Raw genomic sequence first — 72,089 nt, forward strand, 5'->3', positions numbered from 1 at the left:
GTGTAATATCGTAACCAGATACTTAACGTCAATACACAACACACTCACCAGTGAATGATGAGTGCAACACAAACATAGTCTTTGAACACGCACGCACGCATGCACGCACACACACACACACACACACACACACACACACACACACACACACACACACACACACACACACACACACACACACATACACACACAGCCTGACCAATGTCAACATGAAACTGTGTTTAATAATAATAATAATTTTATTTATAACGCACTTTATATTTGAAACAAGTGTTACATCAAGTGAAGAAGAAAAAATAAAATAATGCACAAGTATATAAAAGGACTAAAATAAGGACAATTCATGCATTTCTGCTAAAAGGTTAAAAGCACACGGGGCATCTAAAAGTCCAATTAGCCAAATGCCTTGTTAAAAAGAAAAGTCTTAAGTCCCCTTTTAAAAGCGTCCACGGATTGTGGTGCTCTCAGGTGGTCGGGGAGGGCATTCCACAGCCGAGGAGCAGCTGAGCTCCTGCTCAGCAATTTCTGCCCGGTCCCCCATGGGCAGAAATGTAATCATGAACTAACTAACTCGGCTGCTAGAACTGCCTTTTACTAACTTTAATAACAAAATAACTTGGCCCTAGCCCCACTGGTAGCTAAAATCATTATTTTAACTGTTGCTTAACAAAATAATGTGCATCGCTGATCTCGACTTCGAAACTGTTGTATACTCATTGTTTGTTGTATTGTTATGGAAAATAATTAGGAAGACTCTTAGTTGTTGACATCTTCAGTTTATTCAGTGACAGTCAGAAGCAGAGAGCCAAACCCCAGAGTCCAGCTACCATCTCTCACACAGTTCTCGGTGTCATCCTCCTCTCTCTATTCCGCTCTCTCTTTCTCTCTCCTCCGCTCTTTTCCTCACAGGAGTGGTCCCAACTTTATATTCTTGAGTTACATCTTTGCATCTTGCATCTTTCTCGAAAGTTGTGCAACTCCAACTTTCCCTGTCTATTGCCAAACATCTTACACTTATCACTTAACACTTATCCACTTACTGTAAGTAATGTTCTTCCTCTTGATGATTCAAAACACCATGAAAACATCATGTGAGAGTGAATCATGCAAGGGGTCTTGTCCGCACTTCTCAATTATGATCTCTCACATACAGATAGAAGAAGTATGGTTTTGTTTATGATTTTCAATATGTTTCTTGAACACAAGGCTTGCATAATTATGTCCAGTATTTATCCTAATGTTATGATAGACCTGTTACTCGTTCATTATGCATTGTGGTCTGGTGTTTGTGTTGTTGTGTCTTGGTTAGTTTGTCTGTCTTGTCTATAAAAAACCCAATAAAACCTAATAAATAAATAACATAGCCCTCAGTGATCGATAAGCCAACTGATCTGCTCTTCTATGATGACAGCTAACACACAACACTAATTGTTTTAATCTGGGCCTGTCCTGTTGAGTCATTATTACCCCATTATTTGGGGTGGCAGTGGATCAGTGGTAGAGTGACCGGTTTGAACCCGGGCTCCCCCAGAGTTAGTGTCGAAGTGTCCTTGAGCAAGACACTGAACCCCTAATTCATGGGCAACTGGCGGCCTGGGGCCCCCCACCTTCACTTAATGTGGCCCTTAGGTTAATATCAACTAATATCACAATACTGATATATTATTGATTTCAACTGTTACAATTCTTTTCAGGATTCCAATTAGAAATTAGCAAAGATATATTCAAGATTTAAATTCAAATATAGCAAAAATAGAAGATCTACAAGCTCAAAACATGTCGTGCTACGACGCGTTTTGAGCTTGTAGATCTGCTATCTTTGCTACAACAGTAATATGCAATGTGGCCCTCTGCAGAGTGTGGAACTATAGTGGCCCTCTGGAGTGAGTGTGGAACTATAGTGGCCCTCTGGAGTGAGTGTGGAACTATAGTGGCCCTCTGGAGTGAGTGTGGAACTATAGCGGCCTTCTGGTGTGTGTGTGTGTGTGTGTGGAACTATAGTGGCCCTCTGGAGTGAGTGTTGAACTATAGTGGCCCTCTCCATCGTCAAAGTTTCCCACGGCCCACCCCTGCCCTAATTGCTCCTGATGTGCACATTGGTGCCTTGCAAGGTTTCCTCTGGCATCTGTGTATGTGTGTGTGAATGGGTGAATGCACAATCTCTGCACAATCTCTTTACAGAGATGCACAATCTCTGTAAAGTGCCTTGGATAAAGGCACTATATAAATGCACCATTTACCAGTATGAAAACACAAACAACTCCTTTGTGCCAGGGGACTCGCGTAGAAGGTTTGTGTTAACATGTTTCAAAGATATGAACAAACCAATCTTAGCTCTAAACATACCTCTTGTTTTCATTCACCCTCCATATGTGAAGGGTTCTCTGCCATCCACTAGGGGCAGTATCTCTTTAGCTTTCCTGTTCTGTAGAGTGAAGAAGAGAGCCATTTAGTTTGTTGCAGGGGGACAGTCAGACAGATATTTTGTGAAGCCACTAAGGAAATCGGGACTTCCTGAAAGTTCATATAATGGCCTGTTGTGGCGCTGTCATTGGGCCCAAAAAAAAAAAACATAGCCATGTATTTGGGCCCAACTTCACCTAGACTGTATTACCTTAATAAACATGGTCATGAATACTTTCTGCTTCTGCGTGGCTACTGTTACAGTTTATGATCGGGAGCCACCGTTCAGTCAAAATAAAAAACAACGAAGAAGAAGGGGGGAAGTCCCGCCTTGTTGTCTGGGCCAGCCAATGGCCAGCTGGGCCCAAACGGAGCCAGCCAATGACCAGCTGGGCCCAAACGGATCTAGAAAGATGGCGACTTACAGTTCAAGGACTGACATGCTTCATTTTCCGTCCATATCAGACCCGGAGAACGCTTTGTCCATATTTTTTTTTACAGTCTATGGTTTGTTGTCAGTTTCATGTTCACATTCAGAGATGCATGTTATGTGGGTTGGAAGTTCTTCACCTAATAACTGTACGTTTGTTTAAATATGCTTATGGAACTATATAATAATTATTTTGTTTACACTCTTAGTAAATGCTTGCTTTTATACATTTTCTTGTGATAATTAGCCTGCTTATTTTAGTTAATGTATTTCCAATGATTGTTTGTTTGTACTGCAGGGCTTCTTCATGTTTGTCATTAAAGAAACTATTTGACATTGAAGAGTGTATTTCTTCATGAAGAAGCCATGGTTGTTGTTGGATGCTCTGTCCCTGGCTGCGCTTTCCAGACTGACGACGTGTCTGAAGCTCTCGCCATCGCGCTGTTGAATAATCATGGACTTGCCCATCAGAACACACCATCTGCCGCTCCGGCCCAGGCCCCAGGGGTTGGGGATCGGCCTAATTAAGGTTGACGTTGGCGTGTCTATTGAGGAATGGAATGTATTAATCCGTCGTTGGGACGTCTTCTGCACCGGCTCGGGCATAGGAGCTGCCCAGGCCCCATTCCAGCTCTTTCAGTGTGCTGGGCCTGAACTTGGTGACAGCCTGCTGAAAGTCAATCCCAACGTCGCTTCAGGGACTTTGCCAGATCTCATCGCCGCCATGCGTTCTCTAGCAGTCATTATATGAATATGAATATGAATGAAAACAAGACAACATACCAGAGACGGGGGGAGTGACAAATATTATCTGTCACTCCCCCCTGAACGAAACCATACATTGTTAGTAGAACATGCCCCACCCATGTCTTATAAATACAAGGCAACAAGCCTGTTCTCTACAGAGTCTGGCTTTCACAATGAAGGGCGCTTTTCTTGTTTTACTGTTCTGTCTGGCTGAAGCCGATGACGTCTGGTATGTTGTCAAAGGGTTAACAGAGAGGCTGAGCAACATGGAAGGACACCATTCAGGTTAGGATGCTTAAAGGACCACTTCACCACTTTTCAACCTATCTTCATATACTAGGTCCTCACTAATAATCATGATAAAATGGCATGATTTTCTTGCTACTCAGGCGGTGTTTAGACGAGGATGGTGTTCATAGAAAACGGCAAAATAAAGTATCGTTTGCTGCTGTCATTTAGACGAGAACTGTGTTTTCAGGTGGTGAAAACGCAACGAAGTGAAACCACCTCCCAGAGTGGAAATCTTTGAGAACGCCGTTTCCTATGGTCTCCATATAAACAGGCAAAACGGTGGATCCGCAAAACTTGTGACATCATGGCTTACGTCAGCTCTGGTCGGCTCGCCCCGTGTCCTACGTTTTTACATGGTGTCATAGGCATGCGTCAGTTGCTAGGGGAAACGAACAACAACAACCATGTCGTATAGTCCGGTTTGCTGGAGGTGTGATGAGGACCACGGCACATTATTCATGTATTGTTTGATTGTTTATTGTATTAGTATACATACATGTGTTTGTATTTTTTCTTTTTTTTTCTTTTTTATCCCACGATTTTGTAACCCATTTTTCACCCCTGTGTCAATGTGATCCTGGGCTCCACACACCCTCCACCAACCTAGTCCCCATATATCGGGGACAAGGGGAGAGCAACGGACTTGAACTCATGCTTCCTTCATGCCTGAGTGTCCAAGTTGCTCCTTTACACCTGACAGGGGGGAGTTTCCCTGGTTGGACGTAGCGTGTGGAAGGAACACGTTATTCCAACCAGTTCCTTTCCCCTCCATCAGGCGCCCCAGCTGGCCAGGGGGAGGCAGTTTAGTGACCAGGATTACTGCATGTTTTTTGTGAGGGTACCTACCATAGGGGACACGGGGAGAACATGCAAACTCCACACAGAAAGGCCCTTTCGCCAACCCCGCCTTCGGATATGGGCACTGATGACGCGGAGGAGGAAACACGCCGCCAGCACCCACAGTGTCCCGAGCGGGAATCGAACCCAGGACCTTCTAGCTGTGAGGCGACAGCACTACCAACTGTGCCACCGTGCCCCACGTGTTTGTATTTTATGTTTTCTGTGTTTGTGAAAAAATCTATAAATAAAGTAGGATCACAAAAAAAAACAAAAAACAACCATGTCGGACCTTCGAGTCATGCTGCCATTGTTATTGAACTGCCAGGAGCTAAATGTTGATTTGTATCGAATCCGCACGGATGATATTGCTCACCGCAGAAGGCGAATTAATTACATTAATGAATTAATTAATGCACCGATACGTCGGCGTAGGGGAACCAGGGGACGTCTCTGGACGAGACCAGGGAGGACAAGCCAGTTTTGGGACAATTTAGAAAATGGTGGTGTTGACGACCGTGCATGGAAAGACAATTTCCGTATGTCCAAAGAATCTCTTCTCGCCCTGAGTGAAGAACTTCGTCCTTTCATCGAGGGTGAAATGACCAACATGAGAGCACCCGTTGGAGTGCTGAAAAAGGTAGCTCTCAAACTGTATTATTTAAGTGACGAGGGACGGCTACTAAAAACTGCTAATGCCTTCGGCATATCACGCCCGACTGCGTCTGTTATAATCAGAAAAACCTGCAAAGCCATCACTGTCCTGCTCGGCCCAACGTATATAAAGCTACCTTTCACTGTACCCGAGGCAGAGGAGCTGGTCTCTGGGTTCATGCGGGATCATGGAATGCCTCAATGTTTGGGAGCGGTTGATGGGACGCACATTGATATCAAACAGCCATCTGTCAATTCCATGGACTACATTAACAGGAAGTGCAGACATTCCCTGAATGTCCAAGCTGTATGCGACTACAAATACAGGTAATGAAGGCTGAAGAGCTATTTGTTTGTTTGATAAAGACTTTTTATTGTGTTATGTGTCAGGGGGGGGGCGCTACACACACACACACACACACACACACACACACACACACACAAACACACACACACACACACACACACACACACACACACACAGTACCACGCCAATAACACTGGATGGCACTGTTGAGCAGCGTCACACACACAAGTGTATTTACTTTGTAATAAAGGTGCTATGTTGCTTTGCCCGTTACAGATTCATGGGTGTCGTCATAAAGTGGCCTGGAAGTGTCCATGACGCACGTGTCTTTGCAAATTCCAAGGTGAATACCTATATCTGAAGACCGGCAAGATACCTCAACTAGAGAAGCAGCTTGTGGATGACGAGGAGGCCATACCCATCTTTCTCTTGGGGGACCCTGCCTACCCCCTTCTGCCATATCTCATGAAAGAGTACTCTAACGGTGGCTCTACCCCATCAGAACAGTACTTCGGACTTATGCTGCGTAAGGCCCGCATGGTCATAGAATGTGCATTTGGTCGGCTGAAGGCCAGGTTTGCAGCTCTGCGGTGGCCTATATGGACATAAATCTGCATGACCTGCCAAATGTCATTTGTGCATGCTTCGTCCTGAACAATTATTGTGAGGCCAATAATGAAAGTGTCGACATTCATGTTGAGCAGGAAGCCATACAGTGTGACAGAGCTCACCAGCCTCCCACACAGAGTAACAGGTGTCTCACTGACTGTAATGAGGGAAGCGGAAAGAGAGTGAGGCGACCTTGACCCTTAACCCATTCAGGACGGGAACCCCTTTTGGTGTTTTTTGCATTATGTTATACTTTAGCTATTGGGAAAATAGCAGATCTACAAGCTCAGTGCGGCATCGAGTGCTGTGCTACAAAATGTGGTGCAAATCTTTGGATATATATTCTTTCAGAGCACATGTTTTGAATTCAAATATTTACTTCTGGGGTGGGGGTCGGTGGCCAAATACATATAATTTTTGGGGTCCTTATAGTCAGAAAACCTGAACTTTTTTTGTTTTTTTAGAATGGTCTTCAGGTCTAAGACCATTAATGAATTTGAAAGACTTTTGTTTAAAACATTGCAGTTATTTTATTTGTAAACAATGTGCATTGGGTAAAACAAAAAAGAAAACATAAATAAAATAACATCTGCAATTCTGCATTTTTGTTTTCAAGTAAACTGAACTTAATTAAATGATCTTCCCTGAGAAGCGCAGTAATAAATAATGAGAGCCAAAAAACAAAAACACACTGTAAACACAAATGGTGGTTTCTAATTCAAATTAACGATCAATCTTCACTCTCCTCCTGCATCAGTGCACATCTGTATAGGAATGGTACAGGTGCTGGGCATGTAGGTGACGGTGTGTAGTGGTCAGGTGCTGGTGTGTGTGTGTGTGTATGGGACAGGACATGGGGCATATGCTGAATGCACAGATGTGTGGCTGTGCATGAACCTGGGTGGGGGGTGAATGTTTGCATGACCACTGCTGCTGCTATTGGGGTTTGCTGAATAGGGTTGTGGCGCATAGGGTTGTGGTGCATATGGTTGTGGTGGATATGGATATGGTTGTGGTGCATATGGATATGGTTGTGGTGCATATGGTTGTGGTGCATATGGATATGGTTGTGGTGCATATGGTTGTGGTGGATATGGTTGTGGTGGATATGGTTGTGGCTGGGAAGTTAAATGCGTAACGAGGATCTCAAAACTGTTGCTCATCCTCTGATGAGCCTCAGCTATCCTATCGAGCCTTTCTGTGTTGCGCCTCTCTGCCTCCTCCATAATGTCATTTTGATATCCAGGTCTGCCTGCTGCATATCGACCCGAAGTTTCCTCTTCAGACTGTCCCCTTTATGGGTGTTGAGGTGTCTTTATGGGTGTTGAGGGAGCAGAGGGGAAATATTCATCAATTCATTGTATGCACCTTTATGATATGAAATGCAGCAAAAAAAAAGCAAGGACATAAAACATTAAAATAACAGCAGTGCCAGTAATGCAATACAGTGAGGACATGGATAACAAGAAGAATTTGAAAAGCTCAACTAAAAGCAAGAGTGTAGAATTACGTCTTGAGCTGTGCTTTAAAAGAAGACATATATGCACAGACCAAGCCTAAATTAAAAAAGTGCTAAATATGAATGGTATGGAATGGAAATGTAACCTTGACTCACAACTGTATAATATAGGTCGGACTTTATAGAGTATGTATACCGACACTGTGTGTGTGTGTGTGTGTGGGGAGAGAGAGAGAGAGAGAGAGATAGAGAGAGTGAGAGAGAGTGAGTGCGGGTGCATGTGACTTTGTAAGTTACAGTTATTACACTATGCTAAATGACATATAAATGAACATATACCTGGAGCACCCGGATCGTCAGATGTTGTACTGGCGGCGGCCGGGGAGTCTGGATGGTCTCCAGTAGTCGGGCTGTCACCGTTCAGTTCAGCTCGATTTTAGCTGTATAGTAGCTGGCGACCCTCCCCATATGTGGTTGCACAGCTCAAAGTAAAGATGGACCACACGTCCATGCCCACTCCTCTTTTGACTGTCTATAAAGCCTGTATGTATTTTCCTCTTGTGGCTTTGAGCTTTGCGGCTTTACTGTTTTTTGGAAATGGTAGCTTTGTCGTGTGGGTATATGCTTTTTTCGTTACTGATCCTGCAGGTTCACTCGTCCGTCGGGTACTGCTGGATAAATTCCTCGGCGATATCAGCCCATTTTGACTGGACAGATTCCCAATCAACATTCTCTTGAGATTTGGAGGCTTTATAGTCCAAAGTAGTGTGAAGTAGCATCTCTACCTCTTCGTCCGTCTGCTTTGGAGCGTTTTTTTCCGCCATAGCCAGTTGGTTTATTATAACCCTATTCTAACCCGTTATTTATTTATTATTTATTTAGTTAGTTATTTGCTACTGCTCCGGTTCAGTCTCTCTATCCTTTTATTACTATTAGTGTTGCCACATTGTGTGCGAGAAACAAGCAATCAGGTGCGTTGTGAGCTTGTAGATCTGCTAGTTTCAAAACAGTCAAAAAGATAAATGTGACACAAATGTGGAATATTGTTTTAAACATTTTAACAACAACACAAATCTTGTTGTTCCTTCTGGCACAAAACATTTTTAAATGTAGGGTCCTTAGTTGGACAAATACATTAATGTGGAGGTCTTTGACATGGAGATGTTTGAGAATCACTGCTTTAACAACATTAGGAAACAATCCCAAATAAACAACTACACTTTAGAAACAAGCCCCAAAAAACGCAACCCGCAACTACCAATATTAATAAGCAACTTTACAGTTGCAGTTGAATTCCTGTTCTGTTCTTTTGCTATAAGTGGCTATTTGTACGTCTCTAAATGTTTTGATGAATTGAACAAGGTGGACCTTCTTGTAAGTGTGCTTTATTGGGTCATCCACTCACAGTTAACAGTCTTTGTATTGAGTTGTGCTTGAAATGTACTGTAATTCTGCAAACGTCTCTAATGCAATCATCACAGAGCTGGAGGAGGGGGACAATGTTTACATGAGTTTACCATTGGGAACGAGTCTCTTTGACTATACCGCAAACGACCACAACACATTCGGTGGCTTTCTGCTTTATTCAAATAGTGGACAACTCACCCCGGTGCTTGCCCGTTTTTCCTCCCGGAATTTTCACCAGTGAGGGGGATAACTTTGTAATATGCTATTGGCTGTTTGTATTCTTTTTGGAAAAATATAAAAAGATACTCATGTGGAAAGGCTATATTATTTTACTTATAATGACCTTATATAAACAATTTAGTATTATTTAGTATATGTAAGGTTTTCCCCACTCAAATGGTACCTCGTCAGATAATCCCCACATATCCTACAACAACTTCTGTGACCAGACTTCACTGTAGTAGCTTTTCATAAATTATATTTGTACTTAGGCTGTCTGCTGTCATGAAAGTTTATAGTTAGAGAAATTCAAAGTCCAGCCGTCTGCTGTCCAGCCTCTCCCACCAGCTCACTGGGGAAAATTCTGGGAGGAAAACAGAAACGGGGTGAGTTGTTACCCTTTATTCTATGTGTCACTGCAAATTTTGTCAGTCAGTGTACTGCATTTCAGGAAAACATTGTGCGCATTACTCTACTACAATTATTTGACAGTTAGTTACTCTGTGGATTATATTCATAATGAATCAATTATCTTATATGTATCCATATTGTGTAATTGTCCAATAGTCTAGTCTCCTAGACGTAGCCTATAGTTGCTTATGTTATAGGCTCATATTCATAGACCTGGTTGCTTACCTTTTTTCCTTGGAGCCCCGGTGACAACGTTATTGATTTAGTGCACCACACCACCATCCCACTGACCTGAATAAAAATGAGAAATTAAATCTGCAGCCTGTCATTTATTTAAAATTAGCAAGCCAGGCCAGCAATGTAAATATTATATAATAGTACCACTAACTAGTGTGTAATAATTAGAATTTGGTTTAATATACAATGTGTAAAGGTGTCAGGTGTATTGATTATCTTGCTAGTAACCTTGGAGGTTTTCCACTGTAGACCAACCTGTAGAAATCCTGCTTTCTATTTACTGTTGTGTTCAGAACTCTACATACTGTGTTGTTTCTCCTGTGTGATAGTTCCCCCTAGTGGACTGCATCCATTACTACACAGATAATCATCCATATCTGGTGTTCCTTCTGTTCTCTGGACTATGTATAGGAGGCAGAGATATCTGACTCCTATAAATATAATATGTATAATATAATATGTGTTAGTTTGTTAAATATTGGTATTATTTTTGAGGGCCCTCCTATATACAGGTTTAATGTTTGTTTTTAGTGCAATGTTTGGTTTTAAAAACGCCATTGACAACATTACACCATTTAATCATAGCAACATGAGTTACTTTAATATAGTAGTGCCCCTCACTTCACACAGGTGTGATTTTTTCCCCCTCTTGACATACTATCTGTTATTCAACAATCACTCATTTATAAATACTGAAAATGTACCACAGCTTACATGGCATTATATAATTGCTGTTGTGTCAAAAACTATTCTTTTAAAATAAAACATTTTAAAATAGTGAGAATAGCCTATGGTAATACTGATATGCTATTTTCACTAGTTCTATGTTAAAGGAAGGAGAGGTGGCACAGCTCGTAGTCACGATGCAGAAAAAACTTTTTTTTTATTGAAAGACCAACGTTTCGGCAACAACATGCCTTCTTCAGGTAGCCTATCTCCTTCCTTTACAAGTTTTGCTCTCCCGTGGTCCAGTGTTGATTTCGTCGACTACCTTTTTTTCCCTGAGGGAAACTAAAAGGAAACTAAATGAAAACTAAGCTACCGGTATGATGACTAAAACTAAGACTAAATATAATAACAATTTCGTCAACAAATAAAAACTATACTAAAATGTTAGGAAGGGAGTAGTTGACAGATCCAGTAGAAATAATTTTACACTTGGTTGCATGCTGAAAATAGCCGATCTACAAGCTCACAACGAGTTGCGAGCTTGTAGATCGGCTATTTTCAGTGTAAAATCAGCCATTACGACGGCATCAAGGCCCACCAAAATACATCTTTGTCGACTAAATCAGCTGTAGATTTAGTCAACTAAAATCGCATGGCATTTAGTCGACCAAAATTACTAAAACATTCCACTAAAATATGACAAAAACTAAATGAAGTTTTATTCCAAAGACTATGACTAAACTAAAATAGAAATTTGCTGCCAAAAACAACACTGCCGTGTGTCATATACGGTAACATTGTGATTGCACAATTGTACCTGCGCAGCACTGCACAGTAGAGCTGGTACTACGGTATAGGACAGGCGCGAAGCAGACAGACAAGATGTCCGTTCTGGCATAGACAGACAGACAGAGACATAACCACAGTTTGTATCACCAACCTTCTCTTCTTAAAAAACACGTTCATATTGCTTAAAGAGGACTCCGTCCATCTTTTACATGGTGTCAGAAGTAACCGAGGAGAGAGGACTTAACACACAATGGCCAAATGTAATCCACCAGTGAACTTTGCCTTTGAAAAGCCGACAGAATGGCCCGACTACAAACAGCGGTTTGAGAGGTACAGAATCGCTATGAAGCTAAACAAAGACGAGGGAGCTGTGCAAATGAGTTGCCTAATTTACGCCATGGGAAGCGAGGCAGAAGATGTATTCAGGTCTTTCGTTTTTGCTGCAGATAAAGATAAGGAGGATTATGCCATCGTAGTGAAGAAGTTTGACGAGTACGCACACAAGGATGTGTTCATTTTGAGTGATATTTCTCTAAAATGTGATGTGTTATTGCTGTTTTCCTCTGCTACGGATATTGTCTGATTTGTATTTTGGCTTCATTCTAGTGCAGCATACAGTATGTGTGATATTGTTTAGTTTTCCCCCAAAAAAAAGAAAAGAAAAGGGGGAGATGTCATATAAGGTAACATTGTGACTGCACAATTGTACCTGCGCAGCACTGCGCAGTAGAGCTGGTACTACTACGGTATAGGACAGGCACGAAGCAGACAGACAAGATGTCCGTTCTGGCATAGACATACAGAGACAGACAGACAGAGACGTAACCACAGTTTGTATAACCAACCTTCTCTTCTTAATAAACACGTTCATATTGCTTAAAGAGGAATCCAACCATCTTTTACACCGTGGTCAGCACCTCCCCACTATTGGTGTGCGCTCCGCTCCTACTCCATATTTGACATCCTATGTATATCTTGATTGTCCATATATGACCCATCACTGTACTTTGTATGAAGATCTCAACCAACCCACCTCAAGAAGACAGCAGCACTGCCGTTGATCTTTTAAAATGCATTCACTTCAATTATCCACAGTATTTGAAACAGCTTATGGTAACATACAGGAAGGATGCTACCTTCAGGAAGGAGATATGGGGCTCCATTTTCGTCACCGCTAAACCCCTTATCCCTAAACTTCTTTGCCTTTTTTGTACTATTTTGCAAAACATTTTTAACAGTTAAAATTGGCCAGTCTACAAGCTCCCATGTCAATGTAGATTGGCTAGTTGAACTATTCAAAAATGTTTTTCAAAATAGTAAAAAGATAATCAGAGCAGTCTGAAGCGAGTGGTGCAACAGCACCCCCTATTGGTACTCTAAACGGACATAGTCACATAGATTTGGACATAGGGACAAAGCTGTTCCTTACCACTCACAAAAAGGCAAAGAAGTTTAGGGACAAGAGGTTTATAGCGGTGACGAAAATGGAGCCCATTGTGTCCCGGCATACAATAAGGTCAGACTAAAGAGGTCCTTTGTCCACCAGTTGACTTAATCAGGAGTTGTAGTAGCCATGGGGTAATCTATAGGCGGTGGACATTGCTCTTGTCTTCATGTAATATTGTTTTGTTCTTTGTGTTATATGTGTTCTGAATACATGGCTGCTGGGTCGCAAGACAAATTTCAGTGTGAACTGACAATAAAGTACTGTATCATGATTCATATCGTATATCAAATAGGTCTATCGTACACTATAGACATTGTTCACAGGTTTACTTTAACATACCTACATCAGTTGGCAACAAAATCATTTATGAATGTCAGGTCTTGGATTCATGTTCACAATTTTTAGACGACCACTTAGTCGCAGAGGCATTGTGAACTTGTAGATCTGCTATTTTCTACTAATGTTACCCTCAGCTTGGGTTAGTTAGTGATTAAGGTCTCGGACCCCCTGTTGAAGACCCTTGTAATAGAGTATTGACTATTGAGAATGTAGCAGTGATGGTTACACATTTTAGTTTTCAGTTTGTTTTGTTACACATACCAAGTCTAGCAGCCAGAATGATTATAGTCAACCTATAATGTATAGGCTACATCTTCTGTGTGAGAGAAAATTTCTCACTCAATTTACAAAAGCAGATATTTGTGAGTTTGCATTATTTTATAATTCTATGCATTGATATTGTAACAAATTGTCTTTTATTGCTGTACAATCTAGGACTGAAACCCTGGCTGCCTGCTTCTCCAAGACCCCATGTACTGCTGAGAGGAAGGAGTTTGTTTGGATTTTTACAAAGGCTCTGGTTGAGGTAGATATTCCTCTTGCAAAAGCCCCCAAGCTGGCCCCTGGCTATCTGGCTGGCTAACTAACTGACTGGCTGGGTGACTGACTCAGAATGCGTGACTGACTGACTGATGGAAAGCCACTGACTGACGGAAAGCCATTGGCTGGCTGGCTAATTATGTGTTCATGTTGGACTGTTTGTCATTTTACTTCACATTTGTTATTTGAATTGTAAGAATGTTCATGCATTTGAAGGTTTGACTAATAAATCTCACTCTGTTATGGTACTTTAACGTTTACTTAGCTTGTTTAGAGTTTATTTTGTTCCAAACACATTGATTATAGTACTGGATAACTGTCTAAAACCTTAATAAACACCCAGCAGAATCACACAGATTTTCCTCCGGAATCACAGCAGAAAAACACCTGCAGATTCCGTTTGGCCTTAGTAATAACATACCAAAAGTCCTCAGAAATCCAAGCAGTGGAACATAAAAAAATGCTGAAAATAGTTTTCCCATTTCCCATTCACGCCCATGTTAAACAATGATATAAACATGTTTACTTGTCTCATTTTCTTTTTAAAAAATTCTTGGATCATCAGGATGGCAATTTCCATCCCGTTTGAATGTCATCAAAATTGGATTGGATAGTGGTCACTATTTTGCCACCTTCTCGTTTTAAATAAAATGACGGCTCTGTCCACCCTTGATGAAAAAATAAATACATGAATAAATAATAATAATCAAATGCTACTGGCTATTACTGTTCTTCTGATTATACACATTATACTTGTTTGGATACTGGTTCACGCACACGAACACACAAAATAACAAATCTACAATCTGACACATACACGTTGTGGGCTAGCTTGTAGATTGGGATAGCAGTAGTAATAAGGAAGAGGGGGACGGGACGCCCCGCACACTGTCTTCACTTATAATTTGTTTTATTTATGTTAAAGGTACAACATTTCAGTCACTCAGCCCTTCATTAGACATAAAGCAGCTGGCCAGTAAATAGAAAGTATGCACATGCATGATTTCCCCATCAGGACACGCCCCCCCCTCATCTAGACTGAGTGGCAAAACATTGAGCAGCATGGAGTTTTGGAGTTTGGAAGCGCTCGTTGGAAATCACTCAACCGTCCTGCGTACCACCTGTTTCTAAATGTCACATAATGCAGGAGGCAGCAAAATGTTGTGTTATTGAAAACAAGCACTTCCAAACTCTGACACTTACAAAAATAATCAAATGCAGGGCATTTCTTGATAGAAAGTAGCTCATAACATTTCTATGGTGGATTTTCATGACACAAAAACTTTTCAGATAGAAAGAGGATAATTCAAGCTTTTCGTTCAGCTGCAATGTTGGTGCGTTTAACATTGTTTAATAATGCAATCAGACAGGACTTTTCTGTTTGGATGAATAGGCTGTCAAGGCCAGAAAGTAGTTTGCCACTCAGTGGGCGTTCCCGCATAACTTCCAGGTACGATGATGTCACGCGCATACCCTCTATATGGCAACTCTCGAGAGCTGAGGGCCAATCATAAAGCAAACGACCATCCGTTACCATGGAGAGGGGCAGGTCCATATTTGTTTTTACACACTGAATGGAATATTCTTAAAGAAATACAATGGGATAAGTCGGTAGGAAAAAGGTATTACAAACCATGGATACTATACATATAGGTCTACTGAGTGAGGCAGACTATAGACATGGATACAGTAACACATACAAACTAAATGTCTCAGGAGGGCATAATATCCAATACATGTATTTGGGCTCAGACCTAGTAAATTACAGGTGTAAGGGTCCGACTCTAAATTATAAATACACCAGTATCACAAAAACACAGCATGCTAAAAAATACTGCTGATCGGGACAAACAAAAACAGGATAGAGAAATGTATAAAAAATAACCAGTGGCATAAATCCTAAAAATAATTTAGTGGTGCTGTGATAGTAATAGTAATCTTCCTTGTCGAGGGTGTGTGTATGGAAAGGAGGAGGTTTGGAATACCTTTGAGCACCTGCTACGTCACCGGCATTGGAGGATTCCCTCTCGATAACTGGGTCTTTGATGTTTTTAGCGAGGGGTAGGCATATTCCCTGTATGTGTTCTCATGCACATTCAGATGTTGAGATCACATAAGCTTTTTTTCTTTTCTTTTTTTTTTTACAAAGTGAACAAGGTCTTTCCCTTGTATGAGTCCTCATGTATGTTTTGAAGTATTCAGATTGTTTAAAGGTTTTTCTACAAACTGAACAAGCAAAGGGCTTGTCCCTATTATGAGTCCTCATGTGTGACTACTCATGTGTCTTTTCAGTTTATGAGAATGGGTAAAGCCTTTTTTACAAACTGAACAAGCAAATGGCTTGTCCTCAGTATGGGTCGTCATGTGTGGTTTCAGAGCTCCAGAATGTTTAAAGCCTTTGCTACAAACTGAACAAGTAAATGGCTTGTCCGCAGTATGAGTTCTCATGTGTTTTTTCAGGTGTTGAGATTGATTAAAGCTTTTGTTACAAACTGAACAAACAAATGGCTTGTCTCCTGTATGAGTTCTCATGTGAGTTTTCAGATCTTTATTAAGGGAATAGCTTTTATTACAAACTGAACAAGCAAATGGCTTTTCCCCTGTATGGGTCTTAATGTGTGTTTTCAGGTGTTGAGATTGGTAAAACCTTTTGTTACAAACTGAACAAGCAAATGGCTTGTCCCCTGTATGAAGTCTCAAGTGTGTTTTCAGGTGATGAGAGTAATTAAAGCTTTTGCTACAAACGGAACACGAAAATGGCTTGTCCCCTGTATGGGTCCTCATGTGTTTTTTCAGATTAGACTTCCTCAAGACTTTGCCACAGTCTGTACATAAAACACTTGACTTTCCTGTTTGACTCCTCATGGATGGTGTTTGTGTTAATAATGTTATGTTCTGTCCGTGTGATTTCCGTGTGTTTAAAACAGATTGATCACCACTGGGCTTCCACTCATCACTGTCTTCAGTATCAGATTCAGAACACTGTGAAGCCCAGTCATCACTGTCCTCAGTACTGTCCAATTTAGAACTGTGTGAAGAGAGGAGCTGGTTATCATTAGTTGGTTGTGATGTTCCACAGTCCTCTACATCAGCTTGTGTTTTCACATGTTCAATTGAGGTGCTGGTTAGAGTCTGTGTCTCTCCGTTTCCATCATCATTTTCACTTTTCACTGCTAGTAATGTCAATGACAATCCTGCCTCCTCTAGTAACTCCTCCTGCTGTTCCTCTTTCATCTGTGGAGGTTCTAATTTCACCTGGTCCACAATGGGACTCATCTCCTGCTGTTCGTCTTTAATCTGTGGAGGTTCTAGTTTCACCAGGACCAGAATGGGACTAATCTCCTGCTGTTCATCTTTAATCTGTGGAGGTTCTATTTTCACCAGGACCAAAATGGGACTAATGTCCTGCTGTTCCTCTTTAATCTGTGGAGGTTCTAATTTCACCTGGTCCACAATGGGACTCATCTCCTGCTGTTCCTCTTTAATCTGTGGAGGTTCTAGTTTCACCTGGACCAGAATAGGACTCATCCCCTGCTGTTGAGTGGAAACCTCTTTACACACAGGAAGGGGTGCAAGATCTATGAGGAGAGAGGAGGTAACATCAGCAGAGAACAAATAAATGCATTTTTGTAGTCATAGTAATTAAACATAAAGGAATATTTCACTAACAATTAAGATGCAAATGTGAAGAAAATAAATGCCTGGGTGCCTGTAACCTTACACAGCAGCTGTATTTGTGAGATCACTGAGCCAGTCTAACTACAGCTTACGCTCCTCCCTTACAATCCAATAGACACACTGACTCCTCACGGCAGAAACAAGGAAATCCTGACTGTTGTGTACTGAATGTACACAGCACATTGAATGACACATCCTCACTTTAATTGATTCAAAATGATAACTTTGGTCAAGCTGAAATGGGTGATCCTTAGGGGGGTATCTTATGGTTCCTGTAATCGACTCAAATAAGGTGTGGCTGGCTTTGAGTCCTTTACTCCCAGTTAAGCTCATGTTCTCAAGCCATACATACATGAATATGGCCAGAAACAGCTATTCAAGCCCTGCATTCTTAGCCGACTTTCGACTCTGAAAATAAGTATGGCAGTCGTTTCCTGCCTCGTTCAAAGGGAGTGACAAGAATCTTCTCTTTGGCTACCTCTGGCTTCAGATGTTTGCTACAGCTGTCTCTTCTCCTTCTACAAGCTTGGCGATAGGCCAAAAACATTCTAATATATCCGACGATATATTAGTGCTAGTTAGTTAGTTAGTTGCTGCGAGAAACCAACACAAAATCAAGATTCCTGCCCTCCACAATTTCCTATCCAACATCAGGTTCTTTAGCTCTTTAGTGTTGTCAGCCAAGCTGTCCCGCCGCAGCACATCTACATATAGTAAGTGGTACGCTTCTTTCCCCTCCTGGCTTTGCCCTGGGTTGGCTCCCATAGGGTCAATTTACTTGCCTCAAGTTCTGAGTGCCTGACGCAAATGCCCTGCCAGCCTCATCCTTCTCTCTCCTTCTACATTTGTGCTATAAAGGCAGAACAGCTCACAGTGGGTCGCGTGTCGAAAAATAAAAAGGCAGATCTAACGCGTTGCGGATGCAACATTCACATTGTCAATAACAAAATCTATATCACAGGCGGAGATGAAGTAAAGTTGAATCAAACACTAGCCTAGTATGTTTGCTGCCATGGTGATGTTGTTGCCTGATTCCTTACTATGTCCATCTCCAACCATGGTAACGCCCCGCCTGCCTCTGATTGGCCTACCTGTCATACCAGATTTTCCTCCAAGGTGGAAATTCTGGTGACACGTCTCAGAGGCCTCAATACATTTTGCACAAAGTTCTTAATTTGTCACTACTCAGAATCAGAATATCTTTATTGTCATTGTACAAGACAACGAAATTGATTTGCAATCCAGCTCAGTGCATTTAAAACAAAATAATAATACTCTATATAAAATATAAAATACAAACATTAAACGCATATTGCACAGTAAGTCCTTTTAGTCCATAAAGTGTCGAGTGTCAGAGTTCAATCGATACGCACAGGAATCGATTTTGAAATAAAACATCGAATAGTCATATAAAAAAAAGCGTCCGCTTTTGGTCCGCGAGACGGCCCATTTGGTCCGCGAGCCATGCTCGCGCCTCGCAGCACCTCGCAACGCCTCCTCTTTCCCCCGTGTTAACAACAAGGAAGTCAACTGAACAAGTGCAGCTGCAGTCCCAGGAAAAATAAATCGAAAGTGTGGTTGCATTTTAAAATACCCTATTTGAATAAAGGTTGTACACGAGAGTGAAAATAACCGCTGGGAAAATCCCTAATTGAGAGAGTGTAGGCAAGCGCACCACAGCTCAGTGGACATTAAATATAGTCTACCATTTTTTGATAAAAGTCATATCAAAAGTAAAAACATTACTTACACCCAAATGAAAATATAAACTTCACAGATTATAGATCACTTGGAATTATAACAATCTGTTGAGTATTGCCTGAATAATGTCACTAGTGAAATCCCAACTTTTATCGATGCGCCATTGCGCTGAGAACCTTGTGGAGCCTGGCTGTGTTTTACCTATACTTGTGAGGACCTGCTTGGATTCACATGGTGAGTGCGCGCACCAAAAGTTCAAAGATCTGCAATCTCATGCGCTGTGGACGCTTGGAGCTTGTAGATACACGGAATGACAATAAACATTTCACAGAATAGCTATACAACTTTGAATTAAAACAATCGTTGTGCATAGGCTGAGTATAATTGCACTAATGAAACTAGGCCTATAGATTTATTTTGGCGATGTGGAGAACTGATTTTGCCGTTGCCAGCGATATCTTTTTTTTTTCTTGTCTGAAGACTGACCTGTTCCATCACTGTGAACTCCCATGCAGCAGATCAGCTCCTAGCCTCCTACAGACCCAGACCAAATCTCTACTGAAAACACACCTTTTCTCTTTGGCATTTAATTGCACCTGATCGTATTATTGTAATTATGTAGCTATACTATATATATATTAGCTTGTGTTTTTTTTTTAATTATGTTCTTTTTGTGCACCGATGGTGATGCTCTACTTGTTTCAGCCTGTAGGCCTACAGCACTTTGGTCAGCTTCGATTGTTTTAAATGTGCTATATAAATAAAGTTTGATTTAGGCCTATATTGGAGCAGGTGCTGGCAAATAACTAATTACTGTAATGCCATGCAGTGAAGTTGCGCAAATGTCAAATCAATTAGCAAGCGGAGCTGCTCTCATGCACTCTGCACCACAATGACTGCAGATCTCTTCTTAAAGTTTACTTATTATGGTTTACTTTCAACCATAAACCATAATATGATTGACAAACCTTGGATTCTAATTCTTCATCAACCAACAGCGCATGCAGCATGACTATGAGGTAACTTAACTATGTGGGATTTCTCCATCGGCATCGCTTTTTCCCATGCCTGTTGATTTTATTTCTGACAAGTGTCAGGCTTGAAGAGTTCATTCATGTTACCGTTCGTTTACAATTGACAGAGGAGTTTGGATTACATATATTTTTATTTGATGGAGAGGTAATGCCTGTTTCAGGTGCTGTTTAATTGTTAAATAAAAGACCAATCCAATATGCGCTCCTCTCTATCTTCTGCAGCTGTGTCGACGATCGAAACAAATGTATTTAGAAGTGTCGATCATCAAAAGCGTGATTGAAGGTCAGCCCTAATTTAGAGCTATGACTGCTCTGGGGTAGAAACTGTCCTTCAGTCTGTTCGTCCTTGCCTTGATGCCCTATAGCGCCTGTTTGATCTGAAGCACTGATACATTTTACAAAATACTGTAATAATAATAAAAATCACACCCCTGTGAAGTGAGCAGTGCAACGTTGCACTGCTCACTTCACAGGGGTGTGATTTTTATTATTATTACAGTATTAGTTTTTTTCTTATGAAAGCAGAGTCTTCTGTTTCATACGGTATATAGTATGTACATGTCGCTATAGGCCTTATTTTGTGAATAATAGTTGTTCAGGTCCATACCTTCTCTAAAGTTCTCTCTGGTGGGCGCAAGCTGCATTCAATAGCCAATTACTGACAAACTGTACATGGGATCAATGTGTTTTGTTTTCCTCCTAAAAGTAGACATTCAGGGCTTTCATTCAGTGTGTAGTATGTATATGATATTATTTGTGTTCATTTTTATATCTGTCTGTCAATGTCTATCAACTTCAACCTTCCATATCTCTGCTGTTTTTTCAAGCGAGCAGAGTGCAGGCAAAAGCAGGTGTTAGAAAAAGGTCAGTGGACAAGTTAGGCTTTCTTTTGATGTATGCGGTGTGATTCTCGCTATAAGAGAACATTTCGCTGTGGGCCCCGAAAAAGTTCCTTCGTCCAATGTTAATCGCTCAGCATCACCAAGCCTGAGCTCACAGAAAACCCCAGCAAACTATGTGTTAACAGGTAGGTTGCTGTATTTCCTTCAGTGAAATTTGTAGGGTTTTTCCGGTGACCAAAATGTAGGTATTGGTGAAACCGTTACATTAAAAAATGGCACCCCATGTGGGGCCCGAAAACTACAGTACAGTACAGTACAGCACATTATGGTACAGTAGAGTAAAATACAGCACAGTACAGTAAAGTACAGCACAATACAGTACAGTACGGTACATTACAGTACAGCATGGTACAGTACAGTAAAGCACAGTACCGTATTGTATGGCACAGTACAGTAAAGCACAGTATTGTATGGTACAGTACAGCATGATACAGCACAGTACAGTACTGCTACTGCAGAGTACAGTCTGGTACAGTACAGTACATTATGGTACAGTACAGCACGGTACAGTATGGTGATGCAACATAAAATTGCTCATTATTGTTTCACTGTTCATGTTCATACTACCTACTGTCATATCCTGAATGTAATAAAATGTTGTTACAATTTAGCCTCTCTTACTCTTTGCTACAAACATGACAATACACAACCAATGCTATCTCATTTCCATCTACTTCCCGTCTGCATTTAGACTCTATTCTCCATGTGCAATTGCTGTCTTATTGGATATAGCCTATATGATGACACTAGCCCATAGACTGTAAAAAATATGGACAAAGCGTTCCGCGGGTCTAACATGAACGTAAAATGAAGCCTGAAATGAAATGCTTGTAAGTCGCCATCTTTCTAGATCCGTTTGGTACCAGCTGGCCATTGGCTGGCTCCGTTTTGTACCAGCTGGTCATTGGCTGCCCAGAAAACGAGGCGGGACTTCCCCCCTTCTTCTCCGTTGGTTTTTATTTTGACTCGAGTGGGAGGAGAAGACTCTTGAGTGGGAGGGGAATCCCGATCATAGACTGTAACGGTAGCCACGCCCCTCAGAACATACGCGACTTTATGGTCATTTTTTTAATTAATGGGACCATAATTTTCCAAAAAGAATATTATGACATTAGAAATGAGACTTTAAACTAGTGACTGGAAGAAGAAAGTATTCATGACGATGTTTATTAAGGTAATACAGTCTAGGTGAAGTTGGGCCAAAATACATGGGCCTCTATGGAGCTATGGGGCTTTTTGGGTCCAGTCCAGCGCCACAACAGGCCATTATATGAACTACCGATTTCAAATGAGGCTTCACGAAATATCTGGCTGACTGCCCCCCCTGCACTAGCCTCAAGCAACATAGATGCTGTGAATGCTATCTTAGCATTTATAGCATCTCAGTTTCTTGGGGCTAACTAAGAGCGTTTTGGATTAATGGTGTGGTAATATAAGGATAAGAAACACTTCTTGTGGAAACTTGCGCCGTTTCTGAAACGCGGTGGGAGGGGCCCAGTGTGTGACCTCATCTCGGAGCTACAGAATGAGCGTAGGGAGAGGGCACACATGGGGCTATGGGCTAACATGACACTTGTAAACAACTCAATATTCGCTCATATAATGTTAATCTAAACACAAAAGGACATCATAACAATGTATTCAACCATTCAAGAGCATAAATACTCATGTTGTACCTGAAAAGTAGAGATTTAAATGAAGATCCTGGAACACCGTCGCTGAATTCCAAAGCCACAAATCTCGGCCACTCGGTCATTCCACCCAGCCTGGCGGTGTTACGGTGCAATTGGTGACCTGTTGAAATGTGTGACAATCGTGTAGACGTCATTCACGTAACGTTATTAACGTCCGAAAGTAAATCATTCCTTGTTTGTTTATTAGCAGAGTTCAACCTAGCGGTATTTCGGCCTCATATTTAAAGACCTCAGTGTAGTTATGTGAAGTCCACAAAGTGGTCACATATTTCGTCAGGTCACTAATTTCACCGTAACACCGCCAGAGCTCCGATTTTTTGTCTCAATTCAATTCAAATTAGCTTTATTGGCATGAGATAATGTTTACATTGCCAAAGCAGAAGTGGAACAAGACAATCAATTAAATAAAACAATGTATTTTCAAATAAATATTGGATATAAATAGGAATTAAAAGGTGTATGCTGAACTGTGTTACATTAACACTTTGGGTAATACTATCTTGTGAAACTATATCTCTCTCTGCAGGCCTTGGCCAAGCAGATCAGATTCACTGATATTTAATTGTATCCGTTTAATCCTTTTATAAGTGTTCTAAACTCTGTCATGGGACTTCTGTCATTCATTCTCACAAATTGGTTTCACAAACCTTTACAGGATTTATGTATTTAATTTATAACAATGCACCTGTGAATTATCTTTGGATGTCTTCTATCAATATTGATTGCTTGCTTGCTTGCTTGATTGATTGATTGATTGATAGATTGATTGAATAGTTTAATAGAAAGAATGTATAAATAACAACAGAGTTCAGTCAAACACTTCGGAAGGGATATGCTATAGGCCTAGAGGGGAAAAAAAGTCCTTGCGGTCTCGTTTCCATTCCCTTTGCAATCAATTCATAGACATGGCATGAACAATAACAAGATTCAATATCATCATCATAATCATATACACCAGAACATACGATATAAAGTATATGGGAAAAGATTATCCTGCTAGTAACCTTGGTGGTTTTATATACAATGTGTAAAGGATATTAGGTTGATGATGATCTTGCTGGTGATTTTCCACAGTAGACCAACCTGTAGAAATCCTGCTTTCGATGTACTGTTGTGTTCAGAGTTCATATCTGCTGCATGGCTGCATTCTACAATGTAGAGTCTATTGCTTAAGGAAAGGAAACACATAAAAAACACTGCAGTGTACAGAATATTGTCTGTCGTGCGTGAACATGGAGGGCTGTCCCTGTGTGCGGGGATCCGAGTGGAGACATTCTTCATCTTGTTTTAATATAAATACTTAAAAATTTAAACGCATGTTTAGCTCAGCATGATTTATAAACTGTATAGCTAACATGGCATATGCATAATAATTGTAGGCTATGGTGATCGGATCATCAATGGGACTCTGGGAGTAGCTATTGTAAACTTAGGATCATTTTGCGCTCCCGTCTCCGCTGTGCCTCGTTCATGTGCCCAAAAGAACAGTGGCTGACCTAAGAGTAATGTTACTGTAGTGGCTAATTAACACCATGAACAATAAAAACTTAAAAGCCACTAAAGTCACCGGGCAGCGAATCTTACGCAGTGGCAGGGAATAAGACCATTGTCCAGTCAGGCAGCAACATTTGATGGTGTTTTATTGTTTGCTTCTCCAGACAGACATACAGCAAAAGATGTCAAGATTGCTATAGGCTCTCCCTGTCCTGCTGGTAAAAAAACCATGAACCTTCCCGGTGCTCACCGACTACCTGTGTGCTCACTTAATTAAATAGACTCAGCTGTGCCCCCAGAATTGCCCATCACCTTCAAAATAAAAGCATTAGCTTCAACAGAAATAATGGCTGTACACAAACTAATTAAGCAAAACAAACTAAATAATACATGCATTAAATTATAATACAAAATACTGAATTAGCACAAATACTGAATAGCTCCCGCAGTTACGTTTTAGACTGACACATGTAGGCAATATGCAGTCAGAATTAGAGTAGGCCTAGGTACCATGGGTGGCTTTAATCTTCATCATATGCGAGGCGTTGTGAGCTTGTAGATCATGTAGCATATTGTTGCTGTTGCGAGGAAACCACCTAACTCATTTTTTTTTTAGGTTTTAGACTTTTTTGCATACATCAGTGCTACTGAACAACCTTTTCGTCTTTGTGTTGTTTAGAAAGTATTGAACCTTTAGTAGTAAAAAGCGCTTGGGACAAAACCTCTTAACTCCATTGGACCCTCAAACTCCACCACCTCTCTCCCTCTCATGGAAGTAATTGACAATATATAAAGTCACAACACCAACTTTGATGAGGCTGTATTGCTTTGTTTTCAAAATATAAGGTTTTCATCGGCGGTGGCTCAGGGGTAGAGTGGCCGGATGGTAACCGCAAGGTTGCCAGCTCAAACCCGGGCTCCCCCAGAGTTAGTGTCGAAGTGTCGAAGACACTGAACCCCTAATTGCTCCTGATGTGCTGGTTGGTGCCCTGCATGGTTTCTGCCGCCATCGGTGTATGCATGTGTGTGTGTGAATGAATGGGTGATTGTAAATCGCCCTGGATAAAGGCGCTATATAAATGCCTCATTTATCATCATTTCCTGAAAAAGGTCTGCCTCCTCAGTCAGTGATGTGCCCCAGGTTTAAGTTTCCTAACTATTTTTTCTCATACTGTCTTGTAAAATGTTTTCATATTATGTAATGTATTTTATGTGTGGACCCTTAGGAAGAGTAGCTCTAAGGTAGTAGCTAATGGGGATCCAAATAAACAATAAACACATTGTGTGGCTGTAACTCTGTATTGACGGTTCCATCTACATCCGTTCGCAGCTCACCATTACACCTACTTCTGATTGAGCAGTAGCCTACTAGTCCATACATCTGTAGGCCTATACTCTTTACTACTAAGTGAGGCATAATAACAATCAGCTTTTTCATTGTTATAAGAGCGGATGGCTGGATGTGGACAGCTTGTGTTGTGTTGTTGTTGCCTATAATTCCTCCTTGATTATTTTAAAATGGAGGACCCCTCATGTTAAGTCTTAATATTGGTTTTTCTGGTTTTATGCACGCACGCACTCACACCCCTCTCATCTGTTATGTATATAGGCCTACACTTTATTATGCACCCCAGGACAAACTCACTTTAACGACTAATTAAAACAAGTGTGTGTGTGTGTGTGTGTGTGTGTGTGTGTGTGTGTGTGTGTGTGTGTGTGTGTGTGTGTGTGTGTGTGTGTGTGTGTGTGTGTGTGTGTGTGTGTGTGTGTGTGTGTGTGTGTGTGTGTGCGCGCACACTCGTGCGTGTGTGAGCAGTAAACAGGTGTGTGTTTTCATGTCTTATTCACTGTATCTGATAAAGATCATACCACTGCTGACCTCAGGCAAAACAACACAACGACCACTGTATACATGTGAAGCAAAAGCATACTGTGTGTGTGAGTGTGTATGCGTGTGTGTGTGTGTGTGTGTGTGTGCGCGCGTGTGTACTACTCATATCAAGACCTGTTTTCCTTCCTGTATCTCTAGTCTTCCCTATCCTGAAAACTACACCTTATGATGTAAGCTTCAGGGGAAAATAGTCTTTATTTTAGTTTAGTGTTAAATAGATGTAAGATAAGGTAAGGTACATTTTATTTATGAAGCGCCTTTCAAAACAAATGTCACAAGGTGCTGTACAATAAATAAAACAAAATAAAACAAGAGCAACACATAGTTCAACATAAAAAGACAACACAATGACAGAGTAGTGAAAATATATAAACATGCAGTACCATATAGACAGTTTTACAAACAAAAGTGCTTACGAAACAAATTAGTTTTTAGCAGCTTTTTTAATGTATCGACAGATTCTGCCCTCCTTAGGGAAAGGGATATTCATTCCATAGGGTAGGGTCTACAACCGCAAAAGCTCTATCGCCTTTAGTTCTTAGTCTTGTATTAGGGACTTTAAGAAGGTCTTTACCTGAAGACCTCAGTGTTCTCACATTTACTGAGGGTAGTGAATAATGAGTTACAATAGTCCAGCCGGGAAGACATAAAAGCATGAATGAGTTGTTCCAGACCTCGAGGGGTTAAAAGCGACTTGATTTTGGCAATGTTTCTTAGCTGAAAGAAACAGGTTTGAACCACTTTTTTAATATGTGGCTCGAAATCCATTTGCTGGTCAAATAACACTCCTAAGTTCTTTGAAACTTTTGTGAAGTGTGCTGATGATTGAATGACTGAATCGTTTTATTTCGGTCTTAAATCAACATACATGATTATTACAGCAGTAAAAGCATTTTACAGGACATGTTTGGACCGAAAAAGGTGTAGGCTGAAGCCGTAGCTAGATTAATGTGCTCGTCCTCATATTTCGATGAGGGCTTCGGTCTCCTTATTTGACCAAGTCACATGGTAACCTAACGGGACATCTTTGTACTGCGTGAAATGAATATCCCTTCTCCGTCTCCAACTGTGTTTAGCTCCTTATCCGCCACATAGTTTGCTTCATTTATTTTATTTGCTGCGGATTGCATTCCCACCTGCACCGAATCGTAATCAAGTGCGATTGGAAGCAAAGCGAAACCCCCGTTTTTGGCCGGAGTAGAATGCGGTTCTTTGATATGCATTAGGATTCGAATGAGCCTTCACACCTGCCAAACGAAGCGCACTTTCTGACAATACGCAGCAGGATTCGTTTTAATCGCAGTAAAGCTTTCTGGTGTGAATGTCACCTTAGTTAGGCCATATGTTTTGTTGTCGATCCTATAATCCTGCATGCAGGTACAGTACAGACATAGTTGTATTGGCTTTAATGTTAATGTACAATAGAAACTCCATCTTACAAATACTGCAGGAATCCTTTTCTATAAGATGTTGAGGGTAAAATGGCCTCAGACTTTAGGGGCTATATCTTGCACCACCCCTTAACCCTTATCCCTAAACATTTGCCATTTTTCTACTATTTAAAAAAACCTTTTAAAATAGTTCAAATCGCTGATCTACAAGCTCACAATGTCTCGATGTAGATTGGCTAGTTTAACTATTTTAAAAGGTTTCTCAAAATAGTACAAAAATGGCAAATACATAGGGATACGGGTGGCGCAAGATGGAGCCCCTAGATGTTCTTGGATACCATGTGATTCTGCATAGGGCGCCACCATTGTTGTGTCATATGTTGCTTTGCAGTCGCTATACTGTGCATGTGCAACTATCAGCAGATTGTAAGGGAAGAGAGATGGCTCAAAGTTATTTAACACTGGAAAAACTTTGGTTACGTGGAAAAACACCCATGATTAAAATATTGCAAAAAAAATATATATATATTAATATTATGATTACTAAATTAGTTGCCAACTAATTGCATAATCAATTTGATTACGATAATTCGTTGTTTTTCAGGATTGATTTTGAAATATTATTCTAAGCTCTCAACGGTCTATACCTTTATGACTGCCTAAGGTGACATTCACATACCAGAAAGCTTTACTGCGATTAAAACCAATCCTGCTGCACATTGTCAGAAAGTGTGCTTCGTTTGGCAGGTGTGAAGCATCATTCAAATCCTAATGCGCATCAAAGAACCGCATTCGCTTCCTACGGGGCCGACGGCTTGGAATAAACTCCCATACACCTAAGCAGTAGTGTTGTAGTACGAGTCTGGTCTCAGTCTCAATGCCGGTCTCGAGTCCACATTTTTATTTACTCTGTCTCGTATATCGGTCTTGACTCTTGGCCATAATTTGACTCAGTCTTACCTCGGTCCTGACCAAGGGACTCGGGACACTTCCCCCACCGAGTCATGACAACGTAATGAAATAATTGTATTATACCCATATTACTTTAACATTATAGGAGAGCTGTCTGGCGCTTATAGACAGCTATATCAGCTATATCAAATGAGGTAAAAAAATAATAATAATCTGGTCTCGACCCTTGCCTCCTGTCGGTCTCGTTCTCAACTCAGACTCAACCCCCTCCCACACTCACACACACACACACACACACACACACACACACACACACACACACACACACACACACACACACACACACACACACTCTCCGTACTCCGTTACAAGAAAAAGTCCCATATTCAAAATGTACTCAAGTAAAAGTACAAAAGTTTCATTATCAAAATGTACTTAACCGTCTTCCTGCCATTGCCGAAGCCCTTCGGCAATCAAAGCCTCAATTTGATAATACACCTTGCTGCCATTGCCGTAGCCCTTCGGCAATTATACTTTTATAGTGCATATGATCGATCGAGCCATAATGCTACTCACGTTAGCCGGTTAGCTAGCAATGTTGTTAGCACTGCACTGGATCGTTCAGATTAGATCGCGGTCGCCATAAGAATCCATTCTATCCGTTTCTTTCAATCGCCTGTATCTCCTATTCCTTGTCCCAGATGGCATTTTTGGTCAAACCAGCGTTTCTTTGACGGCACAGAGCCGACGTTGTGCAGTGCTATATGTACCGGCATTGATTCGATTATGTAAACAAAGGTTGTCTTGGCAACGTAAAGCTGGCAGGGATAAGCTCACTTCCGGTTGAGGCAAAATGTGGCTTTTCAAAATAAGAGCTCAAATTAAAAAAATGCTGGCATGAATTAGGTCCTAATTTCTCAATAAATGGCAGCAGTAAAAGGGTTAAAGTATAGGCTACAAATAGTAAAAGTACTCACATTGCAGAATTCAAAATGTGTACAAAATCTTTTGAAAATAGCCGATCTACAAGATCGCTTGTAGCTCATCTATTTTCAAATGGCTGAAATGTTGAAGTGGTTAATGCATGTTTTCTAATCAAAATTTAAATCTCCAAAGTAACTAAAGTTTCCAAATAATTGTAGTGAAGTAAAAGTACACATTTCGGCCCTGAGATGTATGGTGGAGTCGAAGTGAAAGTATTGGAAATTGGAAGTACTCAAGTAAAGTACAAATACCTCAAAAGTGTACTAAAGTACAGCACTTTAGTAAATGTACTTAGTTATAGTTACTCTACACAACACTGGGCTGTTTGTTGTTGCCGGTCCAGTTGAAGAGCTGGGTGGACCTTATCTGACCTATAGGTCTGAACCGTAAACACGTAAACACACACACACACACACACACACACACACACACACACACACACACACACACACATAAACACACCGTGGGTCGGGGGTCCTATCCTATAATAAACCCACCCACCCTCCCACCAGGCGAGGCGAGTGAGTCAGACATGGGCGAGCGCGCTGCCAGCGCATTGGAGCGACTGAGGTGAGTGGAGACAGTGTGGAGCATGCAGGGGAGCATGCACGCATGTATATGATGCTGGTTTAGAATGATTGTATATAATAATAGGCCTGGTTTACAAATAACCTAAACCTCTTATCCCTAAACTTCTTTGCCTAGCCAATCTACATTGACACGTTGTGAGCTTGTAGACTGGCCATTTTAACTATTAACTAAAAATGTTTTGCAAAATAGTAAAAAAAAAGAAAAAAAAGGGCAAAGACGTTTAGGGATAAGGGATTTAGTGGTGATGAAAATGTGTGTGTGTGTGTGTGTGTGTGTGTGTGTGTGTGTGTGTGTGTGTGTGTGTGTGTGTGTGTGTGTGTGTGTGTGTGTGTGTGTGTGTGTGTGTGTGTGTGTGTGTGTGTGTGTGTGTGTGTGTGTGTGTGTGTGTGTGTGTTTGTGAGAGAGAGAGAGAGAGAGAGAGAGAGAGAGAGAGAGAGAGAGAGAGAGAGGGAGAGGGAGAGGGAGAGGTATGAATAGCTTATAACCAAGGGAAAGTAGGCTTATTAACAAGATGTCCTTTGGACATTCATAGCACCTCAACAGCACATAGTAGGCCTATATTTCCGCATGGAACCTGTTCATGTTTGTTAACCCATTTAGACCCGAGAACAAATTTGTCTTCTAAATCATGACAGTTTTCTGGAAAAATCCTATGTTTCAGTGGTACCATGTATCAGTGGTTCTCAAACTATTTCATGTCAAGCGGACCCCAAAGATTTTATGTAAACATCTGAAAATAATGTTGTTCCAGGGACTCCCCCAGAAGCAATGGTTTTAGTTATAAACGTTCGCTCTGAAAGAATTCAATGATTTGCTCCACGTTTTCACGATTATACAATCTACACGCTATACAAGCGTGTAGACCTGCTATTTTTTCAATAGCAAAAGTATAACATAATGCTTAAAACACCAAGAGGGGTTCCCGTCCAGAATGGGTTGCATGTGTTCTGTTGTGGACACCACACTAAGGGACATAGTTTTTCTCATGGGATCAGATCCCGCATCGTGTTGCCTTGTTATTTTTCTACCCCGTTTCAAGTGAATTTAGAAAACATCATTGCATAACAGTGGGTCCGATGTGTCTTACAATTCAATATTCAAATTTGATTACTTCTGGTAAAGCTTCAATATCAGGGGTGAGCAACTTTGACGATGGATATAGGGCCACTATAGTTCCACACTCACTCCAGAGGGCCACATTGCATATACTGTCATAGCAAATTAGTGTGACACGTTTTGAGCTTGTAGATCAGCTATGTTTGCTATTTGAATTGAATATACTGAATTATGTTTTGCTGCTTTTGAATTGGAATCCTGAGAAGTAACCATTTTATATCATTCCAAATGCATAGTTATAGTTAGTTATGTTAACTTGATGAACTAAATACAAATATTGGATATTAAACAAAGACAATAACATTTCAATACTAGTCATTAAGCTACATATATGACTGAAGTCATTAAAGCGAGTCATGTTTGCAATTGTAACAGCTGAAATCAATAACATATCAGTATTAACCTGCGGGCCACATTAAGTGATGGTGGGGGCTGCATGTGGCCCCCATGGCTGCCAGTTGCTGATGCATGTTCTATTATGCTCTTGGGGGGAAATCACAACATGATATGACTCTACATAACGCATTGTGTTCTGTTGTTTAGATAAGGCTAAGCGTTGTCTTTATATATTACCACTGAGACAATAACGGCGTGGTTACAATCAGCGGTTCAATTTCTGTGAATGATCCATGTGAGGTTGTATTAAGCCTAGAACACTAAACAGTAAACACAGGTGATTTTCACTTCGTCGATTATATTTTTGTAAATGTCATAATGTTGCTGATGTCTGAGGTGGGCGGGTCTTTCAGTACCTCCATGATGCTCAGTGACATCATAATGCTGATGTCTGAGGTGGGCGGGTCTTTCAGTACCTTCATGATGCTCAGTGACATCATAATGCTGATGTCTGAGGTGGGCGGGTCTTTCAGTACCTTCATGATGCTCAGTGACATCATAATGCTGATGTCTGAGGTGGGCGGGTCTTTCAGTACCTTCATGATGCTCAGTGACATCAAATAAGAATTAGGCCATACGGTCCCCTATATAATGGCATTTCTATCTCTGGGACCCCCAATTTATATTGTAAAGTCAATGTTAATTTAACTCTGAGAGTTTACAAATGGAACCAAACAGGTCCATTTGCACACTCTCTGAGTTACAGTTCCATAAGGGTCCATTTGGTTCCTAATTATCATTTAGCTGCATGGGAACTCCCCCTGGAACTCCCTCAAGGACCCTTGTAGGGGTCCCCGGACCCCACTTTGGGAACCACCGATGTATAGGCTATTCAAACTCGTTTGGATAATGTGTGTACAGTGTGTGTAGCCTAGGTTATATATATAGTCAGTGGTGGAAAAAGTATCCAAATGTTTTAATTAAGTCAAAGTAAAAATACTGCAATGTAGATGTACTCTGTTAAAAGAAGTCCCGTATTAAAAATGTACTCGGGTAAAAGTATACAAAAGTATCGCCATTGAAGGGCAAGGGACCTTTAGACATGCATGTGTGTGTGTGTGTGTGTGCGTGCGTGCACTGTAGGTCTTTGGATGCATGTCTATTTGTCCCTATGTACGACGAGTACGACCTATTGACCACTGCAGCTGTTTTGAGCAGTCACTCACTCACGCAAGCACGCACACATCTCACAGGGAAATATTGTACTGAGCACCGTAGAGTATACAGTAAATATAACAATACAAGTATAGTTGCACTGCTCAGTTCACACGGGTGCCATTTCTACTCGAATTTAGTAAGTATACCAGAGGTTAGATGTGATAGTACGTACTATGTACGTAAGCGCAACAGATGTTGTACACCAGAGGGTCTTCAACAAGCCCTCCAGGGCCCCAGGGTTACTGTCACGTGTAGGTGAGGTAAGGACCCAAATGCAGGACAGCCAGCCATGTAGTGTTCAAAACCATGAATTGGTGATTTAATTCAGAAGACAGGTGAACATGAACAACTTAAAACAGACAGGATACAGGTGACAGGATACAATGACTCAACAAGGACTGACTAGGGAACAAGACTGATATACACATGAGGGTTGATTACAAAATGAAACACAGCTGGAGCAAACAAACATAGAACCAAGAAAACTAGACCAGGGAACAAAACATAGAAATACAAGACCTAGACTGTACAATAAATGACAAAAGTCTGTGACTGTGACAGTTACTAAAGGAACTTAATTTTTTTCTTTTGTGTTACAACATTTAGCTATTTTTTTTATCCCTAGCATCCCTATACTCTGAGGGGGACCCACAGGCAGAGGAAGACCAAAATGTCCAGAAAAGTCAGAAGGCGTGTTCAGAAAGTTTGTTTAGATGTGCTTGTGTTGTTGTCCCCCGGTCTGCTCCTAGAGAGGGAGTGAGAACCACAAACCCACGTTTCAACCCAGATTCGGCTCAAACAAGGGATTCAATTAATATCGCTCCAATGCCACAAACGCCCAACAGCCGCTATAAGAAATGTGAATCCCTAGATTCCCTCAAAACCGCTCTCACAGAGCACCTACGGACGGCTGCAATTAGAAACTGGCGCCTGTAAAAGAGTTAATGTCCGCCCCTATATTTTTCTATACTGTATACATGTTTTGACGATTTTCTTTTTTTATTATTATTATTTTTGCATAAAAGTATATTTGTCTTTAAATGTTTTGATGAATTGAAAATGGAGGACCCTATGAAGCTTATGTAAACACGTCTTAGTGCCTTTTCTGGTTTTATCCTCTTTAGCAGTTTTCGTATCGACCTGTGCTTTCATTGAACTGTATCCATTCTGCAAACCGTCAATAACATTTTCAATAAATCAATCAATCAGGACGTGCTGGTCCCAGCGTGTGCAGTGCCCTGTCTCCCCCTGCTGGCCTAGGACGGTACGTGCGTGGCCGCTGCAGCAGGCCGTCATGGCTGCCTTCAAGGGCGTGTGGACGCAGGAGTTCTGGCGCTGCGTGGCCGCAGAGTTCCTGGCCATGCTGCTGTTTGTGCTGCTCAGCCTGGGCTCCACCGTCAACTGGGGCGCCGTCACAGGTGAACACTGGCTGAGGGGGGAAAGATAATAATATATATACTTACACCAGGCACTCATTATCAACAATGAACCGATGGCGTCATTATACAGTAAAATGGAAATTAGTCTTTGGCTTGCAGCAGTGTTGTTTTTGGGCGACTAAAACTAAGACGAAAAATGTCCGTCGACTGCCCTTTTTCCACTGACGAAAACTAAATGAAAACTAAGCTATGGTGACTAAAACTAAGACTAAATACAGTATATTGACAGTTTCGTCGACGAATATAAACTAGACTAAAATGTCAGGAAGGGACTAGTGGACAAGAGATCCAGTAGTCATTTTACACTTGGTTGCATGCTGAAAAAAAGAAATACTCAAATAAAGTACTTTGTGATGTCACTGAGATGCACTTCATAATGTTACTGATCACATGACCCCACCTTTCAGACCTCCGGTTTCAGACCTTGCATTTCTTTTCACACAACTCTATGGTATATTTATGACGTAGACACATAGTAACATATGGAAAATAATCACTTTTCTTTTCCTTTTTTGTGATAATCCTCCCTACTATAGAGTGTGCTGACCATAAGGAGTTCCTCCCTGTCCCCAGTTCACCCCTGGGATAAAAAAAAGCATAGTTTTAATTTAGTTTTTGGCTAGGTGGCCCAGCCTTCATCCAATCAGGATGGAGAGTGCACCAAAGCATTATGGGAATTGTAGTCCAGGAAGGAAGTGACACTGGGCTCACTGCTAAAATCAAAAATATCTAAAACCACATATTGATATTACACACACAAAAACCCCCAGGAAAGTGTTCTAAATCTTCTAAACGTCATTGACATATATAATGTTTTTGCAAAAAGGGTGAAGTGTCCCTTTTAGTACAGTATGCTATAGTCACCACTTACATGTCCATTCCACCCACGGCAGCAGGTGCAGCGGAGCAACAACAGCGCCCCCCGGTGGTGCTGATCTCCCTGTGCTTCGGCCTGAGCATCGCCACCATGGTGCAGTGCTTCGGACACGTGAGCGGCGCCCACGTCAACCCGGCCGTCACGGCCGCCATGGTGGTCACCAGGAAGCTGAGCCTGGCCAAGGGCTTCTTCTACCTGCTGGCACAGTGCCTGGGCGCCGTGGCGGGAGCCGCGGTGCTCTACGGCGTCACGCCGCCCGCCGTCAGAGGTGGCCTGGGAGTCACCACGGTGAGAGAGGAGAGAGAACTGGATGTTACGTCCGTAGCCGTGGTTCTTTAAGCCAATTTTGACTGAAAGAAAAGGCTTCTAAATCCTAATTTAGTAGTGGTTTTCTGAAAAACCTATGTTTCTATGTCAGTGGTGGTCAACCTTTTTCACGTCAAGGACCCTCAGAATTATCTCTATTGGGCCACGGACCCCCATCTAAAAGTATGTAGTTCCAGGGACCTCCCAGAAGGAAAGATTTGAGTTAAAAATGTTCGCTCTGAAAAAATATATTCAAAGGTTTGCGCCACATTTTCACGACTTTTCAAAAATAGCAGAATAACAAGCTTGTAGCGCGCTACCGAGTGGCGCTACAAGCTTGTAGATCTGCTATTATTCAATAGCTAAAGTATAACATAATGCTTAAAACACGAAAAGGGGTCCCCGCACTGAATGGGTTAAGCTAATGAGCTAAATGGTTCACCTATGGCAGGGATGGGCAACTGGCGTCTGGCGGCCCAAGGGCCACATCACATGCGGCCCCCACCTTCACTTAATGCGGCCCATATATTATTTATTTCAGATGTTACAATTCCAAAAATGCAAACATCACCCGCTTTAATTACTTCAGTCTGTAGATTAGTTGCTTAATGAGTATAGTATTAAAATGTTAGTCTGTTTTATGTCCACTGTATTTGCATTTTGTTCATAAAGTCAACATAACTATAACTAAATGCATTTGAAATTACGTAAAAAAGGTTACTTTATGAGTGGTATTATGTTAGGATGTGTTCCGTCTGTGTTTGATGGCCGCCTCAATGCCTTTCCAATGGAAGTCACATGGTTTGACCAAACAATTGTGTTTGATGGGGGGAGGGGGGCAAGTGTTTGGTCAAACCCCCTGACTTCCATTGGAAAAGCATTGAGGCGGCCATGAAACACAGATGGAACACATGATGTGTGTTTGACATGTGTGTATGAGGTCTAAACCTCTCTCTCTCTCTCTAGATTCTATTTTTTGTTTTTTGAGGGGAATGGGGCCAAAACAAGGGCCAACGGCGGCCCCGTACATGGCCTTCATGGCCTCTGTGCCCTGGGGTGGTCGGGACAGGAACCAATTACCATTACATGCCGATAAAGCCATTTCATGTGTAGTGTTTCATTTCTTTTGTATTATTCTTTCAGGTGAACAGCAGCATTTCCGCGGGCCACGCTCTGGTGGTGGAGCTCCTCATCACATTTGAACTGGTCTTCACCGTGTTCGCCACCTGTGACGCCAAGCGCAGCGACCTGAAGGGCTCGGCGGCGCTGGCCATCGGCCTGTCCGTGTCCATCGGACACATGTTTGCAGTGAGTATACTTCTTTTTCACTGACGACAACTAAATGGAAACTAAGGAGGGCACCCACTGCCGTTATAAGAACTTTCCGCGCCTGTTTACTTCCTCTGACCAGTAGCAGAGGCTAGTCACACTCAGTGGGGGATTTATGTGGGGAAAACAAGTCTGAAGGTTGGTTTTGAGTGTGCTTTTGAACGTGCTGAAAGTGTGTTGGGGGGCAGCTCTGATGTGAGCTGGGAGTGAGTTCCACAGTGAGGGGGCGGCCACTGCGCGAAGGCCCTGTCACCCCAAGTTTGCTTTGTTGGACTTGTGGGGATCACCACAAAGAGACACCACAAGAGCTGCCAGCCAGTAAACTGGTGCTGTGGGAACCAACACGACGGGCATCGATCACAGGGACGTCCCACACTAACATAATGTGGATGTACTCAGTTTACAAAGTTTACAAAGGCTGCAGAGAGCAGTGTTACACCATTAACATAGGAAACGTCTTTAAAATGGCATCAAACCAGAGATAGATACACCAATGCAACACTGCTCGTCTGAGGATGACCTAGAGAGAGGAAACACAAGCCCAAAAGAAGTGAATAAAATAAATGAAATTTTCCTAATTAATCTTGGGGGAAAAACATGGAATATTCTTTGTGACGAACACATATCTGGTATGATTTACAGGAAAAACAAGCCCAACGTTGCTTAATAATTAGCAGACCTGGCAACACTGGTGTCCATTCATGTGTCTGTGTGGTTTAGGCGCTCTCCTTCTCCCTCCCCGTGTAGTAACGTTTAGCTATTTACTGTGTCAGCAGCATCAAGCACATCATGTTCTCCTATTTCTGTCTATCCATCTGTAGCTTGTGGCCTGAGGTCGACCATATATCTGTGAACATGTCAACAGAATAACTTTAGATCTTTGTATCTTTAGATCTCAGTGTCTGTCATGCTTTCAGAGTTAAATTAACTTAAAAACGTCAAATAAAAACAGCCAAAACAAATCTGTGGTCTAATGTACATCAAACTCGGTGTCCTTGAATAAATCAAATACAAAGTTGAGAATGAATTATGAATTATTTAAAAATACTCCTTACCACATTGCCTGACACATATCTGTGGCAGTTCAGGTGTCTTTTAAGAGCGTATTGCTAAATGCGTTCACTGGCATTCATCATCTTTCTAGAAATCAGTTAGTCAATAAATCATATATTTGCACCATAGTTTCCTGCTTTCTTTCGTTTTAGGGATTTTAGCTGTTTTTGACAGGGGGGGCGGGGGCATTCATGGGGCTAAATATGTATTTCTTTACAAAATGTTATACACTGACACGAAACAAGACAGGAACGCCCAAAAACGTCACAGCCGGTTTTTTAACAAGACAGGAACGCCCAAAAACATCACATCCGGTGTTTTACCCCGGGCAGAATTTTCTATGGCTGCCAATGCAACTTTTTCCAATCCTTAATCACATACGGCAAACACCTATGCCGATAATATCTAACTTGCGGAGGTAACGTGCCTTGTCCGCGGGCAACAGATCTTTCAACGTATGGCATTGCAAATACGTTAGATAATCGCTACTCTGCGCAATATTGTTTTGAAAATGCCGCAAATTGCATTGCAGTGAACGAGAGCAAATCATAAATCACAAATCTTACCCCGGGGGGTGGGCGGAGCCGCGGAGTCGCAGCTGACGCCCCTCCCTCCGCTCTGATGACGCGTTGTTATGTCAATGTATAGCATTTATTTTTATTTATTTTTTAATACAGTCCTACTAGACTCCAAGAAATTACATCTGGCCACAAAAGATCACGGGATCTATTGAATGTGTCAAACTGACATATTGAGCCTATGACACACAGTTGTGTGGCTTTCCCCCAGTAGGCTACCTTCACATTCAGTAGATCCTGTGATCTTTTGTGGCCAGATGTAATTTCTTGGGGTCTATTAGGACTATAGTAAATAAAAGAAATAAAAAATTGCTATAATATTTTGTAAAGAAATACATATTTACATTTAGCCCCATGCTCGAATGCCCCCGCCCCCCTGTCAGAAACAGCTAAAATCCCTAAAACGAAAGAAAGCAGCAATTTTTTTTTTTTTTTACACTCATCTTATACTTTCTCTAATAACAACCTAAAACATGAAAAAACTAAACTTGTCCTTTAATATTAAAGGTATATTCAGTGATTTCACTTAATTCAAATATCACTTATTTTTTTGTTTCGTTGTGATAATCCTCTCTACTATAGAGTGTGCTGGCCATATAAGGAGTTCCTCCCTGTCCCCAGTTAACCCCTGGGGGTCAAAAAACCTTAGGTTTCGTTTTTGACTCTCTATCCTGATTGGACGAAAGGCTGGGTCCCACAGCCAAAAACGAAACCTAAGGTTTTTTGAGTAAAATCACTGAATATACCTTTAACATTTTCTCACATTGAATTGTGTGATACATCATTCATTGGTAAGGTAACCCTTTTTTGATAAATACAATTAAAAGAATAGTATTTTTGTTTAAAAAGGTTAGTTGCTGCATGTCTCCAGCTGTTAAGTAGAAAATACATGTATGTGTTGTCTCTCCTCCTGATTGGACAAAATTGATATCCCGACCGGAAAATGAATGTTCTGTTTACTGAAGAGCTGGAGAGATTACTGAAGCAACACTTATAGCAATGATTAATATCACAATTTAGATTAATTTAACGGTGTTATTGTAACAAGAGACTATCCCTCACACAACCTTTTACCATAACCTCTCTGTGAGTACTAGACCACTTCAACAAACTTGAAGTTCTTTCGTACAGTCAAATTATAGAGGAGAAATAAGCTGAAATGGCATATCTAAAAGCGAGCTGATTGATTGATTGATTGATTGATTGATTGATTGATTGATTACAGTATGCAGAATGGATATGGACATTTCAAACGAAAGTACGAGTCAATACAAAAACTAGTCGATACAAAAACTGTTACTGTGCACGACACCATGGATGAAGCATTACACTTCTTTACAACAGGATCCACCATTTTCAATTCACCAGACATCCTATGCGGCTTGTAGAGACCTTTCTGACAAAGAAGGGAATTACGATAAAACAATACGAATAAAGTTCACACATTGGAGGAGGAGCTACAAGTTGTCTGCTCGACGACAGCAACGAAATGCATGATGACCAGTGGTGGAAAAAGTACCCAAATGTTTTACTTAATTAAATGATAAATACTGCAAGGTAGATGTCCCGTGTTCAAAATGTACTTGAGTAAAAGTACAAAAGCATCTGCATCAAAATGTAGTACAAGGGCAACAAGGGGGCCCCTGCATGCACAGAAGGAGTCTATGGCTATTTGGGGGTCCGTGGCATGGAAAATGCCCTCCTTAATTGCGGCTTTTTTGGGTCGACCCCCTGTGGAGGGTGCCAGGGAGGTGAGAACATGCTGGGGGCTCAAATGTCCGGGTGTTTCACCACCACATATGCGTACAGTAACTGTACAGTACACAGCATGCATCGGTCTTGTCCATACATGGCAGTGCTGTGTGTGGCAGCGTGTGGAGTGGGTTGGGGCAACACATCTAGTGAAGCTGTGGGAGTGTGTTTGAACTCAGAGGAATGCAGTCCAGCCCGACAGAAACAAACTTGTCAGTATTACACGTATTTGCTTCCAAGACCATCGGACAGTCCTACACCCACAGTTTCTGATGTGAACAATAAGGCACGGCTAGCACTTTCAATATCACATGACACTGATCATCCCCTATATCGCTTTGTTAACCTCATGCCACCTGGACAAAGATACAGAACCTTGCTGTGGAAAGAGTTTTGTTTATAGTAGTTGTGTCCCCTCAGCCATCGCGGCATGAAACAAACTGCCCCACTTGTGGATCGGCTATATTTTTGCTACGACAGTAGCCTATTATATACTGTATGCAATGTGGTTCTCTGACGATGGGGAGGGTCACGATATTTCCACACTCATTCCAAAGTTGCCCACCCCAGGCTGGGTTGGATCATCAGCAGGCTTTGAAGCTAAGGGGGTGCCATGCCTTTGGTGGTTTGTACTGGTGGGAGCCAATGTAGGGAGTGGAAAGGCGGACGTGAACATTCTGTCTGGCTGACCTAGCGTGCCAGTCAGGAGGGAGTTATACAACAAGTATAATCACCATTAACAGTAACTAGAGTTTTGCCCTAGAGAGCACTGGCCTACTTGGAACGATGCAAGTTGGAAATGAATGCCCCACCCAGTTATTATAGTCTGTGTCCCTTGTATGCCAATATATGGAGTTATTTGTCAGGCATATGCCCAATTATGGATCTATGCAGATGGGCCTAGCTGTCCTGACCCATCATTTTATACATTATGGATAATTAGTGTGGACTCATGTTATTCGTCTCAACTGCTATTGGCTAATTTGGGCCCTGCCCAGAGCCTGCATGCAGGGCAGGGGCCCTGTCCATAGCATAGACTGTAAAGAATATGGACAAAGCGTTCCCCGGGTCTAACATGAACGTAAAATGAAGCCTGTAATAATATGCTAATTCCTGATGTAAGTCGCCATCTTTCTAGATCCGTTTGGTACCAGCTGGCCATTGGCTGGCTCCGTTTTGTACCAGCTGGTCATTGGCTGCCCAGACAACGAGGCGGGACTTCCCCCCTTCTTCTCTGTTGGTTTTTATTTTGACTCGAGTGGGAGGAGAAGACTCTTGAGTGGGAGGGGAATCCCGATCATAGACTGTAACGGTAGCCACGCCCCTCAGAACATACACGACTTTATGGTCATTTTTTTAATTAATGGGACCATAATTTTCCAAAAAGAATATTATGACATTAGAAATGAGACTTTAAACTAGTGACTGGAAGAAGAAAGTATTCATGACCATGTTTATTAAGGTAATACAGTCTAGGTGAAGTTGGGCCAAAATGCATGGGCCTCTATGGAGCTATGGGGCTTTTTGGGTCCAGTCCAGCGCCCCAAAAGGCCTTTATATGAACTACCGATTTCAAATGAGGCTTCACGAAATATCTGGCTGACTGCCCCCCTGGTCCATAGCCCGGGCAGAGGGCCTTTTGTGTGGGCCCGACCGACTCAAGACCGGGCTGCTGGAACGCACGTGTCAAATTTGCGTGGTATATGTTTCTCCTCAGATCCCCTACACTGGAGCCAGTATGAATCCAGCCCGGTCGCTGGGCCCCGCCGTGGTCACCTGGAGCTGGGACAACCACTGGGTAAGAACAACTCTGACCGTACATCATGGGAGAACAACATGGCCGACACATTAGTGTTGGCCATGAACACTAAATAGACTGACAATTTCGTCAACAAATACAAACTAGACTAAAGTGTTAGGTAGGTTAGGGAAGAGTAGAACTAAAGGACAAGTCATTTTATGCTTGGTTGAATTCTGAAAATAGCAAATCTACAAGCTCACAACGCGTCGTCAGCTTGTAGATCAGCGATTTTCAGTATGCAACCAAGTGTAAAAGCAGGCATTACGACGCCATCAAGGCCTGCCAATGCATTTCACTCGACTAAATCAGCTGTAGATCGACTAAAATCTTATGATATTTAGTTGATTAAAACTAGGCTAAAATATATTTCTGAAATATATTTATGACTAAAAAAAAAAACGAAATGGAATTTTATTCAAAAGACTATAGGCATATGACTAAATTAAAATCTAAATTTTGCTGTCAGAATCAACACTACAACACATTCACCATTCAACACACTCACAGCCGTTTGTGTCAAACGTGTGATGATGAGTGGGGACAAGGTTTGTCCGCGCAGCACGTTTGACGTTGACGCCACGGAATGTGTCCTGTTGTGAAGCGTCGGATGTTTATGACAGTGGTTCTCAAACTGTGGGTTAGGACCTCGAGGGGGATTTTGGGCGGGGGTCCCCAGATCATTTCCTTGACGTGCAACATTTCTAAAGTGTCAATTTAAGGGCTTTGAAGACCCTTAGCACCTCTAAAATATAATACAAAAAATCGGACCATTAATGCGTCAAAAGTAATCAAATGCGTCAAAAGTAATAAACTATGTAGACTACAGAAAAATGGCAGAAATTTGCCAAACTAAATTGTCGAATATTACCTAAGAAAGAGGCAATGATTGTGAAAATAGCCGATCTACATACTGTACACGTCAGTGCATTTTGGCTATTCACAACATATCGGTGGAACTGAATGCCTGAACTCCTACAATGCTAAGTGCTTGTCAGGGTGGGTGGTCCCCAGTTCAAATAGGACGATCATTTTGGTGGGTGTGTTCTGAAAAGTCAGGTGATTTACGATCATTCTCTGTGCCTGTCGTCATGTGACATACAGCAGTGGTTTTCAACCAGTGGTCTGGGGACCACCAGTGGGCCTTGGTTTAATTTTACGCTCTCAAGAGTTAAAGGACCTATAACATAAAATTCAACTTTTTCCATTTCTTTTGTGTTTTTGGGGCTCCCATATGTGTTTTCTATCCCCACAAATAACCAATTTTGAACAATCAGGCTTTCATATCATATAGGTGCTTTAATGGAAATTGCTCTCAAGAACAGCTTAACTGATTTTGGTTTTATCGTGATGTCATCAATGGCACCCTACTTTGTATAATCCTCCTCTTCTTTAGTCTTCAGTTCCAAATTTGCATTTCCACTTTGTTTACAATGTCCACCATTACGCATCTGCATTGCTTAATTTACAAGAAGTCTACACAATTCAACGTTTGCCTGTTATCTCTCCTAATGGTACCAACATCAATACAGAAGAATGGAATCGTGGACAAAACAAAATATTCGTTAGTTTTTGGTCTGAGAGGCTAAATGTCATCAAACGGTGGTCCGCGGCTCAAATACGGTACCCACAGAAATAATGGGCCTTGATATGAAAAGGGTTGAAAACCACTGACATAAAGTGATATCCTTGAATGTCCATAACAGGTCTGTAAGTTAGTAGTGTGCACTCTCATAGTTATCGGGGGGCGGTGCTTGAGAACCACTGCTCTCATGATCAATTGAAAGGACCAGAAGTGAATTTCTCATTCATTTTTCCCATAGACATTTCAAATGTCTATGGGGAAAATGAACGGGGAATCATTTCCTGGGCCCTGGTAGGGGGCGGGACTGCGACGCTCTATATAGCCTGCTGCTTAGCAGAAATGGAAATAAAATAAATGTAAAGATATTTTAAAATATATATCTTTGTGAACGGAAACGGCAGCTTCCTTACTCAGATTTCGGGAGGTGTAGTTCCAGACTCTCTCCATATAGCATTCGGAGATTGTGGAATAGTGGCTTACATTTCTGAAGAAATCCTGGAGACTTGGCGTTCAGTACTGTAATTCGATTCTTATGATCAAAATAAGAACAATATAGCGGTGTGTGTAAAACGCGAAATCAAACATTTGCCACGGACAAGACCAAGGGCTACACAAGCTCACAACGTGTCGATGAAGAACGGCTAGTTGAACTATTTTAAAATGTTTTTCAAAATAGTAAAACATGTCAACTAAGTTTAGGGATAAGGGATAAGGGGTGGCGCATGAAGATACGGCCCCAATTCTTAGGGAGATATTGATGACCCCTGGTGCTGAGTCGTCAGAGGCCCATGCCTCAGCTTTTGATATCCCCCCTCTGGTCTTTCATTCATTTCTACACACGTGGCTCCCTGTGACTGGTCAGACTGAATCAAATACATTTCCTTTTGGCAAACATGGACCGACATGTTTGATATTTGTATGCAAAACACATTGACCCTGTCCCTATTTTGGGCAGATTTTCTAAATGTTTTTCAACATCATGGGTTTTATCATTTTCAAAAATAGCGCATTTGAAGCAGATAAAAAAAAAATCATCAGTTGTCATCGTTTGTTTTGAAAATATGTAGTTCCAGGGACACCCCCCCCCCCCCCAGAAGCAAAGATTTGAGTTAAGAATATATATTCAAAGATTTGCGCCACATTTTCACGACTTTTCAAAAGCAGCTCATACTGTAGATCTGACTTGTAGATCTGCTATTCTTCCATAGCTAAAGTGTAACATAATATGCTTAAAACACCCAAAAGGGGTTCCCGTCCTGAATGGGTTTCTAACAAATCAACTCCTGCATCATGTGTAAACAGCATGCAGACAGACGTATATGGAGACTGGACTAACTGAACGGACAGGCTTCTGGGGGGTCGACAGCAGGCCACAGGAGAGGATATGACCTCTGTCTAGACGCGGATCCCATGTCTGCTTCCATTCTATTTATACACGTTTAGCAATAACTTACCATAACTAATGTGACAACGTCCTCATGCAGCACTTCCGAGAACATAAATGATTATGTATGTATGTGCAATATGTGCACGAGCAATATATCACACCAAGCCATGGCTACGGTCTGTGCAGTCATGTAGATAACTACATGACTGCACAGACCGTAGCCATGGCATCCAGGGAGTGTGTGTGTGAAAAGTTTGGCATTGATCGAGTTATCTACATGACTGCACAGACCGTAGCCATGGCATCCAGGGAGTGTGTGTGTGAAAAGTTTGGCATTGATCGAGATATCTCGATCAATGCCAAACTTTTCACACACACACTCCCTGGATGCCAACGACGAATCTCTGACATTATCCTGAAAGGCCTGTTATAGCGCCACCATGAGGGAGAATTTCACATTTTTACCTATAACTGCTCCGATCTGCGTGAAACGTTGAATGCACACTCCATAGAGGCCACGGAAAAACCTTTAGCATGCATTTTTTACATCTGCCTTTTATAGCACCACCAGGCCAACCTCCCAACTTTTGTAAAACACATTTTTTTATTTTACTCCAAAAATCCCACAAATCGTTACACAGTATCTCTATAGTTATGTGCTCAAGACGGATCTGTCTGATATTTCATATTCCATCCTAATTGGCTAACATTGGCTTCCAAAGTTGAACGAAGAATAGACATTGTGGTGATACTTGGAGGGGCGGCAGTGGATCAGGGGTAGAGTGGCCGGATGGGAACCGCAAGATTCCCAGTTAGATCCCCATGACTCTGCAGAGTTAGTGTCGAAGTGTCCTTGAGCGAGACGCTGAACCCCTAATTGCTCCCGATGTGCAGGTTGGTGCCTTGCATGGTTTCCTCCGCCATCGGTGTGTGAATGGGTGAGTGTTGAAAGCACAATCTATGTAAAACACTTTGGATAAAAGCGCTATAAATGCACCATTTACAATTTACCGTAATTTACCTGGTAATCCTGACAAGGGTGTTTAGATTCAGCGTTAAAATTAGGATGGGGTTAGGTTGGGATTAGACATTTAGGGTTCGAGTTGGAGCCTGTTTTATAGCCTATACTATGGAAAATAGACGATCTACAAGTTCACAATGCGTTGCGGCATGAGCCGGTGTGAGTCTGTAGATCGGGCTTCAGGGTTATAGGGTTAGAAATTAAATGAATATAGAACGTGCTAAAACATCAATGCTGCGTGTGCGTGTGTGTGTGTGACATTTCAGGTCTACTGGGTGGGGCCGGTGCTTGGCGGAGTCCTGGCCGCCGCTCTGTACGAGTACCTGTTCTGTCCCGACCCCAAGCTCAAGAAGGCCTTCGCCGACGCCTTCGCCAACAACAAGAAGCCGCCCTTCCCCTCCTCCGCCGGCTACATGGAGGTGCGGGGGAAGCGGGACAGCGTGGTGGTCAGCAGCGGCAGTGGCGGCGCCGACCTGGTCAATGAGCCGCTCTTCACCGTCATGGAGGGCGCGGAGCGAGCCGAGAGGATGGAGCGCCAGAGAGAGCGAGAGGCGCTGGGCGAGGTGCTCTCGTCCGTATGACTGCTGCGGTGCGCCGAGGAGGAAGAAAGTAGCATCCTGGACCCCTCTGCCCTGAAAAGCCCCTCTACTCTGAATCCTGCCACTCTGTACGCTGCTCTGAAAGAGACTGACCTCCTGTAAGGGTCACATTAGCGTCCAGGGAGTTCACTTAAAACTGAATTCATACTCCCATCATCACACAAAGGTTTCGCTTGCCGGATGTTGTTTTCGGCAAGCCACCCAAGTCATGATAGTGTACAAATTTGGCTTTATCTCGAACGAGGTTCAGAAGAGTGTGAGAAAAGCAGGAGTATAGGCTATTCACCGTGTAACCCCGCACATCGTTTAACTTTTGACGTCCAGAATCCGAATCATTTTCCAACAATGAATGACGACAACCGTCATTGCTGCCCCAGGGAATTGGAATTGAATGCTATAGTCGGAAATAAAGACGTTTTATTTCAGTGTTCACAGACAAGGCAAATGCAAAAACAATACCTCAAATGTAAAAAAATAAAATAATAATTGGGTATGTCAAAATGGATGTGAAGTTGAAGCAATGTTAAAATCAAGCGTAGAGGGTGAATAGAGTAGTTATGAGTGGTCTGTACGTTATTGTGCTATTTCTTCCGCCTTAGTGCACGTGAGAACATAAGTATTGTAAAGTAAAGTCATGTTTACACAGTCACAGAATAAAGGGAAGTGATGTTTACTTATAGCAATATACATACTTATAATAACTCTGCTGTTTCCAAACTATATTGGACCCCCATAATTCTGAGTTATACAGACCTGTATATAAGGGTCCATTTTGGTTCCAAGTGTACACTTTGAGTTCCAGACTTGAGTGAGTGTCCATTTTGGTTCCTAACTATCGTAACAAGTCGAACCCCGATCTCCAACTCAGCAGCAGAGCAGGCAGGCAACAAGCCACGTAGCCAAGAGAGCTAGCTCCCTTTGGAGGAGCGAGTTACAGCCAGGTCTTTTGCAGGGCTGTTACATAGGGGTGCGATATTGTTATTGCGATATATCATAATATATATATCATATCGTCCTCCCAATATTGTGATATTGATTATTTAGTACTAGTAGTGGGCTACCCATTGTTGTGGACAGGCAAGTTGTGGACAAAGTTGCAGTCAGTGTTTTACTGTTTGGATGATGCAAGATTCATGTACTTATTAGCCAATTTGCGAAAAACTATTTTGGAATAAATACATAATTCAAGATTCTTGCCTTTTATTATAATTTTTACACATAATATTGTTGCTGAAAACCTCTTGCAATGTATTGAATATCAAAATATCGCAATACATATATTTCAGTCAGATAACTCACGAATAGATTTAACCAATTATTTTATTATAGAATGAGAATACAAGTTTTTTCCCCCTGCCCAGCAAAATTAAACACCATCATTAAACATGAGCAGGGAGATAGATTATACAATAACAACCCCCCATGGGGAACAGAAATAACAGAGCCCACCGGTGGTGCTGGGGTGGCGGTGGGAGCAAACATCACATGACAACAACCAGGAACCATATGCAGAAGGAAGGCAGGAAGAAGCATGCAGTCTAGGTCGTAGATATTTAAAAAATAGATGCCTCATTGGCCACTGCAGTTCGTTGGAGCAATAGAGACACACGGGGACTACAAATTTCACGCCCCCAAATGAGACAGCGTCCCCACTTCTGGTCCGTTGGCACGGTGTACTGCAGGCCAGCCCATAGAAGTCCATTGAAATTCAACTGTAGTTAGCCTACTTTTAAAATAATATGAAATGAACTGAAGACTATATTGATTTGAATACATATGTTTCCAAATGTATGAAGTGTCTTTGTCAACATATATTGTTGTTTTCTCAATAGAGGATGTATTTCACATTTCATTTACCACTTGAATGAGTTACCCATAATGTTAACGGAGCAGAGGGGAGACGGCAGACAGAGAACCTGTTGCTTTTAAGGGACGTCACTGCCTTTACGAGGCTACGAGCGCCGACTTTGAAGAGTGGAATTCTCCCAATTCCGCCTGACTTTGTTATTCATGTCTATATTTTGAACATGTCACAGGCTTACTATATATCTTCTACCTACCGTGGAGCTCCGACGGTGTGTTTTACTGCTGTCAACTTGTTGTATAATTACCTTTGCTGAATAGTTGCATGGGAAAATAACCCAGCTAAATGGAGGAGTGACATCCTGACATTTTCAACTACCTAGTGAATTCTCCAGATGAGTATTAATAAACAGTCTTGCAAGATGCTGTTTAGATCATTTTCAACAAATATAAAGCATATAAAACGAAATACAACAGATTTACAATGCTATAGCACTTTTCACAAACTGATGGAGTATATTATAGTAGGATGTATATTGAGATGGCAGGTATGTGACATTGAGTATATTATAGTAGGATGTATATTGAGATGGCAGCTATGTGACATTGAGTATATTATAGTAGGATGTATATTGAGATGGCAGGTATGTGACATTGAGTATATTATAGTAGGATGTATATTGAGATGGCAGGTATGTGACATTGAGTATATTATAGTAGGATGTATATTGAGATGGCAGGTATGAGTAATGTTAGTGTTAGTAAAAAAGCAGGTAAAGGAGTAAAGTTTGAGGCAAACTAACATCAGTCACTCTGCCGTTCACTGTAGTGGAAGAGGTGCGCCTGGTGAGGGTTTTACCCCCGCAGCTATGTCGAGTCCGCCTACAGGAAATACGTAGGCTGCGACCATGAAACCGCTACGGAATCGGTCTATAGGTGGCTCTGGCCTGACAGCGCGTCACAAGTTTGAGTCCCGTTCATGACGACCTTTGCTGCCTGTCTCTCTCCCCTTCTCTCTCTCACTCGCTCCCTCTTTCCTGTCTAATTATGAAAACGAATTTTGTATGTATAGTCCCTGCTTCATCTCTCTCTCTCTCTCTCTCTCTCTCTCTCTCTCTCTCTCTCTGCTATATAATGGGCCCTTGCTGAGTATTACATTATATAGCTTTGTATACAGTTACAGTATAGGGCCTATACACATTGGTGTAAAACTGTACGTCCGAAAGCTATTGTGTACACAAAACTGTGCAAAACAGTGCGTGTGTGTGTGGCCGTGCATGCAGGTGCTTGGGGGGAGGGGGGGGGGCAGACTCTATTTCAAGGTCACCCCCTCCCCCCATGGGAACCAGCGTCCCCCTAAAGCTGTGATGAGATACATACTATATTAAGACACTCATACTGTATAAGTGGATCACGCACACACACGCACGGACTGTATGTTATCACATAGAACCCGCCATCAATGCAGCCATACTCTACTGCCACACCATAGCCTAAAAGATTTTGCGCAGCCGACAGTTCCGGTTGTCGGCTGCCGACACTTTGACTTCTTCCGGGGCTTTGGGCGGTCCCCTCAGGAGACGCACACGGAAGCCTATTTATGGCCTGTAGTCCTCTATATTTCTTGGTTGGCGAAGTGGGCGTGAGTGACAATTGAGTGACAAGATGTTGACACAGACAAAGGCGCATTCTAGTGTAGGCTATAAGCTGCTGCGTTGCTACTTGGCTATCGAGTCATGACTGTCTAGTCGACTGGTTAACGTACGTGCCTTTGGAACTGGGGACCCGGGTTCGCCTCCCGGCCGAGGCTACACTATTTTTGTTTTCGCCGACGACTTACGGCCAGATTTTGGACAGACAATGTTACTTTGAGGTGCCCAGATATCTCCCTGTATCCCTCGACATTCACAAGTCCCTCCCAGGGGCGTTTGGGTCTGTGAAAGAAGAAAACTACAATTGAAACTCCGCCCGTAGATGGCCTGCAGGCTGCATCTGTTCCATTGGCTAGTGCATATCACTGCCGGGTGACACACTTCATTTTTATGCTTGTCGGCAGCTTACATCTGCCGCGGAGGAGAGCGTCAGATGTAGGCTGGCCGTTGCGCAAGTCGTCGGCGGAAGTGGAGCATTTTCTCCATCCACCAGCTGTCTAAAAACCCGGTTTTTCGGCTGCCGACAGCCGAGACTGTCGGCTGCGCAAAATATTTTAGGCTATGGTGTGGCAGTACCCTCACTGTTGCACTGCAGGCTATATAGGGGAAACTGTGTGTGTGTGCGCGTGTGTGTGTTTGTGTGTGTGTGTGTGTGTGTGTGTGTGTGTGTGTGTGTGTGTGTGTGTGTGTGTGTGTGTGTGTGTGCGTGCGTGCGCGCGCATGCGTCATATTTGTCTTCTTAGTGTGCACTGAAATCTAGACATTTACCAAATGTACCTGTAGGTGGACAGACAGACAGACAGACAGACAGACAGACAGACAGACAGACAGACAGACAGACACGGACAGACAGACAGAGATTACTTTATAGGAAATACAAATAGTTGTCTCATTGTGTATATCAATGTGAAACATGCATGTCATGCTGTGATTAATATGCAGGCTATAAGATCTTCACAACAAACACACTTTTACCAGTCTATATGTGATTATGGTGCATGCCTTCATTAATATTATACCCCCCCCCCCCCCCCCCCCCAATTTGCTGCATGCACTAATACAGGCTACACAAATAGGCTACTATTCTCAGATAAAGCTTTCATGCATTTGCAGTTCTGCACTGCACGTGTGTGTGTCTAGTGTGTGTGTGTGTGTGTGTGTGTGTGTGTGTGTCTGTGTGTGTCTGTGCGTGCGTGTGCGAGAGAGAGAGAGAGAGAGAGAGAGTATGTGTCTGTCTGTCTCTGGGGTGCGTGCGCGCGTCACACTCTGCTGGTCCAATATAATATGCAGTCCAATACTGCAGCAGCCTTTTTTTTGTGTCTGCGTTTGTGTGTGTGTTCTCTGCACCTTAACGGGCGCGTGCGTGCGTTTCGTTTGAAGGTCACTCACTACTACGCGCGCACGCACACGCACGCACAAGAAAAAGAAAAAAAAAAGCTCGCAGCTCGCGCTGCGGTCCAATATATAGCGCATGCGCGCCGCTGCGCCCGAGGTACCGGACTGAAGCGCTCCCCCCCCCCCCCCCCCAAAAAAAAAAAAACAGCTACACAGCTGCAATATGGCGAGAATGATGCCTGGCAGCAGCAGCGGCGGCGGCTCTGACGACCAACACACCACGACCACCCTGACCACAGGACACACACCACCGGAGGAGGAAGAGGAGGAGATACAGGAGGTGCAAATCACTGGGGAGGAGGAGGAGGAGGAGGAGGAGGAGGGTAGAGGAGACGTGAAGAAGTGGGAGTTTGAGGAGGACGAAACTCCGCCGGTCGTTATTATTAACATGCGGAAGCCTTCCACTTCCCCCCCGTACTGTGAGGAGGAGGACGAGGAGGAGGAGGACGAGGAAAGGGGGACCATAAACGTGGAGCTGGTGGAGGAGGAGGAGGAGGAGGAGGAGGAGGAGGAGGAGGAGAACTGGGGGGAGTCCGAGGAAACTCCGCCGGTCGTTATTATGCGGAGCGGGGAGGAGGAGGAGGAGGAGAAAGGGGAGGAGCACCGCCCCCTCGGACCCACGGTGGAAGAGGAGGGAGAGGAGCAGCAGGTGATTGATTGATTGATTGATTGATTGATTGATTGATTGATTGATTGAATGATTGAATGATTGATTGAAAATGTTTTTTTTGTAGAGTATTGAAGTACAGTTCAATCAGGGGGGCAGTCATATTTTGTGAAGCCACTGAGAAAATCGGGATTTCCTGAAAGTTCATATAATGGCCTGTTGTGGCGCTGTCATTGGACCCAGAAAAACCCATAGCCTCATAGAGGTCCATGTATTTGGGCCCAACTTCACCTATAGACTGTATTACCTTAATAAACATGGTCATGAATACTTTCTGCTTCCAGTCACTAGTTTAAAGTCTCATTTCTAATGTCATAATATTCTTTTTGGAAAATGAAAAAAAAAAAAAAATGACCATAAAGTCGCGTATGTTCTGAGGGGCGTGGCTACTGTTACAGTCTATGATCGGGATTCCCCTCCCACTCGAGTCAAAATAAAAGCCAACGGAGAAGAAGGGGGGAAGTCCCGCCTCATTGTCTGGGCCAGCCAATGGGCCAGCTGGGCCCAAACGGATCTAGAAAGATGGCGACTTACAATACAAGGACTGACAGGCTTCATTTTACGTTCATGTTAGTCCCGGAGAACGCTTTGTCCATATTTCTTTTACAGTCTATGAGTTCAATACAAGGTCTGCTAATACCTTGATACGATTATATGATTAATGATATAATGATTAATTATATTATATGATTATAAGATTGAATGGAAAAAACCCAGAAAAGCACATAATGGCTTGTTTCAATTGTGGTCCTCCATTTTCAATTCATGAGCAGAACATTTAAAGGACCACTTCGCCACTTTTCAACCTATGTTCATGTAATTTGTCCTCAATCATGTTCATGATAAAATACTACTCTGTCTGTGTCTCATACTGGGGGCAGTTCAGAAACCCGGCTACCAGTGACATCATTGTTAGGCATATTTTTTAAAACAAGATAATAATAATAATAATTATTATTATTAATATTTTTATTTTTATTATTAATATTATTATTATGATTTTTCTATTATAACATCAATATTATTTGATTTATTTTTTATATATTTAGATTTGTATTATCAGGAAACGACAGCTTCCTTTATTGCATTGCAATTTTATTTAGGAATTGAAAGCCTGACATTTCTATTAGCTTGGATTCCTCATCGATGATGTCACTGGCGGGACACAGACTGAGTAGTAGGAAATAAAATGAAGATAGGTTGAAAAGTGGTGAAGTGGTCCTTTAGAACAGTGGTTCCCAAACGTGTTCATGTCAAGGGCCACCACATTGACACTAATTAGCCCAGAGACCCCCATTAGAGATGATATGCCAGGGACCGACCCCCATAAGAGAAGGTTTTTACGGCTCTAGCAGAGATTCTCAACCATTCTAACACGGAGCCCGGCAGAAACGAGGGAAACGAAGGTTTAAATTAGTACCCTAGCCCGCCAAACCCGAGATTCTCGGGTTTGAGGGCTTGTATTCTTTAATCCATCTTTTAATCCGATCGTATCGCTAGCAAATGTTGCTACCCGCATCAACACAGAGTGGGACACTGGCCGTGGCCATTTTGAAGATGTGCGCATCCACTTCCATTTTAAGCCCTGCATTCAAAGCTCTGTATCTCAGAAAGGACATTGAGGGGTCCGTTTTTGGTGAAAACAAGCGTTTTCAACGGGCTGTAGCAGCAGGCGCGCTGACACTCGCGGTCGGGGTTTTCCACCGCCGAGCGAGACAATGACAATCAGTCATGACACCACACACAGCAGTTTGTCATTGTAACATCCGGTTACGACTATTTGGCTCTTCGAAGTAAGTGTTACGCGCGATAAAACCTTGGCAATACGCTATCGAGGGATTAATTAATGCTGGCATAATTTGGGTTTTAACACGAAGCCCGCCAGAAATGTAGATGGCCGCCCGCCAATCACGTAGCCTATGTGATAAAGTTCTTTATATCATTTAATCCATGTTTTTTTTTTTTTTTTTTTTTTTTTTGCGGCTTACGCCTTTTTATTGATTTTTTAAGGGACAGATAGTAGGCTGACAGGAAACGGGAGAGAGATGGGGGGGATGACATGCGGTAAAGGCCGTGTCGGGTTCGGGAGTCGAACCCGCGGCACACCGCGACTGGATCACCAGTCCGGTGCCCAGACCGTTACGCTACGGCCTGGGCCTTAATCCATGTTTTGATCTGATCGAGTCGACAGCATGCTAGTGTCGAGTGTGACACTGTGCCGCGCCATCTTAAGTTGCACGCGTGCACGTGTGTTCTATGTGCTGCTTTCAATGCCTTTTATCTCCAAATTGGCGCCATGAATGTCGTTTTTGGTCGAAACAAGGTTTTTCAGCGGCCGACCGCCGGTGCTGTGATACTCACGGTCGGATTTTTTCTGCACCCAGCGAGACGTCAACAACCGTTCAAGACACCACACACACAATTAAGTCATCGTAACATCCAGTTACGGATATTTGGCCCTTCAAAATAAGGGTTGAAAGGGGAAACCTTGGCAATGCGCGATAAATAAAAACATTAATCCTGGCAGGGATTTTTAAGGACTGCCAGTGTGACCTGCATTAGGCTACAGATCCCCATTTAATGGCATTTTATATCTCTGCGACCCCGATTTTTTTTGTAAAATCACTGTTAATTTAAGGCGAGACATGGCAGGTGAAATCATGTTTTTTTTTTGTTTTTTTTTTCTATTTTGCTTCCTAAACATGTATTCTTTCAAACTAAAGCAAAATAAACATTAAAAATACAGATTTAGATGTTTATTTTTATAGTTTATTTTAGCCAATGACAGCTCGTTTTTCTGGGTGAAAATCCACCATCTCTATTTTCATGATTGGTTGTTGGTACAAAGGAAGTGACCATATTTGTCCAGATCTTTCCAATGATATATGCCATTATATGTTGTTGCCAAGGTTTGGATGAGATATTTTGTCTCAAAATAGTGGCTTCAAATAAAACGTTTTGGAATTATACAATACAAAATTTTAAAGGCCGTTTTCTCAAAAAGAGTTTTCCTCATACCTGGGACAAAGAATCTCCACTTCAGTTGAACTCACATACACCAAACGTTCCAGTCTTATTCATAACTATATTCCTCAGAAATTTACAGAGGGATTTGTTGATATATCATTCACAGCCTGATTTACATCACATTTTATACCTTTTTATGCCGGTTGACACTATTTTCTGATTTGTGGAGTGATAATTAGAGATATCTAAAATCCCATCTGTAATTTTCCTTGTCTCTAATGTGTCAACAAAATGAAATGATAATTTTGAACCTGGCTTTATCCTGAAATGTATGCAAATTAGCACATATAATGCCTAATTTGCATATTTAATCATCATTTTAGAAAACTTGTAATACATAAAATCTTAGTTTTAATATAAGTAATCAACTGGAGAAGTTTAATTGTGATAGCTATTATTTAACTTTTCTTCCCTATCACCTTAAGTCGCGTGTACAAATGGACGGACCCGTTCCGTTTGTACACTCTCAGAGTTACAGACCCATAAGGGTCCATTAGGTTCCTAACTATCATATAGCTGGGGACCCCCTGGAACTCCCTCAAGGACCCCTGGGGGTCCCCAGAACTGTGAGTGGACGACCCAATTAGCATTACACTTGTTTACAAGAGGGTCCACCTTGTTCAATTCATCAAAATACTGTACTGTACTGTACTGTACTGTACTGTACTGTACTGTACTGTACTGTACTGTACTGTACTGTACTGTACTGTACTGTACTGTACTGTACAAGCTCTCCTCCCTGGCCTCTGTGTCTGTGTGTTAGGCTGCACAACAGTGACACTTGGTGGTGACAATATACTACTTCCGTGCTCGGACACAGACACACACACATACACACACACACACACACACAAACACACACACAGTCACACACACACACACACACACACACACACACACACACACACACACACACACACACACACACACACACACACACATAGCTGTCTATAGGAGTGGTTACACCACTCGAAAAAAATCTAAATCAAATCATCAGTGGTGGAAAAAGTACTCAAATGTTTTACTTAAGTAAAAGTATAAATACTGCAATGTATACTGTATGTACTCTGTTACAAGTAAAAGTCCCGTATAAAAAAATTACTGAAGTAGCAGCATCAAAATGTACTAAAAGTAAAAGTGCTCATATTGCAGAATGTCCCATTTCACAAGTTCAATATGTGTACAAAATCTTTTGAACACCGATCTACGAGCTTGTAGATCGGCTATTTTCAAATGGTATATAGGGCTGGAGTGGTTAATGGACGTTTTCTAATCAAAATTACAATCTCCAAATCAACTAGTAACTAAAGTTTTCAAATAAATGTCGCTGGGTAAAAGTAGAATATTTGGATCGAAAATGTATAGTGAAGTAGTAGTGAAAGTATTGGAAATCGGAAAGTACAAATACCTCAAAATTGTACTTAAGTGCAGTACTTAAGTACTTTTATGTACTGTTCTTGATGAACTTTTAAACCAATTTGACCTCTTCCTACAGGAAAGGATTCCAAATAAGCCCGCTGGCTTCTTCCCTTCCTTGCATTGCATTTTTGTTCTTTGATATGTTATTGTCTATTTTTTGTACTATACATGCTAAATAAATAAACCTAAATGCATTTAGTTATACTGTCAAATATACCATGTGTTACAGTGTTCCCAGGAGGGGGAGCTAGATCCGCTGCAGCGGAGCCGGCTGAGCGAGAACACGCGCCTGGCCACGCGCTACGCCGTGCGGATCTTCCGGGAGTACCTGTCGGAGCGCCGCCCGGCGCACCACCCGGAGCGCCCGGAGCACCACCCGGAGCGCCCGGAGCACCACCCGGAGCGCCCGGAGCACAGCCCCGCCTTCGAGAGCCTGGACAAGGAGGCTCTGTGTGACGCGCTGCGCTCCTTCTACGCAGAGGTATAGACATGTCGGAGCATATAGTCTATTTAGCAGCTATGGGGAGGGCGTGCACAGGGCTTTCACTTCTAGTTGACTAGTTTGCCTAGTTTACTAGTCGACTAGTTGTTTAACCACCTATTATGTAAAAAATATATTTTTTTATATATTTGTTTTTATATTTGTACATTTTAAAATTGTGTGATTGGTGACTATAATCTAGCATTCTAGATGATCTTGAGGCCTATCAACTAGTCAACTAGTACCAGCAAGGTCGACTAGTGGATTTACTAGTCGACTAGTTGAATAGTCGACTAGTTGATTAAAGCCCTAGGTGGTGCTAGAGTCACTACTAGAGCACGTGCCCTTTTGCCCTCTTGACAGCAACTTTTGAAAGTGTGCTTTTTTGTACAGTTTCTGTACAGTTTTGTACAGTGTACATGTATGTGGCCCATGGTGATATCGACCAATTCCGGATTAAAAGCAGCTAATATATTATTTATGCCCCAACATTTATAAATCTCACACGCTATTAACCCATTTAGGCCTGACATAAATAAAATATCTTTAGGCTATAGCAGTGTTGTTTTTGGACAGCAAATTTATATTTTAGTTTTAGTCCTATATAGTCTCTTGAATAGTTTTTATTTTGTTTATCGCCACATTTTAGTCACCCGGAATGTTTTTTGTGTTAGTGTGTTAATGTGTTAGTCTAGTTTTAGTCGACTAAATATCATGAGATTTTTAGTCGACTAAATCTACAGGTGATTTAGTCGACTAAAATGTGTTTTGGCGGGGCCTTTATGCCGTCGTAATGACTGAAACTTACACTTTGATACGGTAATGGTGCAGTAAGCGTTTTTTTAAATTGTTTTTATTAGCTTATATTATTTTTATCCGCCTGCAGAGCTGATCATGTAACAGGCAGCTCATATACTTCAACACTTCTCTCTTCTCTTCAACACTTTTTGACCATTTGCTGTCTGTCTGTCTGTCTGTCTGTCTGTCTGTCTGTCTGTCTGTCTGTCTGTCTGTCTGTCTGACTGCCTGCCTGCCTGCCTGCCTGCCTGCCTGTCTGTCTGTCTGTCTGTCTGTCTGTCTGTCTGTCTGTCTGTCTGTCTGTCTGTCTGTCTGTCTGTCTGTCTGTCTGTCTCTCTGTCTGCCTGCCTGTCTGTCTGTCTGTCTAGGCACGCTCCAAGAGTGGCCAGCTGTACAGCAAGTCGTCGCTGATCAGCATCCGCAGCTCTCTGAACCGCTACCTCAACGAGCCTCCGTACTGCCGCGCGCTGGACCTCACCAAGGACCCCGAGCTGCGCGGCGCCAACGTGGCGCTGGCGGCCGTCATACGGCAGCTGGAGGCGCAGGGCGCCGGCCCCGTGGTCCAGAAGCAGGTCAGCCGATATATATATACGACCAGCTGGGTTTCTCAGACGTTTATTGGCTGAATGGGGGACCACCAGCCCGGAATTCACCTTTTGTCAGCCTTCTGATTGGTCCCCGCCTGACTAACCAGCAGGCTCTTTCTGCCTTGTTCCGCCTTGTTTATCCCATTTAGACCTGACGTCGAATTATTATTATTTATTTTTTTCTGACTATGTCAGTCGTTCTCAAACATATTCATGTTCAAGGACCCCAAATATATATGGCCACCGAAAAATCTGAAAATATGTTGTTCCTTGGACCCTCCCAGTAGCAAAGATTTGGGTTAAAAAACTCGCCCTGAAATAATATATGATGATTCAATGATTTCAGGCCCATTTTCACGATTTTTCAAAAATAGCAGACCTACAAGTTGTAGGTCTGCTGTTTTGTTCAACAGCTAAAGCATAACAATGCTTAAAACATCAAAAGGGGTTCCCGTCCAAAAAGTTGAATTTGCTAAAACATCATTTTTGGACTAAACTAAAAACCAACATGATATGCCCAGTCACCGTGCTGGACCTGTGATGTTCCTTTTTACTGACACCACGTTTAAAATAAGAATAGGCCCTGCGGTAAGCCCCGCCCGCTCGCTCAGCTGCCTCGATACCGTTGTTAAGCAGGACAAACATCAGCAAACCTCTATTGAGGACCGTGTTATGTCGGCGTTTTTCCGAAGAGGAATAGAAGCATTCACATCAACAACATTCATACTATAATAACGCCATGGTGAAACGTTGCTGTTGGGCGTCCTGCAACAGTGCTTCATAGGCACCCAGAACGTTTGGGGCATTTCTTTTTATTCCTTTCCCGTGGGTGCGCACAATGTTTACATTCTAGAGGAGGAAGCGGCAGTGGCGTCACTCGTTCACCCTCCCTGCTACTATCATACTAGTATTAACGTCAACCTTTACTAAACAATGGTTAAATCAATCGTCTAATAAACAACAAACAACTTACCGTGGAGCAAATGGTGTGCTTTGTAACTTTCTAGTTGCTTGTGTTGGACGGCAGCCACATAACTGTCTTCAACCACAGGCTCCAGTCACGTCCCCTCCCACTGCGGTTCAGAAAAAAAAGAACGCTGCTTACCCCCTTCTGCATGCAAAAAGTGAAGGTCCGCTAATGGTCTAAACTATTTTCTTTGCCGTTCCTAAATTCAAAATAGTTTAGACCATTAGCGGACCTTCACTTTTTGGATACAATGTGCAGAAAATGGTAAGCAGCGTTCTTTTTCTGAACCGCAGTGGGAGGGAACGTGACTGGAGGCTGGAGACCAACACAAGCAACTGAGCGTGGAGATTAGAAAGTTACAAAGCACACCATTTGCTCCAAGGTAAGTTGTTAGTTGTTTATTAGACGATTGATTTAAACATTGTTTAGTAAAAGTTGACGTTAATAGTATGATTTAGTAGCAGGGAGGGTGAATGAGTGACCGCCGCGTCCTCCACCTCCAGAATGTAAACATTGACATGTGCATGATGTGCGCACCCACGGGGAAAGGAATAAAAATAAATGCCCCAAACGTTCTGGGTACTTATTAAGCACTGTTGCAGGACGCCCAACAGCAACGTTTCACCATGGCGTTATTATAGTATGAATGTTGTTGATGTGAATGCTTCTATTCCGCCGACATAACACGGTCCTCAATGGAGGTTCGCTGATGTTTGTCCTGCTTAACAACGGTATCGAGGCAGCTGAGCGAGCGGGCGGGGCTTACCGCAGGGCCTATTGAATGCACAGAATATCAATATGAAGCAACTGGAAAACATTTCAATGGTAATGGATGGAGATGGATGGTGCCGCACTACCAGCTTGTAGATCTGCTAATATATATATATATATATATATAGGCAGGCAAAAACCTCAAAAATTTAGTTATGAGGTTCCTTCCGAACAGCAACGATATGCCAGGGACCCCCATAAGTGATTCTCAACCCGTTAAATCTCAAGGACCCCCCAGTTTGACATGCATTAGTCTATGGACCCCCCATTTAATGGCATTTCTATCTCTGGGACCCCCAATGTATATTGTAAAATCACTGTTAATTTAACTCTGAGAGTGTACAAATGACATTTGTACACTCTCAATAGTTGCAGACTCATAAGGGTCCATTTGGTTCCAAACTATAATTTAGGGCGCTTTCACACCGGACATGTTTGGTTCGTTTAAAACGAACCATGGTCCGCTTACCCCTTTGGTTCGGTTGGTGTGAACGTGCATACGAACTCTGGTGCGGATCAAAGAAACGAACCATGGTCCGCTAAAAAAGGCCGAACTCGGTTCGCTTCCAAACGAACCACGGTGCGGTTCGTTACTGGCAGTGTTGGCAAGTAACTTAAGTAATATACTACTTTCAGTAATATTATTACTTTTTTCCAGTAATATGTAACTTAACTAGTTACTTTAACATTTTGAGTAATAATATTACATTTACTTTTTTTCAAAAGTAATATTATTACTATTTTCACGAGCCTTGGTGGAACTGTGGGTTTGAGTGTTTATTTATAATGGTAGACTGGGTTGAAGTCAAGTTGCTTTGCAGACTGCTGATCCGCTCTAGATCTAGACTCTAGAGCGGATACGGAAAAGATGCACACTCGTCGGTAAGTATGTGTGAAGTATCGGATGAAGAAGGGCGGGCCTTAAACCGTCTGGAACACGGAACAACAACCTAAACTAGTGTGTGTAACTCGTTAGACTGCACTGTTAGAGAGAAGAGACGTAAACAAACTAAGCATGGAGGAGACAGAGACACCGGCACAACAAAGCGTTATAACATTCAATACTTGGAAGTATTCGCATTATTTTGAGTATGTCCGTGATCAAGACGAGATAAACATTATTGTCCGCTGCAAGTTGTGCATACGGAAGAAGCTATATTCCACGTCGAAATCTACTTATAATCTATGTGTACAAATGGATCCATCATCATGAGTTAAATAAACACTGCAGAATAGGGGAGGGGGGACTGCTAATGTTGAAAATGCAAAGTAAGACTTTTGGGGACAAAATATGCAATTACTGGGGGCGAGAGAAAAAGTAATAAGTAAAGTAATAAGTAACTAGTTACTTTTCTCAGGGAGTAATAAGTAGTGTAACTTTATTACTTTTTAAAAAAGTAATAAGTAATAAGTAGTATATTAGTGTTAAAGTAATATTTTGCCAACACTGGTTACTGGTGTGAATGCATTCGGACTTTATAGAGGACCAAATACAGGACGATAGGCAAAATAGCCGTCGGGCGTCGGCAGTTGTGAGGCTGCATTAATAATTATAGTTATAAAAGCATGTATTTTTTTACGGGGATCATATGACAGCTGACAGTCTGATTTTAATAGTAGACGCATACAGTATATGTCGAGGCGCAGCGCAGCATACGAGGTTCACATGCGCAAAATGTACAAGTTATCGACATGGAATGGTGCACGGTATGGCACACGATGTTAGCTTGTAGATCTGTTTATTTTAATCATGCGCCGGCCGCCGCCACGCATGCGAATCTGCGATGCATGAGTCTTCATGCGAGTTTCTCTTTCAACTCGTGTCCCCTCCTTTTTGTGTGTGTGTGTGTGTGTGTGTGTGTGTCTGTGGGCGCGTGGGCGCGCACGCACATGAGGGGACTGGGGGAGAGACCCATATATTTATATGGGAGAGACGCAGAGACAGAGAAATATTTAAAATCATCCATGTCGCGCAGGCCGCAGGTATCGAGAAAAAGCCAATGTTAAATAAGCTATACACATGTGGTCCCAAATGATTAATTGATTACATCACTATAGCAAAAGACGTAAAACTAGGTCAACTCAATTAGCTGCAGCGGAGCTGTTCTGACTTGAAGCTCAATAACCAACTGACCAAACCATAAGATGACATGGAAATGCCCGCCGCGGCGCCGATTTGATGCGCAGAAATAACATGGGTGAAGGTGCACACATGGAAGAAAAGTCCTTTTTATCGGGGATACCTTGTTGTAGGCTATACGTCTCCGTGAATTTATGCATCAGCATTCAGCAGCAAGCACATTATTGTTCAAACACCTGCTCCTCTGTTCATCTGTTGCTCTTATTTGGCTAATAAAATAATTAATAAGAATGAATGCAATAGCAAGTTGTTGCTGCCTGTCATGTTGCTGTTCTCTTCTCTCTCTGTGTGACTGAAGGTTGCCCCTGCAAAAATTGTAGACAGTGATTTCCCCTCATGTTCTTTTCCCCCCCACTATTTGGTTCGCTTAACATGTCCACGTGTCATTTGTTTACATATTTGGTACGCTTTACAAAGTCCAGTGTGAACACCAAACGGACCAAAATCAAAATGCAAATATTTGGTCCTTGGTCCTTGATCCGGACCTTCTAAGCGAACTTTGGGTGTGAAAGCGCCCTTAGCTGGGGACACCCTGGAACTCCCTCAAGGACCCCTGGAACCACTGAGATATATCTGCTATTTATTTTCAGAAGAAAAAGTTTTTAAACATTGTTTAAAGATTGCCGTGATCGTGCCGTGATTTTTGTACTTTTTCAAATTTTGCATGATTGTGTTTAAGAGGTGACAGTACTTCATTAGACCCCTTGGTGTGGTTGTTATGTGCAATGATGTCTTCCCTTTGTATTTAGGGTTTCTTCCTGGAGGCTGAAACCTTGACAGTCAAACGTGCCAATGAAAAATACAGTAATATAGTGACATCACACTATCAGCCCCTCCCCTAACCCCTCCCCCTTTATCATACAACAACAGCTGTGGGTGTGGCTTCAGTTCAGATGGATCACCACCCATCACCACCCACCAGGCAAACCAGGCATACTTAATTAACTGGTAGGGTGCACACATAAAAACGACATTTTAACAAATACACTTTTTGGGAAAAAATCTTCCTCCTTATAACAATAAGACCCGATGATCATGTTTTATGGTGGTCAAAAAATCATGGCACTCCATTTTCAAACGGGTTAAAAGCAGTTAAAAGGTGACACCAGATGCGTCCTCAAGGTCTAAAACTGGCGGCCCGCAGGCCACATGTGGCGCCCACCATCACTTAATGCGGCCCTCAGGTTAATATCAGAATACTGATATATTATTGATTTCAGCTGTTACAATTCCAAATGTGCAAACATGACCCGCTTTTGTATGTCCAATGTGTTTGGATTTAGTTCATAAAGTTAACATAACTATAACATAATACATAACTATTTCCATTTTGCCCCCTCAGGTACATTTGTTTTTTACTATTTTCAGCAATGAGATGATACTTCTTTGTGGGTAGATCTTGTTGAGCTGGTCATTTTAAAAGTAGCTCTTAAGTAAAAAAAAGTCTGGGCACCCCTGGTCTAAAACGGCGCTAAATAAAGATCATTGTGTCTCCTCTCGACCTATACAGGCCATCACCCGCTCGGACCTGCGGCGGCTGTACTTGTCGCCCGTGCTGGGGACGGACACGGCGTTCGGCCTGCTCAACAAGGTGTGGTTCGAGACGTGCATGTACTTCTGCACACGCGGCCGTGAGAACCAGCGCGAGCTGGAGCAGGACTCGTTCGGGCTGGCGGTGGACGAGGACGGACGGAGGTGGGTCCGGCTTCCGTAACGTGGGGTCCTAGTGCAGTGGCGTGCACAGATAGACACTAGGGGGTGCTAGAGCACCCCCTGACCTTTTGGTAATGTGCCCTTTTGAAAATTAAAATTAAAACCCCTCCCTTTTTTTTGTACAGTGTACGCTGTACAGTATGTGGACCATGGTGACATTGAAAAATTATTTAGGCCCCAAAATATATAAATCTCACACTATTAAGGCAACCGACCGGTTCCACGCGCTGCACAAGGTGCCCTTTTTTTCACTTGAGCACCTGCCCCTCTAAATGTCTCTACTGTACTCTACTGTACTTGTATTTTTGTGTACTTCAAAGCCCTGGGCCCGTACCAACAAGTCTCTACTATACTCTACTTCTAGGTTTGTGTACTTCAAAGCCCTGGGCCCGTACCAACAAGTCTCTACTATACTCTACTTCTAGGTTTGTGTACTTCAAAGCCCTGGGCCCGTACCAACAAGTCTCTACTGTGCGCTACTTCTAGGTTTGTGTACTTCAAAGCCCTGGGCCCGTACCAACAAGTCTCTACTGTGCTCTACTTCTAGGTTTGTGTACTTCAAAGCCCTGGGCCCGTACCAACAAGTCTCTACTGTGCTCTACTTCTAGGTTTGTGTACTTCAAAGCCCTGGGCCCGTACCACAAGTCTCGCTCGGCCTCGTCCTCGTGGGGGAAGAAGCGGCCGGTGGCGGACGCCGACGAGGACACGCTGCCGCGCATGTACGAAACGCGCACGGCGTCCTGCCCGTACGCCAGCTTCGTCACGTACGTGGCCAAGCGCAACCCGCTGTGCGCCGCCTTCTTCCAGCGGCCGCGTGACCACTGCCGCGCCGGCGATGCCACCTGGTACGAGAACAAGGCCATCGGTGAGTGTTTTCTACGGGGGGGGGGGGGGGGGGACATTTTGACTTTTGAAATTTGGTCACATTTGGACCGCGGGGTCTTAACCAATTCAGACCCGAGGACGATTTTACAAATATCTTCTAAATCCTGAAAATGTATCTACTGTATGTCAGTGGTTCCAAAAAAAATGGCACCATAGCAATAGTAGCATTAGCGAGGACCAATCATATACGAAGTAGGGCATTAAGCAACTAGTCGACTAATAGTCGACTATTAGTCGACTAATAGTCGACTATTAGTCGACTAGTAAATCCACTAGTCAACCTTGTTGGTACTAGTTGAGTAGTTGATAAGATTTTTTATTTTTATTTTTGTAAGCCTCAAGATCAGGTAGATTATAGTTATAGTCACCAATGTACACAGTTTTTAAATGTACAAATATTTATAATTTTTTTTAAACTAGACTAGTAAACTAGACAACTAGTCAACTAGTAAAAATGACTAGAAGTGAATGCCCTATTAGGAAGATATAGGTTGAAAACGGCCAAATGTGACCCTCTTGTCTCTTCCCATATACATATAGGTAAGAACCTCCTGGGCACCAGGATGCAGATGCTGTCGCGCGCCGCCAAGCTGTCCAAGACCTACACCAACCACTGCATCGGCGCCGTCTCCATAGCGACGCTGAGCGGCGTGGCCGGCGTCGGGGGGGCGCTGCAGCAGAGACCCCCGCCCGCCTCGGAGGTCACCGGCATGAGCAACGGCACGCCACAGCAGCACGTGGTGCAGCTGGTGGTCCCTTACCTGCGGACCACCACCACCACCACAGAGCCCTTGAACAAGTATGCATATTGTGATATGTCTGATGCAAATCAAACACTATAGGACACAGGTCAACCAGGGTCTGGACCAGGGGGGCAGTCAGACAGATATTTTGTGAAGTCCATGTATTTGGGCCCAAAAAAATGACCATCAACACTGTTGGCTTTCTCTCTCAGTTTCGTCTAGGACACGGAAACCCGGCTCAACCGGATCTTCAGGTGGATACGGTTGACTAGGTGGGTCCTTAGTGTTCAGGTATATCTTCAGCCAACAGATAAACAGATAACGGGGCTTCTCAATGTCTCTTAATACCTGTGCCTTTAACAACATCCAGGCTCAAATTGTTAATCACATTCTTCTTTAACAGTTCTTTATCCGTAGCTTCTATTCCGAGGGCCGTGGGTATTGCTTTCCATAGGAAGTAAGATTAAAGGTTGGCGTACGACCTGAGTTGAACGAAGGCGTCCGGGAGATGCGAGCGCCATGCACTCGCATTAATCAACCGGGCCTGGGATTTATATAGATTCGGCTGCTCCGCTTTCCGTCTCCGCGTCAGGACTGCTGCTGCTCCATGAAGCCTATGAATGGACAGAGTGGTGAGGGTGTGGACCAGGCATACAGGAATGTGTTACAGAGAGGAGCTGCATTTCTATGCCACTTACCACCCAAGGCTCGCTCTACGAGTGCGCTGCGTGTCTAACCGCTCTGCGTGGCGAACCAGCCTGCATTGACACGCGAGTCGGTCGGTGTTTATATAGGCCTCGTTCAGGCGCGCAGGTGAGTGTGGTTACCTGACGAGTAGGCGGCGGCATCAACTCTGACTGGCCGAGTAGGAGGTTCGGTATAGGCTTTGTCTACAATGACACCTAGAGTGAGTCTCGTGACACTGTGTGTCTTTCTGCTTGGTGCGCTACTGGTTACCATGTCAACGTATGCCGGTGAATGGTGGCTGTCACTGGAGACACCACAATATGCTTTACTCACTCCAGAGGGCCATTATACCAGGGCCCAGGAAATTATTCCCCGTTCATTTTCCTCATAGACATTTCAGAAAGTATTTATTTAAAGACCTTTTAAGCCTCGTACAAAGCCAACTCGAGTTGTGATAAATCATGACAGTAAACACAATGTTTTGGGCCAAACAAAGAATTAGAAAGAAGAATAAAACGGCAGGTTACAGCACTTTTTTTGTTGTTTTTATTCTTTGTAATTATTTGTTTGGTCCAAAATATTGTGTTTGTTGTCATGATTTGTCACAACTCATGTTGGCTTAGTACAGTCTTATAAGGTCTTATAAGGTCTTTAAATAAATACTTTTTTAAATGTCTATGGGAAAAAATGCATTAAGAATTATTTCCTGGCCCTGGTGTCGTCATGAAAGGGGGCGGGACTGCGACACTCTATAGTTCCACACTCACTCCAGAGGGCCACTATATTTCTACACTCACTCCAGAGGGCCACTATAGTTCCACACTCACTCCAGAGGGTCACTATATCTACACTCACTCCAGAGGGCCACTATAGTTCCACACTCACTCCAGAGGGTCACTATATCTACACTCACTCCAGAGGGCCACTATATTTCAACACTCACTCCAGAGGGCCACTATAGTTCCACACTCACTCCAGAGGGCCACTATATTTCCACACTCACTCCAGAGGGTCACTATATCTACACTCACTCCAGAGGGCCACTATAGTTCCACACTCACTCCAGAGGGCCACATTGCATGATATTACCACATTGTATGTTTACACTCTCAAGAGTTAAACTAGTGTCAAACACCTGCATTACTTAATTTACAAGAAGTCTACACAATTAGAGAATGTAAAATAATTATCTTGATCAACATATCTCTCCTATGGCACCAACATCAGTATATGGAATTGTGGACAGACCTTATCCAATGACAACTAAATATTCTCTGCAGGTCTGAGAGCCTAAATGTCATCACATGGTGGTCCGTGGCTCAAATGCTGAATGAATAATGGACCTTGCTTGCTATTATGAAAAGGGTTGAGAACCACTGCCTTATGTGGAATTAATTCATGTGCATAATCTTATCTTTTTCAAAATAATAATAATACCTTTTGGTGTTTTAAGCATTATGTTATACTTTAGCTATTGAAAAATAGCAGATCTACAAGCTCTTATAGCGTGGCACCGAGTGGCGCTCTATGAGCTCGTAGATCTGCTATTTTAGAAAATTTGTGAAAATGTACGCACATCTCATGAATATATTTTCTTCCCTCGTCCCTGGAACAACATATTTTCAGATGGGGGTCCGCAGGCAAATACAGATAATCCTGGGGGTCCTTGAGCACCGTCTGACACAGAAAGGTGTGGGAAGGAGGATGACTGAGTTAAGCAGTCACACCTGACACCTGAGTCAAACTAGAGCTGGACTCAGAGCTGCGCACCTGTTGTGTGTAGTCAGTGTAGTTTTAGAATCAGCCTCGGGTCTAAACGGGCACTAATGGGTACTTTCCACCATCCTTGCCAGGGACCAGCCGGATCCGAGGCCACGCCCACACCGGACCACCACGGCCAATAAGAGAGCGGGGACCGCCGTAGGTGACTCTACGGGGGCGGAGCCTCCTGCTCCGCCCTATAAGAAGCTGTGTGTGGCGATGGTCCGTCACGGAGGGGACACCTCCGTGCCAGAGTCCCACGCTCACACACAGTCTGTCGACCAATCAGCATCTGCGGCAGTTCCCACACAGGTAAAAATAAAACAGGCACGCACTCACGCACGGACGCACGCACGCACACACGCACACACACACGCACACACACACACACGCACACACACACACACACACACACACACACACACACACACACACACACACACACACACACACACACACTACGGTATGTGAAGCTGATAAATTATCTTTTCTTTGTGGGGGTACTACCACCTCCTGATTGACTGAAACCCGGATTAATTTCTACTTGCTAAAAAGAGATTTAAACTACTTTGTAGCCTACTACTAGGACTTATCAGAGGAAATTATGTTAAAAAAAAGAAAAAGTTTTATGCAAATTGTATGCACATTTATAATAATTATTACAATAATAATAATAAAGTAATAATTTACATTTGTGGGATATCTTTCACAATAACGAATAAAACATATTCTAGACATTCTAATGACCACAAACAATATTACAGGCATTTTAATTACTTTTATCAGGGTTAAAGGTCATAGGTTAATTCGTGATAAAACACTGGACCACTGTTCATGATTAAAACACCACCATTTTTTCCTACTCAGTCTGTGTCTCATAGGAGGGCTTTGGACAGTTCGGACACCCGTCCACCAGTGACATCATCATTAGGCAGATTTATTTTTAAAACAAGATTTGTTTTAAAATATATTTAGATTTGTATTATCGTGAGAACGATGGCTTCAACTTTTGCATTGCAACTTCTCAGGAAAAGAAAGCCTGCCGTTTCTATTAGCTTGGATTCACCATCGATGATGTCACTGGTGGACGGGTTTCTGAACTGCCCACAGCATTCCTATGAGACACAGACTGAGTAGGAAAAGAAACGTGGTATTTTATCATGAACATTAGTTAGGACGAGAAGTTGAAAAGTGGTTGAAGTCGTCCTTAAATTATTTTTCCAGAGATTTTGAAGTTGTGTCAATTTCTGCCTCTGTGGGGGGTATTTATATGCAAATATCATGACCAATGGCACTGGAAGACTAAACAATGAACATCAATGATGATGTTTAGGTGAAAATAAATAAATATATGAATTAAGTAATTCATTAAAATACCCGAACATGTATTTCCCGTTTATTAAAGCGCTGGAGAGACAGTTGGAGAGACATGTTGATGTTGACCAAACACTCCATAGCGATGATTAGCTCCAGTCTCACACTGCTACTTTTAGGGGTCCATGAGGGAGTTCCAGGGGGTCCCCTGCAGCTAAATGATAGTTAGGAACCAAAGTGGACCCTTATGGGTCTGTAACTTATTCGATTTGGCTGTCCTGGACATGCAAAAGTTTGAGAACCACTGTTTTAAACAAAGGACCACATTACAGAAAGTGAAACATATTAAGGGATATCATTTTGGTGTTTAAGACGTGCAAGAAATTCAGACACAGCATTGAACGTATAGGGTTGGGTGGAAGGGGGGGGGGGGCAGGCTGTCGGGCTATTGCCATAGGAGATCATACCTGGAGATGAATTTACCCAGCATGCACTGTGACGAGGGCCCCCGGGGCGAAGAGCATGCACGCACGCACGCACGCAATGCACACAATGCAAGCAATGCATGCACGCACACACACACACACGCACGCACACACCGTCTAAATGTCCTCATTTCTGGGCTGGAATGGATGCTAATTTATAACTATGTTGATCAACTGCGTCAGATTAAAAAAAAAAAAAAATGTAGGTGCTTTGCGATAGGTGCTGGGTAATTAATCACACCACCTGCCAATTGTGTGACCCAAACTTTTGTGTTTCCCTGGTCAATTGGTGATGACGTCTGCGGTAAACAGGACATATTTGTAAAACCTGTTCATCAATCTGGCCCCAACCTCGCCCGGAGAGAAAGACGTCCGTGTGCATCTCGTGAAAAAGTGGAGATAATTGACTAAATACACGTTTTGTGCCAGAACTTTCACATGGATATAAAACTAGAGGACCATATTTTTTTCACTCCACGTCTTTGGAATTATTTAATGGGTGAGTACAAACGGAGCATTTATCACATTTAGGCCGCCGGTTTTAAGCCCGAACATGATTTCAGTGAGACGTATCTATGCCTATGATACATGAAAATGTATGTAAATGATCACAGTCATTCTAGGTCTAAGGCGGACCCCAGGCTATACCAAAGACTGTAAAAATGGGACCCATGCTTTGGCACTCAGCAACAATGGGTTTGATTGGGGTTGTCAAATCGACTAATCAAAATGATTCCTGAGAGCGGTACAGCTGCGGCTCACCGTTCCAAGAAATGGGTCAAATACGGCGAACAAATTTCGCTGCGGTAACATGTGTGACAAATCGTACGACTTTGACGCATGCACGCACGCAGGGCATGCATAGACATTTAGAGGGGCAGGTGCTCAAGTGAAAAAAGGGCACCTTGTGCAGCGCGTGGAACCGGCCGGTTGCCTTAATAGTGTGAGATTTATAGATTTTGGGGCATAATTAATATATTAGAAGCTTTTTTTTGTCAGCATGGTCCACATACTGTACACTGTACAAAAAAGGGCACATTGCTGTCCAGAGGGCAAGGGCAGGTGGGGCTCTAGCACCCCCTAGTGTCTATCTGTGCACGCCACTGCACCCACATACAGGTATACACACAGTCCTTGACATGAACAAGTTTGAGAACCACATGCTCTAGAGGCGATAGTTGTAATGGGTGTGTGTTTGATTTACATCTCAGGACAGCCACACCACCACCACCACCAGTAGAATGATGACGTCAGTGTCTCCTGTGTCTCCAGTCATCTGTGCCGGCATCCCCACCCCTGCACAGCTCACCAAAACAAACGCCCCCGTGCACATTGACGTGGGCGGACACATGTACACCAGCAACCTGGCCACGCTCACCAAGTACCCCCAGTCACGGTAAAACACGCTCCTATTTTCTTTTTTTTTTCTTTTTATCCCACAAATTATTTTGTAGCCCATTTTTCCGCCCGGTGTCAATTATCAGTGGTGTGCACAGACATTTAGAGGGGCAGGTGCACTGGCGTAACATAAGGGGGTGCAGCCAGTGCAGTGCACTGGGGCCCAGCGCCCCCTAGGGGCCCATGAAGGGGGAAGAAGAAGAGAAGAAAACGAGTCAGGACGAGACGACGGTGAAAGGCAAGCCTGGTTTCAGAGGCTATCGGTCGCAGGAAGAGTAACACCAAGGATAAGTCAGCGATGTCACTGACTGACTGGTTTATAAACAGCTTCAAGTCCATAATACTTCCCTGTTGCATAACAGTGACATCACTGTCCTCTCCTTGTTATCTTTACCACCTTGTTTCACAGTCTATCTATGCCTCTATGGTGTGTATACTGTGTTCATGGCGCGCTGTCTGTGCCTGTCGTCAGCACAACAGGCTCAGCTGTAGACTATTTTGTCACGTTCCGTCGCGCTAATGAAACACTAGATGGGAATCATGGGATTATTATGTCATATCAGCAGTCAGCACTATCAGAAGATAACCCAGGTAAAGTAATCTGTCACTCTGCAAGTTTAACTAAAGTTTGTCCAAAGTAATTTCTGATAGCCAGGCTGCAGCCCTGCAGTCCTACAGATTGATTGAAAGTGAAACATGCAAATACATACATACAGATTGAATTAATATTTATATATCAGATCGCATCACAACCCCCCCCCCCCCCCCCCCCCATGCCACAGATTTTGGGAGGCCCACACAAGATATCTGCACTGGGGCCCACTGTGGCCCAGTTACGCCACTGGGCAGGTGCTCAAGAGAGGAAAAAAGGGCACCTTGTGCAGCACGTGGAACCAGCCGGTTGCCTTATTAGTGTGAGATTTATAGATTTTGGG

The 72,089-nt window shown here is 42.6% G+C and overlaps 2 protein-coding genes across 2 annotated transcripts; one reads left to right on the forward strand and one right to left on the reverse strand.

Moving 5' to 3' along the window:
- Nucleotides 1-15,977: 15,977 nt before the first annotated feature.
- LOC310860110 (uncharacterized protein) lies at nucleotides 15,978-22,872 on the reverse strand. Its single transcript, XM_083766876.1, has 2 exons — nucleotides 22,787-22,872; nucleotides 15,978-17,373 (listed from the first exon to the last, which is right to left on the reverse strand). Exon 2 carries the CDS (start codon nucleotides 17,321-17,323, stop codon nucleotides 16,058-16,060), a length of 1,266 nt encoding a protein of 421 aa, XP_083623002.1. The 5' UTR covers nucleotides 17,324-17,373; nucleotides 22,787-22,872; the 3' UTR covers nucleotides 15,978-16,057.
- Nucleotides 22,873-34,031: 11,159 nt separating this feature from the next.
- On the forward strand, nucleotides 34,032-46,443 carry LOC310860965 (aquaporin-4-like; the record flags this gene model as incomplete). The annotated part of the gene is made up of 5 exons (XM_083768188.1): nucleotides 34,032-34,155; nucleotides 35,079-35,341; nucleotides 36,503-36,667; nucleotides 41,789-41,869; nucleotides 46,129-46,443. The coding sequence occupies 5 exons, from the start codon at nucleotides 34,032-34,034 to the stop codon at nucleotides 46,441-46,443; spliced, it is 948 nt and encodes a 315-aa protein (XP_083624314.1).
- Between the last annotated feature and the right edge of the window lie 25,646 nt (nucleotides 46,444-72,089).

Source organism: Protomyctophum parallelum (assembly GCF_964188405.1).
Source record: "Protomyctophum parallelum genome assembly, chromosome: 6".
NCBI lineage: Eukaryota > Metazoa > Chordata > Actinopteri > Myctophiformes > Myctophidae > Protomyctophum > Protomyctophum parallelum.

Coding starts and splice junctions, on each gene's coding strand:
- LOC310860110 (XM_083766876.1), bottom strand. CDS start 17,323: ATGAGTCCTATTCTGGTCCAGGTGAAACTAGAACCTCCACAGATTAAA.